Source organism: Lolium perenne, chromosome 7 (assembly GCF_019359855.2).
Source record: "Lolium perenne isolate Kyuss_39 chromosome 7, Kyuss_2.0, whole genome shotgun sequence".
NCBI classification, from domain to species: domain Eukaryota; kingdom Viridiplantae; phylum Streptophyta; class Magnoliopsida; order Poales; family Poaceae; genus Lolium; species Lolium perenne.
Genome location: NC_067250.2, coordinates 31,396,906 through 31,468,994, shown reverse-complemented (window position 1 = coordinate 31,468,994; position 72,089 = coordinate 31,396,906). Strand labels below are relative to the sequence as shown.

Sequence of the window (72,089 nt, the reverse complement as noted above, 5' to 3'; positions counted from 1 at the left end):
CAGTTGGGAAATTGACAAATAAAGAGGGCATAACAATGCACATACATATCATGATGAGTAGTGTGAAATTCAATTGGGTATTACGACAAAGTACATAGACCGCTATCCAGCATGCATCTATGCCTAAAAATTCCACCTTCGGGTTAGCATCCGCACCCCTTCCAGTATTAAGTTGCAAACAATAGACAATTGCATTAAGTATGGTGCGTAATGTAATCAACACAAATATCCTTAGACAAAGCATTGATGTTTTATCCCTAGTGGCAACAGCACATCCACAACCTTAGAACTTTCTGTCATTGTCCCAGATTAAATGGAGGCATGAACCCACTATCGAGCATAAATACTCCCTCTTGGAGTTACAAGTATCAACTTGGCCAGAGCCTCTACTAGCAACGGAGAGCATGCAAGATCATAAACAACACATATATGATAGATTGATAATCAACATAACATAGTATTCCATATTCATCGGATCCCAACAAACACAACATGTAGCATTACAAATAGATGATCTTGATCATGATAGGCAGCTCACAAGATCGAACAATGATAGCACATGAGGAGAAGACAACCATCTAGCTACTGCTATGGACCCATAGTCCAGGGGTGAACTACTCACACATCAATCCGGAGGCAATCATGGTGATGAAGAGTCCTCCGGGAGATGATTCCCCTCTCCGGCAGGGTGCCGGAGGCGATCTCCTGAATCCCCGGAGATGGGATTGGCGGCGGCGGCGTCTCTGGAAGGTTTTCCGTATCGTGGCTCTCGGTACTGGGGTTTTCGCGACGAAGGCTTTAAGTAGGCGGAAGGGTAGGGTTGGAGGCGGCGCGAGGGCCCCACACACCAGGGCGGCGCGGGGCCCACCTTGGACGCGCGGCCCTGGTGTGGCGGCGCCTCGTCGCCCCACTTCGTAACTCCTTCGGTCTTCTGGAGGCTTCGTGGAAAAATAAGACCCTGGGCGTTGATTTCGTCCAATTCTGAGAATATTTCCTTTGTAGGATTTCTGAAACCAAAAACAGCAGAAAACAGTAACTGGCTCTTCGACATCTTGTTAATAGGTTAGTGCCGGAAAATGCATAAATATGACATAAAGTGTGTATAAAACATGTGAGTATCATCATAAAAGTAGCATGAAACATAAGAAATTATAGATACGTTTGAGACGTATCACATGCCTTTCTTCTCCACAGGCAATGTCTCCTGGCTCTGTAAACTATATCAACAACTCCCACAGGTATCATTAGAGAGAGCATGGAAAAAGTGGGTAGAGAAGATAGAACCAAATTAGCAAAAACCAAACGATCACCATAAGACAACAAGGAGGTAGTAGCAGACAATCCACTCTCGACTCTATCAATGAGGGGAGACACATCTCTGATAGTGGGCTTGGTGGTTCCCATAGGCAAACTCATGTAAGTGAAAGGCATAGCTCCCACCTGACAGTCGAACCCTCTAGCAAGAAGAACAACCTCCTGATACGTCTCCAACGTATCTATTATTTCTGATATTCCATGCTAGTTTTATGACAATACCTACATGTTTTGCTCACACTTTATAATGATTTTATGCGTTTTCCGGCGCTAACCTATTAACAAGATGCTGAAGTGCTAGTTCCTGTTTACTGCTGTTTTTGGTTCCAGAAAGGCTGTTCGGGCAATATTCTCGGAATTTGATGAAACAAAAGCCAAACATCTTATTTCACCGAGGCGGACCCGGAGAGCCAGAGAAGGGCCGGAGGGGGGCCAAGGGGCCCCACACCATAGGGGGCGCGGGTCACACCCTGGCCGCGCCGCCATGTGGTGAGGGCGCCCTGGGACCCCTCCGAGGCCGCCCTTTCGTCTATATAATCTCTCGTGACGTGAAAACCCTATACCAATTGACGAAATTCCAAAAAGACTCCAGGGACGCCGCCGCCATCGCGAAACACCGTTTCGGGGGACAGAAGTCTCTGTTCCGGCACGCCGCCGGGACGGGGAATTGCCCCCGGAGTCATCTCCATCGACACCACCGCCATCTTCATCGTCGTTGCTGTCTCCCATGATGAGGAGGGAGTAGTTCTCCCCCGAGGCTGAGGGCTCTACCGGTAGCTATGTGGTTCATCTCTCTCTCCCATGGTGTGATCTTTATGTGATCATGAGCTTTGTATCACTGTTAATCTATGTGCTACTCTAGTGATGTTATTAAAGTAGTCTATTCCTCCTCCATGATGTAAAGTTGACAGTGTGTGCATCATGTAGTACTTGGCATATGTTATGATTGTAATCTCTTGTAGATTATGAAGTTAACTGTTACTATGATAGTATTGATGTGATCTATTAATTCCCCCTTTCATAGCTATTGTTGACAGTGTGTATGCTATGTTAGTACTCGGTCTAAATTGCAACGGTCTATTATGCACTCTAGAGGTTACTTTAATATGAACTCCGGACGTTGTGGAGCTTGTTTACTCCGGCTTGAGGCATGCTTTTGTAGCCCTACACAATGAATGGTGTTTGTTATCCAACAAGAGAGTGTTTAAAAGTAGCATTTATTTATTCAGTTATGTGATCATTGTTGAGAGTGTACACTAGTGAAAGTATGATCCCTAGGCCTTGTTTCTAAGCATTGAAACACCGTTTCCAACAAGTTCTGCTACATGTTTGCTTGCTGCCATCTTTATTTCAGATTGCAATTACTACTTACAATCATCCATATTACTTGTATTTCACTATCTCTTCGCCGAACTAGTGCACCTATACATCTGACAAGTGTATTAGGTGTGTTGGGGACACAAGAGACTTCTTGTATCTTAATTGCAGGGTTGCTTGAGAGGGATATCTTTGACCTCTACCTCCCTGAGTTCGATAAACCTTGGGTGATTCACTTAAGGGAAACTTGCTGCTGTTCTACAAACCTCTGCTCTTGGAGGCCCAACACAAGCGTGCGTAGACACCAAGCTATTTTCTGACGCCGTTGCCGGGGAGGTAAGGTAAAAGGTATTCACATCCTCCGACTACTAAGCTATTTCCTAGCACTGTTGCTGGTGTGTGAGTGCTCGAAGTTATTTCCTTTAGATCCTGCAATTATATCTTTTTGTTTCTTGTTTTTATTTTTCACTAGTTAGGCTTAATGGAAAACAACAACAAAATTAGAGATCTTTATGAACTTTATATTGAATTGGGACATGATGTGTTTGAAGAGAGAATTAAAAAACCCATGGAACTTTGTTTGCAAAATAGTTGTAGCAATGTTATTAGCATGAACTCTTTGAACACTATTATTGCTAATGCTATGGAAGAATTTAAGCTTGGGGAAGCTGGTTTTGATGAGCATGATATTTTTAGTCCCCCAAGCATGGAGGAGAAAATTTACTTTGATGATACTTTGCCTCCCATTTATGATGATTATAATGATAGTGGTATTTTGGTGCCATCTACTATGGAGGATAAAGTTTATTATGATTATACTATGCCTCCTATATTTTATGATTATGGTGATGAGAATAATAATGATAGCTACTTTGTTGAATTTGCTCCCACTACAATTAATAAGAATGACTATGCTTATGTTGGGAGTAGTAATTATTTTATGCATGAGACTCATGATAAGAATGCTTTATGTGATAGTTATATTGTTGAGTTTGTTCATGATCCTACTGAAAGTTATTATGAGAGAGGGAAACATGGTTATATGCATCTTAATAATATTAAGTTGAGAATCTTGAAGTTGCGCTTGTGTTGCCTTTCTATGCTTGTTGCGTTATGCTTACATGACTTGTTTATTTACAAGATTCATTTTCATAGGAAGTGGGTTAGACTTAAATGTGTTTTGAATTTGCTTCTTGATGCTCCTTTTGCTTCATTTTCTATTTTCCATGTGAGCATCATTAAAATTGCTGAGCCCATCTTAATGGCTATAAAGAAAGCACTTCTTGGGAGATAACCCATGTTTTTATTTTGCTACTGTTTTGTTGTGTCTTGGAAGTTGTTATTACTGTAGTAATCTCTCCTTATCTTTATTTTATTGCATTGTTGTGCCAAGTAAAGTCTCTAATAGAAGGTTGATACTAGATTTGGATTTCTGCGCAGAAACAAATCTCTATCCGTCACGAATTTGAGTAGGTCTCTCTGTAGGAAACTCAGAAAAATCTGCTAATTTTCATGAGTGATCCTCAGATATGTACGCAACTTTCATTCAATTTAAGCTTCTTCATCTGAGCATGTTAAGTGCCTCTAAAAAATTCGTCTTTACGGACTATTCTGTTTTGACAGATTCTGCCTTTTATTTCGCATTACCTCTTTTACTGTGTTGAGTGGATTTCTTTGCTCCATTAAATTTCAGTAACCTTGGGTAATGTCCAGAAGTGTTGAGAATGATTGTGTCCTCTCTGAAGTTTTTGATTATGCACTAACCCTCTAATGAGATTACTTCGAGTTTGGTGTGGCAGAAGTTTTCAAGGATCAAGAGAGGAGGATGATATAATGTGATCAAGAAGAGTGAAAAGTCTAAGCTTGGGGATGCCCCCGTGGTTCATCCCTGCATATTTCAAGAAGACTCAAGCATCTAAGCTTGGGGATGCTCAAGACATCCCCTTCTTCATCAACAACTTATCAGGTCACCTCTAGTGAAACTATATTTTTATTCCGTTACATCTTATGTGCTTTACTTGGAGCGTCTGTGTGCTTTTATTTTCGTTTTGTTATTTTCGTTCTCTGAATAAATTGGATCCTAGCAATCCTTGTGTGGGAGAGAGACACGCTCCGCTTTTTCATATGAACACTTGTGTTCTTAGTTTTACTTTTAATGTTCATGGCAAAAGTTGAAAGCTGCTGCACTCATTGCTATTTGGTTGGAAATAGAAAATGCTTCGTGTGGTAATTGGTATATTGTTGATGGCGTGTAACTCACACGTTCGTTGGGAACCCCAAGAGGAAGGTATGATGCGCACAGCAGCAAGTTTTCCCTCAGAAAGAAACCAAGGTTTATCGAACCAGGAGGAGCCAAGAAGCACGTTGAAGGTTGATGGCGGCGGGATGTAGTGCGGCGCAACACCAGGGATTCCGGCGCCAACGTGGAACCTGCACAACACAACCAAAGTACTTTGCCCCAACGAAACAGTGAGGTTGTCAATCTCACCGGCTTGCTGTAACAAAGGATTAACCGTATTGTGTGGAAGATGATTGTTTGCAGAAAAACGGTAGAAACGATGTTACGATGGGAGATTGTATTTCAGTATAGAGAATTCGACCGGGGTCCACAGTTCACTAGAGGTGTCTCTCCCATAAGATAAACAGCATGTTGGGTGAACAAATTACAGTTGGGCAATTGACAAATAAAGAGGGCATGACCATGCACATACATATCATGATGAGTATAGTGACATTTAATTGGGCATTACGACAAAGTACATAGACCGCCATCCAACTGCATCTATGCCTAAAAAGTCCACCTTCAGGTTATCATCCGAACCCCCTCCAGTATTAAGTTGCAAAGCAACAGACAATTGCATTAAGTATGGTGCGTAATGTAATCAACAACTACATCCTTAGACATAGCATCAATGTTTTATCCCTAGTGGCAACAGCACAACACAACCTTAGAACTTTCTGTCACTGTCCCAGGTGTCAATGCAGGCATGAACCCACTATCGAGCATAAATACTCCCTCTTGGAGTTACAATCATCTACTTGGCCAGAGCATCTACTAGTAACGGAGAGCATGCAAGATCATAAACAACACATAGTTATAACTTTGATAATCAACATAACAAGTATTCTCTATTCATCGGATCCCAACAAATGCAACATATAGAATTACAGATAGATGATCTTGATCATGTTAGGCAGCTCACAAGATCCGACAATGATAGCACAATGGGGAGAAGACAACCATCTAGCTACTGCTATGGACCCATAGTCCAGGGGTAGACTACTCACACATCACTCCGGAGGCGACCATGGCGGCGTAGAGTCCTCCGGAAGATGATTCCCCTCTCCGGCAGGGTGCCGGAGGCGATCTCCTGGATCCCCCGAGATGGGATCGGCGGCGGTGGCGTCTCTGGAAGGTTTTCTGTATCGTGGCTCTCGGTACTGGGGGTTTCGCGACGGAGGCTTTAAGTAGGCGGAAGGGCAGGTCAGGAGGTGGCACGAGGGCCCCACACCACAGGGCCGCGCGGCCAAGGGGGGGGGCCACGCCGCCCTAGGGTTTGGGCACCTCGTGGCCCCACTTCGTCTCCTCTTCGGACTTCTGGAAGCTTCGTGGCAAAATAGGACCCTGGGCGTTGATTTCGTCCAATTCCGAGAATATTTCGTTACTAGGATTTCGAAACCAAAAATAGCAGAAAACTTGACAAGCTGGCACTTCGGCATCTTGTTAATAGGTTAGTTCCAGAAAATGCACGAATATGACATAAAGTGTGCATAAAACATGTAGATAACATCAATAATGTGGCATGGAACATAAGAAATTATCGATACGTCGGAGACGTATCAATTGTCTTGAATAATTTGACACTTGGCAATTGTTTTGCTCAAATAGATCATGTTTAAGCTCTTGCATCATGTACCTTGAACCTATTAATGAAGAACTACCATAGAACTTGTTGAAATTTGGTTTGCATGATTGGTCTCTCTAAAGTCTAGATATTTTCTGGTGAAGTGTTTGAACAACAAGGAAGACAGTGTAGAGTCTTATAATTCTTGCAATATGTTCTTATGTAAGTTTTGTTGTACCGGTTCATACTTGTGTTTGCTTCAAACAACCTTGCTAGCCAAAGCCTTGTACTGAGAGGGAATTCTTCTCGTGCATCCAAATCCTTGAGCCAAAACTTATGCCATTTGTGTCCACCATACCTACCTACTATGTGTTATTTCTCTGCCATTCCAAAGTAAATTGCTTGCGTGCTACCTTTAAAACTTCATTCCTTGTCTTTGCAATACATAGCTCATGGGGAAAATAGCCTTAAAAACTATTGTGGTAAAGAATATGTAGCTTATGTATCTTATTTCTTATAAGTTGCTTGTTGAGCGGTAACCATTTTTCTGGGGACGCCATCAACTATTACACCTTTGTTGAATATCATGTGAGTTGCTATGCATGTTCGTCTTGTCTGAAGTAAGGGTGATTTATCATGATTAAATGGTTTGAGTATGCATATTGTTAGAGAAGAACATTGGGCCGCTAACCAAAGCCATGTATCATGGTGGAAGTTTCAGTTTGGACATTAATCCTCAATCTCTTATGAGAATATTATCTGTTGTTGAATGCTTATGCATTAAAGAGGAGTCCGTTATTTGTTTTCTATGTTGTCCCGGTATGGATGTCCTCAAGTTGAGATCTATCAAAAACGAGAAATCAAATGCGATCTATCTCCTTGGACCTTTGTACAGGTGACATAGAGGTACCCCTTTGTGACACTTGGTTGAAGCATATGTAATGCAATGATAATCCATGGAAATCCAAGCTAATTAGGACAAGGAGCGAGCACTATTGGTATTCGATGCATGAGGCTTGCAACTTATAGGATGTTTTATGCATAACACATATGAATTATTACTACCGTTGACAAAATTGTTTCTATGATTTCAAAATAAAAGCTCTAGCACAAAAATAGTAATCCCTGCTTCCCTCTGCGAAGGGCCTTTCTTTTACTTTATGTTGAGTCAGTTTACCTACTTCTTTCTATCTTAGAAGCAAACACTTGTGTCAACTGTGTGCATTGATTCCTACATACTTGCTTATTTGCACTCATCATGTTACTTTGTGTTGACAATTATCCATGAGATATACATGTTGAAGTTGAAAGCAACTGCTGAAACTTATATCTTCCTTTGTATTGCTTCAAAACCTTCTATTAAGAATCTATTGCTTTATGAGTTAACTCTTATGCAAGACTTATTGATGCTTGTCTTGAAAGTACTATTTATGAAAAGTCTTTGCTATATGATTCAGTTGTTTAGTCATTATCTTTACCATTGCTTTGAATCACTTCATTCATCTCATATGCTTTACAATAGTATTGATCAAGATTATGTTGGTAGCATGTCACTTCAGAAATTATCCTTGTTATCGTTTACCTACTCAAGGGCGAGTAGGAACTAAGCTTGGGGATGCTTGATACGTCTCCAACGTATCTATAATTTCTGATGTTCCATGCTAGTTTTATGACAATACCTACATGTTTTGCTCACACTTTATAATGATTTTATGCATTTTTCAGAACTAACCTATTAACAAGATGCCGAAGTGACAGTTCCTGTTTTCTGCTGTTTTTGGTTCCAGAAAGGCTGTTCGGGCAATATTCTCGGAATTCGACGAAACAAAAGCCAAACATCGTATTTCACCGAGACGGACCCGGAGAGCCAGAGAAGGGCCGGAGGTGGCCAAGGGGCCCCACACCATAGGGGGCGCGGGTCCCACCCTGGCCGCGCCGCCATGTGGTGAGGTCGCCCTGGGACCCCTCCGAGGCCGCCCTTTCGCCTATATAATCTCTCGTGACGTGAAAACCCTATACCAATTGACGAAACTCCAAAAAGACTCCAGGGACGCTGCCGCCATCACGAAACTCCGTTTCCGGGGACAGAAGTCTCTGTTCTGGCACGCCGCCGGGACGGGGAATTGCCCCCGGAGTCATCTCCATCGACACCACCGCCATCTTCATCGCCGTTTCTGTCTCCCATGATGAGGAGGGAGTAGTTCTCCCCCGAGGCTGAGGGCTCTACCGGTAGCTATGTGGTTCATCTCTCTCTCCCATGGTGTGATCTTTATGTGATCATGAGCTTTGTATCACTGTTAATCTATGTGCTACTCTAGTGATGTTATTAAAGTAGTCTATTCCTCCTCCATGATGTAAAGTTGACAGTGTGTGCATCATGTAGTACTTGGCATAGGTTATGATTGTAATCTCTTGTAGATTATGAAGTTAACTATTACTATGATAGTATTGATGTGATCTATTCCCCCTTTCATAGCTATTGTTGACAGTGTGTATGCTATGTTAGTACTCGGTCTAAATTGCAACGGTCTATTATGCACTCTAGAGGTTACTTTAATATGAACTCCGGACGTTGTGGAGCTTGTTTACTCCGGCTTGAAGCGTGCTTTTGTAGCCCTACACAATGAATGGTGTTTGTTATCCAACAAGAGAGTGTTTAAAAGTAGCATTTATTTATTCAGTTATGTGATCATTGTTGAGAGTGTCCACTAGTGAAAGTATGATCCCTAGGCCTTGTTTCTACGCATTGAAACACCGTTTCCAACAAGTTCTGCTACATGTTTTCTTGATGCCATCTTTATTTCAGATTGCAATTACTACTTACAATCATCCATATTACTTGTATTTCACTATCTCCTCGCCGAACTAGTGCACCTATACATCTGACAAGTGTATTAGGTGTGTTGGGGACACAAGAGACTTCTTATATCTTAATTGCAGGGTTGCTTGAGAGGGATATCTTTGACCTCTACCTCCCTGAGTTCGATAAACCTTGGGTGATTCACCTAAGGGAAACTTGTTGTTGTTCTACAAACATTTGCTCTTGGAGGCCCAACACTGTCTACAGGAATAGAAGCGTGCGTAGACATCACCTCCTCATGTGGAACATTAATGGGAATCATGGAGTATTTGTTGTACTTAACCTTAAGCCTAGTGAAGGAAGCATACTGCCCTAAGATGTCCTTGAATTTGGCTAATTGCACACAATCAGCAGGGAGCACAATAATAGTACTGTCAGCATAGTCAATTATGGGGTAATCATCTCCAACACGAATCGGTGCAGTCTGCAAAACCTCTAGATAAGCAATATTGACAGGTTGTAAGAGATCAACACCTTGCACAAACAACATAAGGGAACATGGGTCACCTTGTCTCACCCCTCTCTTGCAGGGGAAAGATTTATCAGGAACTCCATTAAGGAGAATATAGGAAGAACCAGATGTTAGAACTTCATTCACCCATTCAGAAGTAATTCAGGGTCCCTTAGCCCTCAATATAGGAATAATTGCTTCATGACCCAGTGTATCAAAAGCCTTCTCAAATATTTTGGGCACCACAATCTTCCTCTTGGACTGCTGACATTGATGAAGGAAATCAAAAGACCAAGCAAGGCAATCCTGAATTGTTCTATTCTGAATGAAGCCATACTGATTTGCATGAACTGTCCTTTTGATCTCAACTTGCATTCTATTAGCAACAAGTTTTGTCAAGAATTTGATGCAAGTATTTGTCAAAGATATTGGGCGAAAATCATTGATTGATTCAGGATTGTGTTTTTTAGGCACAAGGGCAATGAAGGAGCCATTTATACTCTGCAAAGGAGCCAAACCAGAGTGAATATCATGACACAGTTTAGTGAACTCCTCTCTGACAATGTGCCAACATTTTTTTTCAAAAATAGACCATTCAAACCATCTGGACCAGCAAATAATATTGCTGGGTAGTAGCGCAAACATGCCCAAAAAGAATAGAAATGAAGGCATGGCAAAGTGACAAAACGGTGCCTAGATCTGGAGGTCGTTGGTCGCCTACGATGAAGACCCTCTGCCCGATTGCCTTTATTTTTCTTTTCTAGAGGTTCACAATGCAAAAGTTGAGACTTGTATGCAATTTTCTTACTTTTTGGAGTCCTCTTTGTATATTGTACACCACTTTAATATAGCTTCTAGGCCCTTCTGGCCTTTATCTGTTAAAAAATAAAACAATGATGATCTGCAACTACTATACCCTCCGTCTTTTGCCCAGTATGCTCCAAACACCCTCAAGTGCCCCGTACCAAGCAACCCCTTCAAGAAGGGAAACACCGTCAACATGAGGCTTCTGCGCAAACCAGACCGATCCTAGGGTTTCCCCCGACACGCAGAATACAGTGGACAAGGGATTTCCCACAACGCCACGCGTGAAGGAATGGTGCCACTTGAAGGTGGCACCGCGTCAAGGTTAGACTAGTTGACATGGATTTCTCCTAACCCCGTCCACAAAAAACCTGGTGCAAAGGAGCTCCACCACCCAGCTTCACCTCCCACCATCATGTGCCACCACAGTCTTGTAGTCACTATCATCGGTCTCTTTGTGACACTGGCATATGACCTGCAAGACGGAGGCACACGACATCGTCGAGACAAGTAACAACCACGCGGGAGGGACCCAACTTCACTGCTAAGAGGCAGTCATCCACCGAACAGAGCAACATGGCACACTAGGCCCGGCTGGGCCCGATCGGGCCTAGATGGGTTCGTAAAGCCTTGGCAGCCCTACAACAGGGTCTGCCATCCGAGTCCTAGACTAGTCGGCGCCACCACCTTAGGCAGCGCCGCAGCTGCAGCGCCCCGGCCCACTGGAGCCCATCTCCGCCCAGCCCGTGTTCAAAATAGAAAATCCAACAACTCGTATTATGAACGAATAAAAAAACCGCGCCTTCAGCTCGCGTTAGTGTTTGTAGTCGTCGCTAGGTGATCGAAAGACCTACTTGTAAATTTTATTACTTTTAGGTCTGCTTGTACTGCTATAGATCGATGGAATTTTCGCAAAAAAAAACTCCGTGTTCACACTCCAAAAAGAAAAAAACAACTCGTCCATGTGTTCCCCAGAAGTATAAAACTCGGACATGTGTGATACTTCAAAATCGTCGCACGACCCCGTGAGACAAGCAATGAGTATGGACGAGATATGGCAACAGAAAAGCAGAAAGCCAGCCAGCCAGTGCTCGCTACAGCAGCAGCAGCAGCAGCAGACGAGCAAGCGCTACAGTATCGGAAGACAAGCACTGCAGCAGGCATTGTGGTCGACTGTAGCATATCCCTCGCCGCACGGCGTGGTTCTTTTCCGTTGTACTCGCCGACAGTGGTGCCCGCACGAGCACGGGGGCGTGCGTGTCAACGGACAGCAGACGCTATGCTAGGTTGGTTCCGGTGCGAATTCAAGTGTTGAGGAGACGGGAACCTACCACTCCTGGAGTCCTGGTACGTACGTACGTACGTCCGGCCGGTCGGTCGGTCGGTCTCTCTCCTGCTGATCCGCTTCGCTTCTGTGCCATGATCGATCCAACTGTGACCATCTCGTTGTGATCCCGTCCATGTCGCCCGTGGAGCAGTGGTTCACTGGTTCCCGTAGAACCCAATCTCTGGCGCGCAGTTTCTGTGCCGGTCATTGCCTTGGCACTTGGATGATTCTGGCAGCACGTGTTTCATTGTCAGGCAGCAGCCTAATCACCGCTCGACTCCGTCCTAACCTATGGAAATCACAGCACTTATAACAAAGGTGGTAGCAATATGTTTTCAGGCTGAAGAAATCGTTCAGAACTTCGTTTTTTTTCCTCATAATATTTACAGTTCCTCACTTAGGTGAAAAAGAAGATAAATGCAATAAATAAAGAAAAGCAATGAAAGCACACACCTTTGTTTAGTATATATAAAATAAGCACCACTAAACACCGGTATCAATTTAAGGAAATGAACAATCCATTAGAAAAGACTAATCAATTATTCTCAACACCTTCCAACATGTCTAGGCAGATAGGTATTTTTTAAAATCTCACATAGGACTTAGACACCGATCGATGGATTTTTTTAGGAGATCGCAAATATATTTGTTTAATACTACATCGACAAGAGTTTGAACCTAGGACCTTGTAGCTGTGATACCACTTAGAATTGAATGTTCTAACCAACTCAATCAGAAGATCAATCTATTAGAAGAGACTATCCAGTTATATTCAACACGGTGTGCATCCACCGCCACGACCAAAAATCCAACCCACATGACCGCCACGAACCTGACACACCATGAGAGTTAAGGAACTTCAAGGCGACGCCTCCAAGAAGGTCACGACACGAGCGCCACCCGCTCCTGATACATTGCAAACGTATCTATAATTTTTGATGCTCCATGCTTGTTTTACATCAATTTTTATATGCTTTGTTTACACTTCGCAACGTTTTTATGCATTTTCCGAAACTAACCTATTAAGAAGATGTCACAGTGTCAGTTCCTGTTTTCTGCTGTTTTTTGTATTTCAGAAAATTTATACAAAAATATTCTCTGAATTGGACGAAACAAAAGTCAAACCTCCTTTTTCCCGACCCGAAGACGGAGTCCAAAGCAAAGACGGAGGAGGGCCAGGAGGCGGCCACACAATGCCTAGGCGCGGCCCCCCTGGCCGCGCCTAGGGGTGGTGTGGGCCCTTCGGGCGCCCACCGACCTTGCCGTTTCGCCTATAAATTCACATCCTCGGGAAAAATCTAAACACCCGAGACTCCCTCCACGAAAAGTTTTGTCGCAGCCTTCATCGCCGACCCTAACTCGAGAGGGTTCTGAAGCTCTTCTCGGCACCCTGCCGGAGAGGAAGATCATCACAGGAGGCCTCTACATCGCCATGCCCGCCTTCGAAGTGATGCGTGAGTAGTTCATCTCTGGACTACGGGTCCATAACAGTAGTTAGATGGTTGTTTTCTCCAATTTATGCTTCATGTTTAGATCTTGTGAGCTCACTATCAAGATCATCTTTATGTACATGTTGTGTTTGTCGGGATCTGACGAATATTGAATACTATGGTTGAGATTGATTATATACTTGTCATATGTTATTTATGATCTTGCATGCTCTCCGTTGATAGTAGATGCTCTGTCCAAGTATGTGTTTGTGACTCCACGACAGAGTATTTATGCTCGATAGTGAGTTCATGCCTCTAGTAATCTAGAAGAGTGACAATAACTTCTAAGATTGTAGATGTGATGTTACTACTAGGGAGAAAACAACAATGATTTGTCTCAGGATAATTCTATTATTTACTTTACACACATTGCTTAATACGATAATCTATTGCTTGCAACTTAATACTGAAAGGAGTGCGTACGCTAACCGGAAGGTGGATTATTAGTCATAGACGTAGTTGGATTACAGTCTATGTATTATGTTGTAATGCCCAAATGAGTCTCAAAGTAATCATCTTGTCATGTATGATCTTTATTCTGTCAATTGCCCAGCTGTAATTTTTTCACCCAGCATGTTATTTATCTTTATGGAGAGACACCTCTAGTGAACTATGTACCCCGGTTATTTCTTTTACACTGATAAAATCATCTAATGCAAACACATATTATGTTTACTTACTGCAAGCATTGTTCTCTTTAATTCCACTGCAAACAAACATCTCTTTCCATACTATACGGTTAATCCTTTGTTTTCAGCAAAACCGGTGAGATTGACAACCTCAATGTAAGTTGGGGCAAAGTATTTTAGTTGTGTTGTGTGCAGGTTCCACGTTGTTGCTGACGCTGGTAGTGCGCCCTGCCAAAATTCAGCTAGCAACACCTTCAGAAGTGATTTCTTTCTCCTACTGGTCGATTAAATTTTGGTTTCTTACCGAGGGAAAACTGCTACTGTGCTCATCATACCTTCCTCTTGGGGTTCCCCAACGGTGTGCTCTACACAACAACAAGTTTTTTTCTAGCATAGTTGCTGGGAAGAAAGTGGATTTCTGCAAGGGGAGTCTCTTATTTCCAAAATCTTTACTTTGTTATTGTTTTGCTTAGTTTATTTTACTTTGTCTTGTTGCTTCTTTTTATCAAAAACACACAAAAAATAGTTCCTACTTTAAGTTCCTTCTATGCCTAGTCATGTTACTATGTCACCTGAGGAAATGATCTTCACTTTCAAGCAAGGGAGTGAGGAGAGTTTTAAAGAAGCTTGGTTTAGAATTAATAATTCTTATGATAAAATTAAACCTAAAAGTAAAGAAACAACACACCTTTGTCTAGTATATAAAATAAGCACCACTAGACACTGGTATCAATTTAAGGAAATGACCAATCCCTTAGAAGAGACTAATCAATTATTCTCAACACCTCCCAACATGTCTAGGCCGATAGGTTTTTTTCTTAATCTCACATAGGACTTAGACGCGGATCGACGAATTTTTTAGGAGATCAAAAATATATTTGTTTAATACTACATCGACAAGAGTTTGAACCTTGGACCTTGTAGCTCTGATACCACGTAGAATTGAATGCTCTAACCAATTCAACCGGAAGATCAATCTATTGGAAGAGGCTATCCAATTATATTCAACACAGTGTGCATCCACCGCCACGACCACAAATCCAACCCACATGATCGCTGCGAACCTGACACACAATGAAAGTTAAGGCACTTCAAGGTGATGCCTCCAAGAAGGTTACAACACGAGCGTCGCCACCGCCCGCTCCAGAAGAGCTTAGTTTTCACACAAACTAACTTAATAAACTCATATCGGTAGAGAATCGCAGCTCTTAAACAACACATTCAAGAAGGAGAATGACACCCTAAGTATGAGATGAGGCTTTCATGTGAAGTGTGATCTCGACCGCCAAGCTCTAGGGCCTAGGCTAAGGAGCAACAAGCCAATAGGCCTGGCTATGCTGTAAGGGACACTCTAACATTTAACATGGTTATCTACAAAACGACTTACTAGATTTGACTATGGCCAACCTTATCCATATAGTTAAATAAGGGCATATGAATTTTGGATGCAACCACACGTATAGGGACGAGTTTGAGGAAAAGTCCGGTTTGAATATGGGTGCATGTGAACCCTAGTTGGAAATGCATTTTCCAAATGTTAAAAAATTCTGAAATAAAAATATCCGGGTACGTACGCATGTTTCATGTATGCGTAGAAAGTTTTCGCGGAGAAACCACATTTTTATTTCAGAATCTAAAAAAGACAAAATACGTCCCATATATACTGCTATATAGCCCTGCAAAATTTCACTTTTTTGCCGAGACAAAATAAAAAGTTTTTTCGTCACGAAACTCATGTTCAGGGCACATACTTGAGATCATCTGGGAAATCATTTTGTGTTTCGATTTTTAAAACATGTTTTGACATCACAAACGGAACTTTTCAAAAAGTGGGTTCACATGCCCCCATGTTATATATATGCACACTCCGAGTTTGAGAGATACTCAACCCGAATGGGTGGCTACCATATTAATAGAATCCATGATGCAAACTTGTATAACGGCCGCTACTCTGTTGAATAATTATTGTATCCATGTCATGTGATCCATGAATTACATACCTCGAATAGTGTAAACAATTAGTAATACTCCCTCCATACCGGTTTACTGGGATTATTGTGAATTTGGAAATATACCAAGAAATTAGGCTTATTCGGTGATTAATGTGCAATTACTCCCTGCAAACCCGCACCCCTTGCATGCAAAACAAACGGAACCACCCAATACATGCACTTATTTTCCAGGGAGTAATTAAGAGAGCCAATGCATGCGCTTAATTTTAGCCAGAACGTTGGCCTGACCCCCGCTATTTCCTCTCCTCACCTTAACTACCGCACAGATCGATACAAAAGACACTGTTAACAATGTTTCGAAACGATTAAGATCGTCCAATCAGTGATTACTTAGGTCGCAACGCTGACTCTATTAAGCCCAATAAACCGGTATGGAGGGAGTACCCCGTTTATGAAAGGATGTCGCAAGTTTATCTAAATTTAGATGTATCTAAACATATTTTAGTATATAGATACATCTTAATTTAAATAAATCTTCGACAACTTTTAATGGACAGATGGAGTAATAAAGATGGTTATGTGAATCAATTGATGTAGAGGCCCCGATATGTTCCGCTTTGTAAAGTAAAAATAAAATTAGACACTGGCGCAAGGCCTAAACCATGCCCAAACCAAAATAGTTTAAGAGTCACTGGTTACACTTTCAGGACTGGAAGATGACTTTTAATATTCAAGGACTTAAATTAGACCTTGTGGAAACAGTTTGAGAACTTCTACATCTAGTGTACACTTCACAGGAAAAAAAACAAAGCTGAACCGACTACGAAACGTGTCTCAAACAAAGCTGAACCCTAAACATGCAACTCTTTTCTGAAGGGGGGTAGTATTTGATAGGCACATCTCCAAATCTTGGTGTGAAAAGTATTTGCAAGAAAGAAAAAATAGGAAATGAAAAGAGCCGGCGTGCAGCGTGCTAGGGCTAGGTAGAGTGCTAGGTAGCCGAACGCGGCATGCACCCGCAGTAAAGAGGCTGAGTTAATTCCACCATCCCTCTCCTCACCAAACAAAGAAGCCATCTCTGCCCGTGTGCGTTTCTTGGAACTACGACCTCTGCTGCCCTGCTTGCTCTCCCAGTCTGCAGAGTAAATAAAACAGGGGTAGCGCCGGAGTACGAGCAGGAAGACGTGAGATGAAAGCGAGAGAAGCGCTCTGAGCTGAGCTGCAGTGAAGTTGTCGCCGAGGAGAAAGAGGGAGAGGAGGAGGAGAGCAGTAACAGTGGTTCATCGCTTCTACTCCGCCATGAAGTTCATGAAGCTCGGCTCCAAGCCGGACACCTTCCAGGCGGACGGCGGCAGCGACTCCAGGTCAGTGACACCGGCTTCGCCATTTGCAATCCCCACACGCTTATGTGCTTCCTTTCTACCAGAGTGGCGATCAAACAAAAAGGTTCTGTTTATTTTCTGCATCTCTTGTTTATGTGGAACAACGCAATGCCAGTAGTGAAGTGCTTGAGCCTGTCCTGGTGTTCTTCGACTCCTATCTCTAGCATCTAGGCCGAGCTAGATGTGTTCTTGGTTGCTCTCTGGCTCCTTGCTCGCCTATGCAGTATTTTTTTTTTTTTCCTTTGTGGAAACAAGTTTTGTACGAGAAAATGGCTTTATCAGAGCACAGATTTTATCTTGCGTCTGTGCTCTTGATTTTGTTCTTCACAAATCACAAAGCTGAACATATTTTTTCCGGGTTATAGGAGTAGTTTTTTTCAGTTTTTACCCCGAGGAGGGAGCCGATCTTGAGCTGTGGGCCTGCTGCTAGCCAGCTCCTGCTCGAGTTCTCGTGAGCTTACGTGTGTTTGCTGCCCTCGGCGGCATTTGACCAGTGAGGCGGAAAAAAGCTGGCGCTTCTCACTTTTGGCTGTACAAACAAAACATGGTCGTAGCAGTTGCGATATGGATCATAGGATTCTTTTCTGCTCCTCTTATTCTTTATACTCGTAAAGATGCAATGCTGATCAAAATATTATTGCTAGCTTTCTCTTCTCCCCCCCTTTGCCTCGCACATGGCCACGCCCACCGGATCTTGGGCTTCACATCTGCTTCCGTTTATTTTTTTGGTGTTGGTTGGAGTGTACCTGTATGTCTCGGCCTGACCAAGAATACTTGGGGTTTTAGACAACAGGGAATGTCTTTCAGTACTAGTATTCTTTTTTTTTTTTTTTTGCGGGTCAGTACTAGTATTCTTAAAGAAATCTCGGTAAAGAATGGTTGATTTATTATTGTCAGAAGAGATAAATCTGAAGTATACCAAAGATTTACTTTCCAACGTTTTGTTCATGTTCATGTTCAAGCTCTGCTACATTCTCATGTTCCATGTCTTGTGTACAACCACTATGCAACTCTGAACAGATCACACCCTTGCAGATATGTGCTGTCCGACCTGCCGTCAGACATCGTCGTCCATGTCGAGGAGGCGAGGTTCTATCTACACAAGGTAATTTAGTTCATCTGCATTTTTACTCTGATGGTGTTTATTGTTGCTGTATCTGAAAAAATCTTAAGGTGTTTCCTGAATAAAGAAAACCCCTGAAGCTGTGGTGTTGAACTCGAGTTGTTAATTATAGTATTAAGACAATGCATCCGCCAATGTACAGCTATGATGAGCACGCTCATTACTGAGCACACTGCAAGATGCTGCTGTCTTTAACATCTTTTTTGTCAAGAACGCCACTTGTAATTTGGATTCATGCTGCCCCTCAGAATCTTTCCAAGAGTGTCGTTAGATCATCTTTCCATTTACATATGTTTTGGTCTATTTTCTGTTGGTGGATGCATTTGCACGTACTGCATCGCAATTAAATATGCCAATTTGCTGCATCTGTTGAGCTGAAAACAGAATGCTACAGCAGATCAACAAATTCCCACTGTTCAGTCATGCCCGCTGAACTTTCAACCAAAAACCATCGGTTAATAGTACCTCTGTAATTTAGACCACTAGACAATTTCCTGTCAAACCATTGGTTGCAAAAACTCTCTGTAATTTTGACCACTGCTCGATCTATTTTCAGTTCCCTCTGCTTTCCAAGAGCAGCCTGCTGCAGCGGCTGATAATCGAGGCGAGCCAGAACGGCGCCGACGAGGTCTACCTGCACAGCATGCCCGGCGGGGCGAAAGCCTTCGAGATCTGTGCCAAGTTCTGCTACGGGATGGTCGTCACACTGAACCCGTATAACGTCGTCGCCGCGAGGTGCGCCGCTGAGTACCTCGGCATGACCGAGGACGTCGACAAGAGCAACCTCGTTTTCAAGATCGAGGTGTTCCTCAACTCCGGCATCTTCCGGAGCTGGAAGGACTCCATCATTGCTCTGCAGAGCACTGTCGCGTTGCTGCCGTGGTCAGAGGAGCTGAAGCTGGTCGCGAGGTGCGTCGACTCCATCGCCGCCAAGGCGACGGCCAGCCCGGGGACCGTGGTGTGGTCATACACCTATAACCGGAAGGCGGCGTCCTCCGACGAGATTGTCGAGGCTCTCCGGTGCTCGTCGTCGTCGCAGGCGGTGCCGAGGGACTGGTGGGTGGAGGACCTGTGCGAGCTGGACGTGGAGCTCTACAAGCGTGTCATGGTAGCGGTGAAGTCCAGGGCGAGGGTGCCTCCCGACGTCCTCGGGGAAGCTCTCAGGGCCTACGCCGCCAGGTGGCTCCCGGAGAGTTGCCGTGATACGCCGGCGAGCCACGACGATGCGTGCTCCATGGAAGTGCTCGAGACCATCGTCTGGCTGATGCCGTCGGATGACGGTGGAGCATCGTCGTGTTGCTGCTCGTGCCAATTCTTGCTGAATCTTCTGAAACTGGCTGTCCTGGTTGGAGCCGGGGAGATGCTGAGGGAGGAGCTCATGGACAGGGTCATCCCGCTGCTGCACGAGGCATCGGTGAACGATCTGCTGATCCCGGCCAGGCCGCCAACGGAAACCGCCTACGACGTCCAGCTGGTTGAGGGGCTCGTCGGCAGGTACATGCGGCGAACTGTCAGAAACGCCGGAGATGGAATCTCCCTCGATGGTATTGACAGGGAGGATGTGTTCGAAACGTACATGGAGGCAGATGAGTCGTTGCTGTCACTGTGCAAGCTCGTCGACGGGTACTTGGCCGAGGTCGCCACCGACCCAAACATGCCGGTGTCGAGCTTCATCGGGCTGGCGACTTCCATGCCTGAATCGGCCAGGCCGGCGCACGATGGCCTCTACACCGCCATTGATGTCTTCCTCAAGGTACATCTCATATTAGTTTGCCAAGAATCCTATGGTCGTATTGATTGACCAATCTTGTTAACGCATAAGCGATGGTTGGTTCAGTTGCATCCCGATTTATCCAAGTCGGACAAGAGGAAGATAAGCAGCCTGATGGACGTGAAGAAGCTCTCCAAGGAGGCGTGCATCCACGCGGCGCAAAACGACCGCCTCCCGTTGCGCGTCGTCGTGCAGGTTCTCTTCTTCGAGCAGCAGCGCGCGGGGAGCACGAGCACCCCGCTGCTCCTGGCGACGTCGGCCGCCGGCGACGGCAGCACGCGCCTGGAACTGGAAGACGAGTGCTGGAAGAACCGCGCGCTGGCGCTGCCGTTGCCGGAGCCTCCGACTCCGACTCCGACGGCGGCACTAAGGAACCAGCTAGGGAGCATGAGCCTGAAGCTGGTCGACGAAGACCGGCGCCGGGTCGACGGCGGTGGTGACCGGCGGCTGGCGAGGAGCGCCAGCATCGCGAACCAGAGCAGCAGGCTGTCGCTGTCGTCAAGGTCTCGGAGGATCTTTGATAGGCTGTGGGTCGCCGGGAAGCCGCTCGGCGAGGTGGTCAGCAAGAGCTCCGACACGTCCGGGAGCTCGCAGAGCCCGCGATCGTCGGGCAAGCCACTGGACTCCAACAAGTCGTCGTCGAGGAGCCGGCGCTACTCGGTGTCGTAGGCACCGGCTGGCTGTACAGCGGAGTCACCGGGCTTGGTTGCCGGCTCAATGAACGACGACGGCCACGAATCTGGTGCTTGAATGCTAACTTCAATTCAGGGTCTCTTTTTCATGGGGATGTATTGACCCGACGTGCTCGAGCTAGAAACTAATCCTTATTTTGGCATCTCAAGTGCTACGATCTTGACACGATTGGCTGTTTTCTTTTTCTACTAAGTACTATGATGATTAGCTGGGTGATTCGCGGGCAACACTTTTGGTGGTACGTGCTTGTGAGCACTGAGATGGACAAATCATATCAACAATTTCGGACGTTTGTAATGGTTTTGTGTAAGTTTTTTCTTAAACGAAATTTGTAAGGGCAAAACATGCCCGCGGTAGTTTCTCAAGGTGAAGAGCTGTCAGGAACCCTTGCTATCCTCGACATGGGCTGGCACTTGGGCCTCTGGTGTTGACCACGGCCCAAGTCATAGCCTGCTGGGCAACTACAAAATATCCACACAGAAGCATCGCAGACGGGTATCACTACCTAAAGACCAACCTTCCTAGAGCATCTCCAACAGGCGCGGTAAATCTCCGTTTCGCCGCTCGGTAAACAGATAGCGCGCGCATGGCCGTTTTTCCCCCGCCGGACGCGCCAATATGCAGCGCGTGCGCGGGCTGTAAAAATGGTCTTCCACCGGGCGCGGCGAAATACGGCGCGCGCGGACGCGGAAAACAGTTTTCTACACTACTATGCATCTCACAAGATCAAATACTCACACATAAATCATGAAACAAATGATGTACCATAATTTAAATGGAAACAAAGTGCAACACACATCATATAGTTCAAGAACGACACACAAAATGACGTAGTTCAACAATGACACACGCCATATGGTTCAAATGGACAAAGTGGAACACACAATTTGCATATCACAAATGCATATCACACTTCCGCATTTTCCAAGTCAACACCTTCTTCTTCTTCCTCATCTTCTTGGGTTGAAGGAGGAATAGTTGCATTCATGGAAGACACGAAGCCTCCCGGTGGTGCTCCCATACTCCCATACACACCACACATCGAGTCTCCCATAGTCCCTCCAAACACTCCTCCATAGGTTGGTCCTCCCATGCCGGCCATGCCTCCATAGCCTCCCATGCCGGCCATGCCTCCCATGGCGGGCATGGTCATGCTTCCCATGCCGGCCATGCCTCCCATTCCGGTCATGCCTCCCATGCCTCCTCCAAACGTTGGCATGCCTCCTCCAAACATGACGGCCGTGGGTGTGTTCATGTTGGCCATCAACAATCTCTTCTTGGCCAACACTTCGTCACGAGCAAGGTTGATGTACTCATTTTTCCTCTCATCCATTTGGGAAGTATCCATGAAGAAAAGCTTCCTCTCCTCCTCCGCTAGGCGTAGATGCCCCTCGGTGGCTTGCCTCTTCTCCTCCAAAGCCAACTTCCGCTCCTCGTTGGCGGCAATCCTCTCCTCCAAAGCGGCTCTCCGAGCTTCAATAGCATCCATAGCCTATTTCTCCAAGTTTCTTGCCATCTTCCTATCTTCATTTGCTTGCAACCGTGCATTTGCAATCCTTTCCATAGCCATTGCAATGTCGTCATCTCCGGCCTTCTTTCCCTTCATATATTTGGCGGTCTTCCTACCATGCACATTCCTCCGCCCATTGTTGACCGAGTGAGGAGTGGAGCTTCTCTTCTTGCCTTCATCACTTGAATCATCATCATCGATGATTGTTGCATCACCGGTAGCATTGGACGCCATAGTTGCCGCATCCAACTTGCCGCGGGTCTTCCACTTTTCTTCATTCCCTAGAACTTCATAGCAATGATGCAAGGTGAATGGCTTGCCAAGAATCTTGTTGCCTTTCTTGTTCTTCTTTCCCACATCCCTAAACAATCCTTGAGCCATAGAGTTCTACACATATGCAGAAAAGAAAATAGATGAGCTATATGAACTAGAACGTGTGTGTGTTGAAATACTCCGTCATCCTCATCCAATATGTTTCTCTTGTTTGATCGGTACTGGTTGTTGGATCCATTCCAACTGTCAACCACGTCTTGCAAAGCAACTTGTCCTCCGCTATGGTGTAGTTGGCCGACCGACCGGGATGGCGAGGTTCAATCAACCCTTCTCCTTCCTCATCTACATCCTCATATTCCTCCTCTCCATCGGCGGCTTCATCATGCTGGTGGGTCCAAGACCATTTAGGATGATCGCACTCCTTCCACTTCACCAATGTGTGGTAAGACACAAGGTAATGATATGATGAGTGGTGCTGAACATTGCATTGTTGATGGTGAGCCTTCTCTTGATGATTCTACATCCCTATCCCATTTCAATGTTTCATCTTTGGACTTGAACACTTATAGCACTAGAAATATCTTACATGCTAGTGTTGATAGTCCTTGCATGTCTTCATCCCATGTTGATATGCTTGCCTTGTCTTGTTGCCATAATGAACATACTTTGCTTTCCTCTAGTATTTGTGTGACTAACAATGTAGAGGGAACCAAGGATACTATGGGCCAAGACAAGATTTTGGATGGAGCTTCAATTAGTTCATCCTCTTCATCATCGCATGGTTCTTACACATGCCTTATGGCTAAGGCTTCTAAGGTATCTCCTTCATTGGAACCCTATCTATCTAGTGATGATGAGGACGATGATATGGAAGAACTTAATGTTTCTTACTTAAACATGATGGGTGAGTTGGTTTTTCATTCTCTTCATAAGAATAAATTTGCTTGCTCCAAATTTATGAAAATCTTGGCTTTTGCCATTGAGTGCACAAAAATTATTGAGAAAAGGGAAGAGCATGAGCGCGAGTATGCAAATGAGATTGCAACTCTTACTGAAGCTCTTAAAGAACAACAAACCACCAATGAATCTCTTGAAGAGACCTTTACTCTAGAGCTATCTAAAGTAAAGGAATCTCGTGATAGAGCTTTAGACGTGGCACATGATTTTCAAATTAAAAATGGTGAGCTAGTAATTGCTCATGCTAAACTCCTTGAGGATTTTGAGCTTGTCAAAAATGGCTCTAGGGATATTGAGAGTGAGCTCATCAAACTCACCGAGTCACATGAGCAATTTAAGGCTCTCAACCTAATAGAGCTTGCTAAGTTGCCTTCTCCTTGTGCTATAATTGATAATTCTTGTGCAACTAACTCTACCTCTTGTGAAGCATCCATCTTGAAGGAGAATGTTGAGCTAAGGGCTCAACTTGCTTTGCTAACAAGCAATTATGAGAAATTGGAAGAAAATCATGGAAAGCTCTCTAGCTCCCATGATGACCTTCTAGTCTCTCATGATTTGCTAAAGTTAGCTCATGAGGCTATCATGTCAAATGTAAAATCTTGTGAGCCTCATGTGAGTACTAGCACTACCTCTCAAAATGCTATTTTGCCATGTGCTAGTGCTTTTAGTTCACCCACTCATGCTATTGATTTATCTTGTGGTGAACTACCTTCTATGCCTTGTTGCTCTACAATTCCATGTGCTAGTGCTAGTAATTCACCCACCCATGCTATTGCTATATCTTGTGGTGAATTGCATACCTTGCCTTGTTGCTCTAACAATGAAGCTTCCACTTCCTCTAGTACTTGTGTTGTTACTAACCATGTAGGGGAAATCGAAGAGCTCGAGGCCCAAGTCACTTCTTTGAAGAATGACTTGGTAAAGGGTCATGAAGGGAAGCAATCCCCCAATGACAAGAGTGGACTTGGATTCAACTCCAACAACAAGAACAAGTCCACAATGCACAAGCGGAAGAAGGGCCAAGGGCATGTGAAGGACCCCGCCAAGATTGTGTGCTTCAAGTGCAAGATTGAAGGGCATCATGTTAGATCATGCCCCTTGAAGAAGAAGCCACTTGGCGTGAAGGAACAAGGGAAGCGGCCTCAAGATGGAGCACATGGTCTACCTCAAGGCCAAGCTCAAGGTCTACCTCGACTCGAAGAAAGGCCGCTACCCAAGAAGGATCAAGCCAAGGCTCCCGTTGTGGAGAAATCAGTGAGAAGAAGGAGAAGAGAAGAACATGCTACATATTCCGTGAGAAGGGCTACATCTCCTCCTTTTGCACTAGTGGTAACTCATCCAACCCTATCTTGATCGATGGTGCTTATTCTCTTTGCAAGGATAAGGTTGGAAATGTGTTTGGCCAAATATTTGGGCACTCAATGTGGTTTCTCAAAAAGAACCATTTGGGTTGCCAAGCCTATTGTGACTAACTTCTTAGGACCCAACTTGGTTGGGGACCAACAAGCCGAAATTTGATCAATAGGTACAAGTGGAGGGCATGGAGACTTGACTAGTTCATGAAGACTTAGGGGATCTCCATCATTCTTATTTCCTCAAGTCAAGTTGTATTTCTTCCATCCTTTACCCATGCACCTCCTTGCGGTAACGAGTCCTCAACTCCTTTACTTTGAAAGTTACTTGCTCTCCTTTTACATGTGTTGGTTTTGTACCTTGCATGTGGTTGTGTATGTTGTGCTTCCTACTTGCTTATCTTGCTTTCATGCTTATATATGTTGGGTAGCACATCATGTACAATTGTTCTTTGTTGAGCCTATTGCTTCTTATTGATATCTTAGTTGTTGGCTCATGTGAGAAATTAATGGACTATCCCACTTTGGGGGAGTGATATGCTTTGTGCATTTCACAATCCTAAAATGTGCGACATGATGAATTAAAATTCTATAATGTCCATTAATTATCTCACTTGGTTCTTATTTGCCTCTTGCACGAAGAATGTCTTTATCACATTATGGGGGAGTATTATGCTTTGTGCATTCTACAAGCCTAGAAAATGTGAACATTTGAGGTTGTGTCACATAGGATTGATATTATAGATTATCTTGTTCCTATGTGACATGTGTGCTCAAACAAATCCCACTTTACCATATGCTTTCCTTGTTGTGAAGATGATCTTGGACATGCTCACAAACTACGATATGGAAATATTTCCTAAATACCTTTTGTCCTTGGACAATTGGTAATAAATTGTGTGGTATTGTTTCGGATCATCCTCACACTTGGCTCATGTGCTCAATTGCTTCATGTCTTGCCAAGAATTTGTCCTTGTGGGTTAGACTCCCATATGTCTTCCTTGCTTCTTTTGTATCTCCTTATTTTTCTTGAACCTTGTTAGTGTTTTGATAAACATGGTTGAGTGATGATCCCGCATTTGTGCATGTTGTATTCAAATGCAAAATCCTAAATAGTGCACTAATTTTGGGGGAGCTCTCCTATGTTTGCTAGAACACTCCCTTGTTTCAATAATTTGACTTTGGAAGACAAACCTTTTCTTTTCGGTACTTTTGTGCCATCATGAAAGGTGTTGACGGTTTGGTTTATTTGGAACCTTGCTTTCTTTGGGAGTTGGTTATCTCATTACTTTATATTTGGTTTTAATTTCCTAAAATGAGATAAGTCCTTGAGCATGCTTATTTTGGACATCATCTTGCTTGTTGTGTTTAGTTCATTTGTTGAACTTTGGGGTCAAACTTGTGTTGATTTGATTCTTGGATATGGGTTGGACAACCTTTTGACACGTCACACCTTTGTGTGTCATCGTGGTCTATTTTGCATTTTGTCCAAGTCATATCTCCATTTTGTTCTTGAAAGTATTGCATGCATATTTACTTCATGTATATCTTATGTCATGCTTTGTTTCGTTGATCCAATGCATAGGAAAAACTCTACCATAATCCTAAATCGGCTAAGATGTGCATGGAATTCAAATTCATATCCATATGCACATATTTACGTGGAGTTTGTCCTATGTGTTGTAGTTTCACTAACTACTCGGACCCAATTAGTTTGGGGACCATTGTGTGGTTGAGCTTTGTCTTAGGTACATTGGTGATGCTTTGGATGCTCGTCTCACTCATGAAGAAGAAGTGAAGGACAAGTGACTATTGGAGGCGAGCTATGATGTTATGACTAATTCATATCTACTACATCACACCATTGCATCCGGATAACAAGTATCAATCCCCTCATGCATGTTATCTTGTATCCAACCATAGGGTTATCCTTGGTGATACTTGTTTGCCTCTCTCAAAGCATCTCAACTATCTCCTTCTCTTGGTGATTCTTGTGATGTCTTTGAGGTGTTTTTGGTTGAAGTTGTTCAATGTACAATGAGATAAATATAAGCCATTGGCCGTGCTATAAAGCAAATATCTCATTGGTATATTGTATTACTTCACCTTGGATATCTCGCTCTTATTCTCTTGTATCTATCTTGTGTGTGCATGTTTCTTGATGGATAAGTATCTTTGTGATGTTCTCCACTTAGAGAAACTTATATACATGAGAGATGATACATTTTCTTCTGATATCCATCTTTGTTGGAGTCCATTCCTTTATTCTTGTTTATCTCTTTGGTGGCTCCACAAAGAATTTTATGAGTGCTCATTTTATCCTATTTTCATCTTCACGCACTCATACTTGATTTTGGCACAAGCTTCGTTTTTACTTGTCTCTTATTAATCTTGTGTTTCTTTTCGGTTCATTGGATTGCTTGCTTCATTTATCGAAGCTTTCTCACCTTCTTATCCTCTTGCAATATTTGATCCTCAATATAGTTTGATTTACTCCGGTATTCGTCATTGAATACGTGCATTTGATTTCACTCACATTATGGGAAATGCACACCTTATGAAGGAATTCTAACTATATTGGCCTTCTGAACCTTTCGTCCATTTTGGCAATCGATGCCAATGGGGGAGAAGTTCGAAGGGTGTGAGGGAATTGCTTTTGTTTGGTTCTTAAGCTTTTTCCTCTCATGCTTGCATTTGTTGCTTTGCATGGTTGAATATTTAGAGGATACTCCACTAGGCTTTAATTGCCGATATATGCAATAAAATTCAAGTTCATTCACACATGCATATATTATGGGGGAGTTTGTTCTAAATATTCAACTTGGGTTGTTCGTTAAATTCCATATTTAAACCCTCTCAAAATGATTGTCATCAATTACCAAAATGGGGGAGATTGAAAGAACATGGAGCCCCCATGTGTGGTTTTCGTAATTGATGACAATCCCTATGGACTAACGGTTGTGTTGAGAATCTATCTTAGGTCGTGTCCATAGCCATGTGATGGTCTCAAGGTTGCAAGATGGAGAAGATGGAGTACAATGATGAAGATGGTGTCGAAGAGAGACGAAGATGGTGTTGAAGATGAAGAGAGATGAAGACTGATGACCCACAAGTATAGGGGATCGCAACAGTCTTCACGGGAAGTAAAACCCAATTTATTGATTCGACACAAGGGGAGACAAAGAATACTTGAAAGCCTTAACAGCGGAGTTGTCAATTCAGCTGCACCTGGAAACAGACTTGCTCGCAAGAGTTTATCAGTAGTAACAGTTTTATAGCAGTAGCAGTAGTGAAATATCAGCAACAGTGTAACAAAGACAGTAGTACTGATTATAGTAAACAACAGGATTAAAATACTGTAGGCACAGGGATGGATGACGGGCGTTGCATGGATGAGAGAAACTCGTGTAACAATAAAAGCAGGGCATTTGCAGATAGTAATAAAACGGTATCCAAGTACTAAACAATCCATAGGCATGTGTTCCATATTTAGTCGTACGTGCTCGCAATGAGAAACTTGCACAACATCTTTTGTCCTACCAGCCGGTGGCAGCCGGGCCTCTAGGGAATCTACTGGAAATTAAGGTACTCCTTTTAATAGAGTACCGGAGCAAAGCATTAACACTCCGTGAACACATGTGATCCTCACATCACTGCCTTCCCCTCCGGTTGTCCCAATTTCTGTCACTTTGGGGCCTCGGGTTCCAGACAGCGACATGTGTATACAACTTGCAGGTAAGATCATAAAACAATGAATATCATCATGAAACAATAACATGTTCAGATCTGAGATCATGGCACTCGGGCCCTAGTGACAAGCATTAAGCATAACAAGTTGCAACAATATCATCAAAGTACCAATTACGGACACTAGGCACTATGCCCTAACAATCTTATGCTATTACATGACCAATCTCATCCAATCCCTACCATCCCCTTCAGCCTACAGCGGGGGAATTACCCACACATGGATGGGGGAAACATGGTTGGTCGATGGAGAGGCGTCGGTGGTGATGATGGCGATGATCTCGTCCAATTCTCCGTCCCGGCGGAGTGCCAGAACGGAGTTTGTGGTCCCGAGACGGAGTTTCGCGATGGTGGCGGCGTTCTGGATGGTTTTTGGCGACTTCCACTTCCCGTCTCGCGTTTTTAGATCGAAACCCTTAAATAGTCCAGAGGAGGGCATCAGAGACTGGCCGAGGCGGCCTCACAGTAGGGCGGCGCGCCCCCCTCCAGGACGCGCCGGCCTAGTGTGTGGGGCCCTGGGCCTCCCCCAGGCCTGCCCTTCTGGCTCCGTGAATCTTCTGGAAAAATAAGCCCTTTGACATAAATTCCGGGGATTTTCCTGAGAGTTGAATTTCTGCACAAAAACGAGACACCAGGGCAATTCTGTTGAAAACAGCGTTAGTCCGTGTTAGTTGTATCCAAAATGCACAAATTAGAGGCAAAACAATAGCAAAAGTGTTCGGGGAAGTAGATACGTTTTGGACGTATCAACTCCCCCCAAGCTTAGCTTATTGCTTGTCCTCAAGCAATTCAGTTAACAACTGAGTGCGATAAAAGAACTTTCACGAACACATTTGTTCATATGATGTAAATATTCTCATGATATGGACAAGTACTTAGGCAATTCATAATAAGATACATGCAAATAAAATCATCTAATAGCTATGTCAATCATGGAAAAGGTACCAACAAATTAATAATAAGCATCATGAATCATGTCTATCAGCAGGATTGCAATGTTCATAAAAGGATATGATAAAGTGGTATCTCGCTTGCCCGTATTTGTACAGCAAAACATAAATGCTCGGGTACCTTTGAAGTTCATGGAAAGACTAGAAGTAGAGATTGTCAAAGATAAATGCATCAAAGTTATACCACAGTTAATCACATTTTGGGACAAGCATATTATACTAAGAATGACAGTTGTGCTCTCAAGAAAGTGCTCAAAGAAAGGATGGTGACTCAATGTAAAAGTAAAAGATTGACCCTTCGCAGAGGGAAGCAGGGATTAACATGCGCTAGAGCTTTTCATTTTTTAAACAGGAGTAAAATTATTTTGAGAGGTGTTTGTTGTTGTCAACGAATGGTAATGGGTACTCCAACTACCTCGTCAACCAGACTTTCAAGAGCGGCTCCCATGAAGGACGTTATTTCTACCAGCAAGGTAGATCATCCCTCTTCTCTTTTGTTTACACACATACTTTAGTTTTATTATGAGTGACACTCCCCCCAACCTTTGCTTACACAAGCCATGGCTAACCGAATCCTCGGGTGCCTTCCATCAATCTCATACCATGGAGGAGTGTCTATTTGAAAAATTAAGTTGCTTACAGATGAATCAGGGCAAAACATGTGAAGAGAATTAAGTTTGATTAATTGGGGCTGGGAACCCCGTTGACAGCTCTTATTATGAAAGTCTGTCAAAAGTAAATGACAAGGTTGAAAGATAAACACCACATACTTCCTCATGAGCTATAAAACATTGACACAAATTGAGAAGCATTTTGAAGGTTTAAAGGTAGCGCATGAGAACTTACTTGGAATGGTTTGAAATGCCATGCATAGGTATTTATGGTGGACACTTTGGAATAACTTGGTTTTCAGGGGTTTGGAAGCACGAGCAGCGTTCCCGCTCAGTACATGTGAAGGCTAGCAATAGACTGGTGAGCGACAATCAAGAGCAGTAACCGTCATAATCATGCTTGCGGAAAAATAAATTAACGGAGGCATAAAAGTGATACAAGAACTCTGAGGAAAAGTAAATCATCGAGGCTTAATTGACTTTTGTTCAGTCATATGCATGCGTGAGCATGTACCAAGTCGATTAGAATGAATTATTCAGAGGAGGATACCACAATGTCATACCTATTTATGAATAAAACAATGCAAGCAAATATCTATGACATGCTACTCATATTAATAAACTGGAGCTAAACATGAGAGATCATGAACTACTAGACTTTCTTAAATGACATATACCTCACATGAACCAACTAAGCATGCTCACGTGGATGAGTATATGTACAAAAATGAAAACAAATAGAGTTCATACCAGCCTCTCACCACAGTCGAATTGTCGTAGATCGTCATTATTGCCTTTCACTTGTGTAGCTTGAATAATATGAAATGAAAACCATGCTCCAGCCACCGAAGACCATTGAAATCCATAATTAACTTTACAAAACCAAAGAAGAACAGCAAATATTTTTGGTGTTTTCGAAATGGAAACAAGAACAAGAGGAAACAAGCAAACAAAGAAAAATCTTTTTGGATTTTCTTATAGCAAACCAACGATAGCAAATAAAGCAAAATAAAAGCAAGAAACCAAAATAAACAAATGGTGAAGAGAAACAACAGAAATATTTTTGGTATTTTTGCGTTTTAGGAAAGAAACAAAGTAAAAACAGGAAAATTAAAACTAGAAGAGTCACATAAACACAAAGCAGCAGGAATTCGTCAAACTTGACAACAGTACAGTAATCGATTTTTAAGAAATTCTTCCGCTACCCAGATCGAAAAGTGTTCAACTAATGAATATTAGATAACAACGTGGGGAACATGCACAAAAATTGGTTTTGCAAAATAACGTTCTGGCTGTTTTTGAGAATTTTTTTGGTATCAGTCCAGAATCTGTTTTCAGGCAGCACTTCCCCAAATATCATCTCCCTCTTATTAGAAAACCACTTTAAGAAACTAAACAAGTATGTACAAGTATCCAGCAACTATAATATGCAAAGAATGAGTGATGCCGGTATACCTCCCCCCAAGCTTAGGCTTTTGGCCTAAGTGGAGATCAATCCCATGGCGCCCATGAAGTAGCACCTCCGTAGTACGACGAAGATGGATCCCGTTCCGGGTATGTGCTGGAAGAAGCACCAGGATACGTGATGGTGTAGTCGTAGGAGGGCTCGGCGTCCTCGGAGTCATGCTGCTGGTGGAAGCCATGTATCTTCAGTTGCTCATCCACCTCCTCCTTAGAGCGCGACCACGGTTTCCTGTGAATACTGAACAAATCTGGCTGCGGCATAGGGATTTCCCTCTCATCCCCGTCAGTAAACAACATTCTGTAGACCATATTATCTAAACTAGAGTCAGTTGTAACAAATTGATGACTCTTCATGGCAGCAATATCAAGCCTTATAGGAGTTAATTTCACATCAGTAGGGTCAAGAGGAAGATCTAGATATGCTAAAATGCGTGATGCAACAATTCCTCCAAAAATAGGCCCCTTGTTAGACAAACGGCGAGCAACAAGAGCACCAAGATGATAAGGTGTCTCTCCAGTAAGTGCAGCAACTAAGAAAGCAAGATGATAACTAGAAATATTGCTAGTGTTCTCCCTACCAAGAATGCTAGTAGCAAGATAATAAGCGAAATATCTAATGGCAGGGAGTTGAATGTTTCTTATCTTGCCGCGCTGAATGGTGCGGCTATCATCATTGGTGATATCTCGATAGAGCTCCAGCAAAGCATTGGGATTGTCCTCGATCTTCCTCGCTGTACCTACAGGGCAATATCCAATGCAGTACAAAAATCCTTTAACTTCATAGTAATAGGATTACCATAGATCCTGAATGCAACTGATGGTTGATAGTGCTTGTTGTTGAAATGAAAGCTTTCAACAAAGATTTTAGTTAGCATGTGGTATTGATCCCTCTCATCTTCCATGTAGGTGGTTGATACGTCCAAAACGTATCTACTTTCCCGAACACTTTTGCTATTGTTTTGCCTCTAATTTGTGTATTTTAGATGCAACTAACACGGACTAACGCTGTTTTCAGCAGAACTATTCTGGTGTCTCATTTTTGTGCAGAAATCCAACTTTCAGGAAAATCCTCGGAATTTATGCAGAAGGTCCTATTTTCCCAGAATATTGGCGGAGCCAGAAGGGCAAGCCAGGTGGGGGCCCGAGGGCCCCACACCATAGGGCGGCGCGGCCTAGGAGGGGCCCGCGCGGCCCTACCGTGTGGCGGCCTCGGTCAGCCCCCGACGCCCTCCTTCGGACTATTTATTGCCTTCGACCTAAAAACGCACGGAGAGAAGTCGAAGTCGCCAGAAACTCTCCAGAACGCCGCCACATCGCGAAACTCCGTCTCGGGAGCCAGAAGTCTCCGTTCTGGCACTCCGCCGGGACGGGTAATTGGAGGAGATCATCGCCATCATCACCACCGACGCCTCTCCATCAACCAGCCATGTTTCCCCCATCCATGTGTGAGTAATTCCCCCGCTGTAGGCCAAAGGGGATGGTAGGGATTGGATGAGATTGGTCATGTAATAGCATAAGATTGTTAGGGCATAGTGCCTAGTGTCCGTAATTGGTACTTTGATGATATTGTTGCAACTTGCTATGCTTAATGCTTGTCACTAGGGCCCGAGTGCCATGATCTCAGATCTGAACATGTTATTATTTCATCATGATATTCATTGTTTATGGTCTTACCTGCAAGTTGTATACACATGTCGCTGTCCGGAACCAATGGCCCCGAAGTGACAAGAATCGGGACAACCGGAGGGGATGGTAGTGATGTGAGGATCACATGTGTTCACGGAGTGTTAATGCTTTGCTCCGGTACTCAAAAAAAGGAGTACCTTAATATCCAGTAGATTCCCTTGAGGCCCGGCTGCCACCGGCTGGTAGGACAAAAGATGTTGTGCAAGTTTCTCATTGCGAGCACATACGACTATAATTGGAACACATGCCTATTGATTGCTTTGTACTTGGACACCGTTTTATTATTATCTGCAAATGCCCTGCTATGATTGTTACATGAGTTTCTCTCATCCATGCAACGCCCGTTATCCGTCCCCGTGCCTACAGTATTTTAGTCCTGCTGTTTACTATAATCACTACTGCTGTCTCTGTTACTCTGCTGCTGTTATTTCACTACTGCTACTGCTATAAAACTGTTACTACTGATAAACTCTTGCGAGCAAGTCTGTTTCCAGGTGCAGCTGAATTGACAACTCCGCTGTTAAGGCTTTCAAGTAATCTTTGTCTCCCCTTGTGTCGAATCAATAAATTTGGTTATACTACCCGCGAAGACTGCTGCGATCCCCTATACTTGTGGGTCATCAAGACTGTTTTCTGGCGCCGTTGCCGGGGAGCATAGCTTTATTTGGAAGTTCACTTGGATTGATATTGTTCGCTGCAAATTCTCCATCATGGGTAAACCTCGCGATTCTAAAGTCGCCATATTACCATCCACTACAAGAAAAGGTACAACTCTGAGTACCTCTGCTACTCTTGATTCACCATCTGTGATAAGTCAACTTGTTTCACCGCCACAAGCTTCACTTGTTGGTACTTCTGCTGAATCTGAAAATTCTCATAATATTGATAATGTTTCTGCTGTGCTTGATGATAGTGGTTCATTGGGATCCTTTCTAGATGCTACAATTGCTAGGTCTAGTCAAATTGAAAATACTGAAACTCCTAATGAAAATGCCACTACACCTGTTAATTCACCTGAACTTGATTATTCTAGTGATGATCCTGATGAAGATTATGTGGAGCTTAATGATGATTTTATTAATAGGTGCAATGCTACTGCTGATGCAAGAAAAATTAAAAAGTTTCTCACACAATATACTGTTAGACATAAGCTATCTCCTGATCCTAAATTTGCCACATCTCCTATATGCATTAAGGATAAAGATTATGATTTTTCTCTTGATCTATCTCATATAGCTATTGTAGAGAAAGCACCCTTTTGTGGTACTAAAAAAGAAAGTCCTGTAGAACACATGATTGAACTTTCTTCTATGAGTAGCTTGTTTTCTGATGATGTCAAGATGCGTACTTACTTTGTCGCTAAAATTTTTCCTTTCTCATTAAAGGATGATGCTAAAACTTGGTATAATAATTTGCCTCCTGGTTCTAGATGAGGAGAAATTGCCTGAGGCATGGGCAAGATTTTGTTCTCTTATCAGAGCTCGACCTGGACATGATTTAGAGAAGAATGATCTACTTGATATATTTTATAGTGGACTAACCATTGAATCTAGAGCATATTTGGATAGTTGTGCTGGTTGTGTTTTCAGGAAAAGAACTCCTGCATTTAAGCTGAAGAATTATTGGCTAGAATAAGCCAGAATCATGATGATTGGAATACACCTGAACCAACTCCAACGCTAATATTGAAGAAGAGGGGTTTAATTGAATTGAATGATGAAGATATGAGGGAAGCTAAGAAGTCTCTCAAGGAGAAAGGTATTAAATCCGAAGATGTGAAAAATCTACCTCCCATAGAAGATATATGTGAGATAATTCCCCCTTCACCCATGATAGAGGTAAACTCCCTTCAACGCTTTACTAGGGAAGATATTCCGTATTCAAAACCTCCTGCTCAATGCTTAGATGAGTTTGATAATTATATTGTTAAGCAAGAAAATTTTAATATGAGAGTAGAGAATCATCTAATGGAAAATTCTCAAGCTATTAGAAATTTGCATGATATTGTGGAGAGAACCTCCAATGATGTTAAGATGCTTGTTAAACATTTTCAAATGATTCAAACTCAAATTGATCAACTCACTAAAGTGCAAAATGACTTGCTAAATAATAATTCTAAAGAGAAACATGCTTATGAAGTAACAACTAGAGGTGGTGTCTCTACCCAGGATCCTCTATATCCTGAAGGGCATCCCAAAAGAATTGAACAAGATTCTCAACGCATTGAACCTAGTGCTCCTTCTAAGAAGAAAAAGAAGAAGAAACATAAAAATGTTGTAGAATCCTCTGAACCTGTTAATGATCCTAATAGTATTTCTATTTCTGATGCTGAAACTGAAAGTGGTAATGAACATGATAATGATAAGAATGATGCTTCTGATAAAGAAGAAGTTGAAGATGAACCTGAAAAGCATGCTAAAAATAAAAAGTATACTAAAGAAGATTTTATTGCTAAGAAACATGGTAATGAAAGGGAACCTTGGGTACAAAAGCAAATGCCTTTTCCTGCTAAGAAACTAAAATCAAAGGAAGAAGAACACTATAATAAATTCTGTGATTGGATGAAACCTTTATTCTTGCAAATCCCTTTGAGTGATGCTATTAAATTGCCTCCTTATTCAAAGTATATGAAAGATATTGTTACTAACAAAAGGAAAATCCCCAATGAGGAAATTTCCACTATGCTTGCTAATTACTCTTTCAATGGCAAAGTTCCAAAGAAGTTGGGCGACCCAGGTATACCTACTATTCCTTGTTCTATTAAGAATAATTATGTTAAAACTGCTCTATGTGACTTGGGAGCCGGTGTTAGTGTTATGCCTTTTTCTCTTTATAAGAGACTTTATTTAGATAAGTTGATACCTACTGATATATCTTTGCAAATGGCTGATAAATCTACTGCTATTCCTGTTGGTATATGTGAGGATGTTCCTGTTCAAGTTACTAATAACTGCTTGATATTAACTGATTTTGTTGTGTTGGAAATGCCTGAAGATGATAATATGTCTATTATTCTCGGGAGACCTTTTCTTAACACCGCAGGAGCTGTTATTGATTGCAATAAAGGAAAGGTTACTTTCAATGTTGATGATAAGGAGCATACCGTCTATTTCCCCAAGAGGATTGATAAAGTATGTGGAGTCAATACTATTTCTAATGTGAGAACTATCAAAATTGGAACTATTGATTGTCCTATATATGAGCCTAAAGAAGGATATCAAAATCTTATGATTGGATCCATATCAATACAATTCAAGGTAACATGATTGATTTGAGGTTTATTTCTTCATATGCTATGTAAAATTTATTTGGTGGCAAGACTTGATCAACCTTGTTAACAAATACCTTTTATATGCATAGAGGAGGTAAACAACATCTCTTTCTCCCTCCTCTTGTCTTACTTGCTGTAGCACTTTTGATTTGCAAAGTTCCTTAGTTAATTAGAGATTTCAAAAAATTTCCTGGCCAGTAATAATAAACTTAATACCCAGAAATGTGCATTTTTCAAAGTTTTCAAAAATTCACAAAAATTATACCGTTGGTCCTATTTTTCAAAAATGCACCTGGGAGCACCTGGAGATGACCTATGGGGCACCCCAGGGTGGCACCCCACAGGCTGGCGCGGCCTGGAGGGGGGCGCGCCACCCTAGCGTGTGGGCCCCCCTTTACCCCACTTCATCATCTCTTCCTCCCAGACTCTTCTCTCTCCCGAAAAAATCGACACCAGCTTTCTCTCACTCGCATTTTTGCTCAAGAGATCAGGATTTTTTCGATCTCTTTGCTCAGCCCAGATTTCTGTCTGAAATTTGGCACATTTGCTCTCCGGTATGTGACTCCTCCGATCATCCAAGTAGAATTTTGTTTGGTTGAGTATATCTTGAATATTTTGCTGCTGTAGGTAACATGTTTAGTGAGCTTGCATGCTTGTTCTAGGTTGTATAAACTAGTTTTGATGCATGATTAGTACTATAGCAAGTTCCTATAGTAGTTCCCCTTGATTATATGTCACCAAATCAAATTTTATATTGTTTGTTGAAAAATTTCAGAAAATGGAGTGGAATAAATATCAACTAAACCAACAAGAATTGGAGGTGCAACAAGTCATGAGAGTGAACCGCGAAGAGGGAGTATACCCCTCTTACTACCCGTGCATAGATTTCATGAGAAGCGCAGGAATACTGGAAGATGTTCAGAATCTAATTTCTCGTGCAGGGTTGAATGATTTTGTTGATGGAGAACCATGCCAATATGCAAAATTGACTATGTCTGTTGTGCAGGATTTTAAGTTCAATTGGTCGTGATCTAACCCCATGGTTCAGTATAAGATTTATAATAAAACTGTCAACTTGCCATTCAATGATTTTTGTACAGCAATTAGAGTACCGCAATGGGGGTCATGCGAGAAGATAAGGGGATCGCCGCGAGAGCTCTTAAGCCTCTTCGAGATGATTTATCATGGGAGGAGTTTCTCAGACGATGGTGGTAAAATCACTAGCATTCAACTCCCAGCTATCCGCTACTTTGCTTATTTCATTACTAAATGCGTTCTTGCTAGAAGGAATGGTGGTAAATTATCTATCCAGGATTTAGCTTTTCCAGCTGCTGCACTGCAAGGTAGTAAGACTTATAATTTGGGGGCATTGATAGCTTATAGACTTGCTACTAACCGTGAGAAAGGAGGAATTTGCGGGGGTCTCATCGCCTCTCGTTTACTAGCTTTGCATGGTGTAGAACCTCATCATCTTGATATTCAACTTTCCATAGAAAAACTTGACGTAGTCTCTATGATCAGACATGAATTCGTTTCTGATTCATCTAATTTGGGTAACCTGTCTTACAAGATAACATTTTACAAGAAGTCTTGGAGAACAACTAAGAAAACTGAAAAACTAGTAAGATTGCCTGCGCCTGTTCTATTTAACCTTGATTCCAGGGAGGATTGGTCAGTCACAGAAGGTGCACTGAATGCACACATAGAGGGAGGAGGCCATCATGCAAGAGGCAACACAGAGGAGGTCGAGGACCACCTCGACTCATCATCCGATGCAGCAAGTTCCTCGCATCAACATTTTGGGCATGTGGAGCCTCCACGCTTTTCTTCTGCACAGGAACCTTACTATGACTACGCCATGCATTATCCACCGGCGAGGAACAGCGACCCTCGCTGGGGTTGAACTCCACTTTGGCCAAAAGCCTAAGCTTGGGGGGAGGTATACCGGCATCACTCATTCTTTGCATATTATGATTGCTGGATACTTGTATATACTTGTTTAGTTTGTTTGAGTGGTTTTCTAATGAGAGGGAGATGATATTTGGGGAAGTGCTGCCTGAAAACAGATTCTGGACTGTTACCGAAAAAATTCCGAAAAATAGACAGAACAGTATTTTGTGAAGCCAATTTTTGTGCATGTTCCCCAGGTTGTTATCTAACTTTCATTAGTTGAACACTTTTCGATTTGAGCAGTTGAAGAATTTCTTAAAAATCGAGTACTGTACTGCTGTCAAGTTTGACGAATTTCTGCTGCTTTGTGTTTATGTGAGTCTTCTAGTTTGCTATTTCTTGTTTTTGCTTTGCTTCTTTCCCAAAACACAAAAAGACCAAAAATATTTCTGTTGTTTCTCTTCATCATTTGTTTGTTTTGGTTTCTTGCATTTGTTTCGCTTTATTTGCTATCGTTGGTTTGCTACAAGAAAACCCAAAAAGATTTTGCTTTGTTTGCTTGTTTCCTTTTGTTCTTGTTTCCAATTCGAAAACACCAAAAATATTTGCTGTTCTTCTTTGGTTTGTAAAGTTCATCATGAGTTCAATGGTCTTCGGTGGCTGGAGCGTGGTTTTCATTTCATATTATCCAGGCTACACAAGTGAAAGGCAATAATGACGATCTACGACAATTGGATTGTGGTGAGAGGCTGGTATGAGCTCTATTTGTTTTCATTTTTGTACATATACTCATCCATGTGATCATGCTTAGTTGATTCATGTGAGGTATATGTCATTTAAGAAAGTCTAGTAGTTCATGATCTCTCATGTTTAGCTCCAATTTAGTAATATGAGTAGCATGTCATGGATGTTTGCTTGCATTGTTTTATTCATAAGTAGGTATGGCATTGTGGTATCCTCCTCTGAATGATTCATTTATATCGACTTGGCACATGCTCACGCATGCATATGACTGAACAAAAGTCAATTAAGCCTCGATGATTTATATTGCTTCAGAGTTCTTGTATCACTTTTATGCCTCCGTTAATTTATTTTGCCGCAAGCATGATTATGACGATTCTTTGCTCTCTTGATTTGTCGCTCCCAGTCTATTGCTAGCCTTCACTTGTACTGAGCGGGAACGCTGCTCGTGCTTCCAAACACCTGAAAACCAAGTTGTTCCAAAGTGTCCACCATAAATACCTATGCATGGCATTTCAAACCATTCCAAGTAAATTCTCATGCGCTACCTTTAAAACCTTCAAAATGCTTCTCAATTTGTGTTAATGTTTCATAGCTCATGAGGAAGTATGTGGTGTTTAACTTTCAACCTTGTCATTTACTCTTGACGGACTTTCATTATGGACTAGTGGCACATCCGCTTATCCGATAATTTTGCAAAAAGAGCTGGCAATGGGATTCCCAGTCCCAAATTAATTAACCTAAATAGACACTCCTCCATGGTATGTGATTGTTGGACGGCACCCGATGGATTCGGTTAGCCATGGCTTGTGTAAGCAAAGGTTGGGGGAGTGTCATCATAATAAAACTAAAATAAAAAGGCACTCCTTCATGGTATGAGATTGTTGGCAGGCACCCGAGGATTCCGCTAGCCATGGTTTGTGAAAGAAAGGTTGGAGGGAGTGCCACATAAACATAAAAATAATTCATGGGAGCCGCTCTTGGAAGTCCGGTTGGCGAGGTAGTTGGTGTACCCATTACCATTCGTTGACAACAACAAACACCTCTCAAAATAATTTTACTCCTGTTTTAAAAATGAAAAGCTCTAGCACATGTTAATCCCTGCTTCCCTCTGCGAAGGGTCAATCTTTTACTTTTGTGTTGTGTCTCCATTCTTTCTTTGAGCACTATCTTGAGAGCACAACTGTCATTCTTAGTATAATATGCTTGTCTCAAAATATGATTGATTGTGGTATAACTTTGATGCTTTTATCTTTGACAATCACTACTTCTAGTCTTTCTATGAACTTCAGAGGTGCCCGAGCATTTATGTTTTGCTGATCAAATACGGGCAAGGGAGATACCACTTTATCATACTCTCTTATGAACATTGCAATCCTGCTTATATACATGATTCATGATGCTTATTATTAATTGTTGGTACCTCTCCATGATTGACATAGCTGTTAGATGATCTTATTTGCATGTATCTTATTATGAACTGCCTAAGTGCTAGCCATAGCATGAGAATATATACATCATATGAGCAAATGTGTTCGTGAAAGTTCTTTTATCGCTCAGTTGTTAACTGAATTGCTTGAGGGCAAGCAATAAGCTAAGCTTGGGGGGAGTTGATACGTCCAAAACGTATCTACTTTCCCGAACACTTTTGCTATTGTTTTGCCTCTAATTTGTGTATTTTGGATGCAACTAACACGGACTAACGCTGTTTTCAGCAGAACTGTTCTGGTGTCTCGTTTTTGTGCAGAAATCCAACTTTCAGGAAAATCCTCGGAATTTATGCAGAAGGTCCTATTTTCCCAGAATATTGGCGGAGCCAGAAGGGCAAGCCAGGTGTGGGGCCCTTTCAGGAAAATCCTCGAAATTTATGCAGAAGGTCCTATTTTCCCAGAATATTGGCGGAGCCAGAAGGGCAAGCCAGGTGGGGGCCCGAGGGCCCCACACCATAGGGCGGCGCGGCCCAGGAGGGGCCCGCGCGGCCCTACCGTGTGGCGGCCTCGGTCAGCCCCCGATGCCCTCCTTCGGACTATTTATTGCCTTCGACCTAAAAACGCACGGAGAGAAGTCGAAGTCGCCAGAAACTCTCCAGAACGCCGCCACATCGCGAAACTCCGTCTCGGGAGCCAGAAGTCTCCGTTCTGGCACTCCGCCGGGATGGGGAATTGGAGGAGATCATCGCCATCATCACCACCGACGCCTCTCCATCAACCAGCCATGTTTCCCCCATCCATGTGTGAGTAATTCCCCCGCTGTAGGCCGAAGGGGATGGTAGGGATTGGATGAGATTGGTCATGTAATAGCATAAGATTGTTAGGGCATAGTGTCTAGTGTCTGTAATTGGTACTTTGATGATATTGTTGCAACTTGCTATGCTTAATGCTTGTCACTAGGGCCCGAGTGCCATGATCTCAGATCTGAACATGTTATTATTTCATCATGATATTCATTGTTTATGGTCTTACCTGCAAGTTGTATACACATGTATCTGTCCGGAACCAATGGCCCCGAAGTGACAAGAATCGGGACAACCGGAGGGGATGGTAGTGATGCGAGGATCACATGTGTTCACGGAGTGTTAATGCTTTGCTCCGGTACTCTATTAAAAGGAGTACCTTAATATCCAGTAGATTCCCTTGAGGCCCGGCTGCCACCGGCTGGTAGGACAAAAGATGTTGTGCAAGTTTCTCATTGCGAGCACGTACGACTATAATTGGAACACATGCCTATTGATTGCTTTGTACTTGGACACCGTTTTATTATTATCTGCAAATGCCCTGCTATGATTGTTACATGAGTTTCTCTCATCCATGCAACGCCCGTTATCCGTCCCCGTGCCTACAGTATTTTAATCCTGCTGTTTACTATAATCACTACTGCTGTCTCTGTTACTCTGCTGCTGTTATTTCACTACTGCTACTGCTATAAAACTGTTACTACTGATAAACTCTTGCGAGCAAGTCTGTTTCCAGGTGCAGCTGAATTGACAACTCCGCTGTTAAGGCTTTCAAGTAATCTTTGTCTCCCCTTGTGTCGAATCAATAAATTGGGTTATACTACCCGCGAAGACTGCTGCGATCCCCTATACTTGTGGGTCATCAGTGGTTAAGCCCACATTACCGGCGAGGACCAAGAAATCATCCAGCAAACCTGCATTACTCAAAAAGTTATAACATGGAAAAGATGAAGCGTTAGGGACTCCATTGTCCTTTTCGGCTTCGAAGCTCGGTGCGATGACGTCCTCATTATAGGATCACCTGAATCGAGTGGCGGTCCTAGAGGGCCTCCCCGTGCTTCTCGTCTCTCTTTCAAATACTTCTCCAAAGTTATAGTTATCCATCTCCTTTTCTGAAATTTTTCAACAAACATTATAAAATTTGATTTGGTGACATATAATTGAGGGAAACTACTATAGGAACTTGCTAGAGTACTAAGCATGCATCAAAACTAATTCTTACAACTTAGAACAAGCATGCAAGCTCACTAAACATGTTACCTACAGCAGCAAAATATTCAAGATATACTCAACCAAACAAAATTCTACTTGGATAATCGGAGGAGTCACATACCGGAGAGCAAATGTGCCAAATTTCAGACAGAAATCTGGGCTGAGCAAAGAGATCGAGAAATCTTGAGCTCTTGATCAGAAACGCGAGTGAGAGAAAGCTAGTGCGAGTTTTTTCGGAAGAGAGAATGAGATGGGAGAAAGAGATGAAGTAGTGGGGCAAGGAGGGGCCCACACAACAGGGTGGCGCGCCCCCCTCCTTGGTCGCGCCGGCTGGTGGTGTGCCACCCTGGGGTGCCCCACTGGTCATCCCCAGGTGCTCCCAGGTGCCTCTTTGAAGAATAAGACCAACGGCATAATTTTTGTGAATTTTTGAAAACTTTGAAAAATGCACATTTCTGGGTATTAGATTTATTATTACTGGGCAGAAAAAGATTTTGAAATCTCTATACAACTAAAGAACTTTGCAAAACAAAAAGTGCTACAGCAAGTAGAACAAGTGGAGGAAGAAAGAAATGTTGTTTAACTCCTCTATGCATATAAAATGTATTTGTTAACAAGGTTGATCAAGTCTTGCCACCAAATAAATTTTACATAGCATAAGAAGAAATAAACCTCAAATCAATCATGTTACCTTGAATTGTATTGATATGGATCCAATCATAATATTTTGATATCCTTCTTTAGGCTCATATATAGGACAATCAATAGCTCCAACTTTGATAGTGTTGTCGTCAGAAACCCACCGGCGGGCAGCGACGGGCAACACCGTAGAGCCGGGAACAACCTAGAGCTGCGGCTGGCTGAGGTCCCTCCGAGCGACGGCCCGCAAAGCCTTCTGGTCACACGTCCGATGCTGATGCAAGGGCGTGCCACCTGACCTATACCTGGTCAGGAAGGTGATGGAGATGCCTCGCTTAGTTTCCTGCATGGCATACACGTAAACATTAAATACGAGCCTCGATCGGCTCTCAGGTTATCCTGTGAATCGGCTCAGGGAGCCGATCCACCCATGATTCGTACGAGGTGCACGAATATATGGTGGTCCTGCTTGATCAAGATAAAGCTAATGAGATCTACGACGATTTAGGGTTTTCACCGCATAATCGGATCATCCTACTCACGGTTGGGCCTCGCGGCCACTCACGGTGATCGTAAGCCGATCCTAAACAAGGCCTAAAAACCAACACAAGGTTGATCCCCGGAACATCCTGTTTAGGGCCAGCGAACGACACCCTACGTGCCGCTGGATCCTCCACCCCTTTGTAAGGCCTAACTATTGCAGATATTAAACTAATCCTTGTAGAACAAGGAGCAATCGTAACGGATCAGATCTACTAAATAACGATCAAGCGGGGTGCCGCCCCCACACCTAAGATAGGTGTGAGGGCGGCTAGACATGCAAGGGTTGCACTACGATAGCATGTTACGCGAAGAACTATGCTAACCCTAACACATCTATGATAACTACGCTGCTCGCCATCAACAAGGCTTCAGTACGAGCAACGCATGAACAACGTGGAGCTTGTGCTGCCTAGATCGCAAGATGCGATCTAGGCAGCATGTTGCTTACCGGTAGAAACCCTCGAGACGAAGGAGTTGGCGATGCGCCGAGATTGATTTGTTGGTTGAACGTTGGTTGTTGTTTATTCCATAAACCCTAGATACATATTTATAGTCCAGGGGACTTTCTAACGTGGGAATAATCCCCACCGTGCACGATACAAACTCTAACTTTTAATCTAAGATATAATCTACCATAATTAAAGATACACGGGCAATCTAGCCCAAACTCTTCGTGCGAGGCCGCTTCAAAGATCTCCCACGTGTAATCTTCTAAGCCCATCTCTCTTACGGCCCACCTCCTGATTTGACCAAAATCTGGTGATAACACATGCCCCCCTGGTTTTGGCAATGATAATTTCAAAACCACTCTGTTTTTCCTTCGAAGGGTCACGTCATGGCAGAGCAGACCTGTCGCAGTATTCCTCATCATGATGCCTTGTCTTTCCAGCTTCTCTGCAAAATTTGATAACCTTGGCATCATTTCCTCGAAAACTGCAATGGCATTAAATTTCCACCAGGCTTCTCATTATTTAACTGTGCCGATTGATTAGCTCTCTTCATCCCCTTCCTCTGTTCCGTCCATCGGCACCAAAAAACCCTCTTCTCTCTCAGCCATGTCTTCTTCTTCCTCCTCTTTCGTCTCTCTCCAATCCTTCTCTTCAAGCGAGCCGGAGTGGAACTCCGATCACGCGCCAGAGAGCGACCTGCCTCTGACCGATGGGGAAGAGGACCTCAAGTTCCTCATCGATGGGGAGCTGATGAGCGAAAGTGAAGACGACCTCCATCCTTGGGCGAAACCCACCTCCCCCGACGGGAAGGGGGAAGAAGTAGAGGAAGAAGAAGAAAAAGAGGAGGGCGGCCCCTCTTCCCCCGCTAAGCTTCTGCCGGCCAAGCGATTCCGCGCTTGGGCGGACAGCGAAGACGATGATGATGACGAGGAGGAAGAGGAGGAGGATGAATCCTCCTCCTCCATCGGGTATCCACCGACCAAGCGCTTCCGCTCCTGGGCGGACAGCGAGGATGATGATGATGACGAGGAGGGCGAGTCTCCAGCCAAGGGCTGGGGCAGCAGCGACGAGGAGCTTCCTGGGAGCAGCGCCGACGACATCGACGGCGGTGACGATGAGGACAGCGACGACTAGTAGAATAGGACTAGTAGTAGCAGTGCACTAGGCACCAGATCCCTCTTTTGAGAGCCATTGGCTCTTTCTTGTAAAGCCGCTCCTTTGAATTAATGAAAATTGTTCTTTCAATTCATCTTTTAATTAATCCAATTTCATTCCTTCCGCCTGTCATGCCAAGACCGATAGCAACGTATCGGATTTCTTTTCTTTTGGACGTCCGTGAAGCCGGACTCCATGCCGATTAGCCCGTCGGTCAAGCACTTCTCAATTTCAGGCTGCGATTTGATATCTGACCATAATTTTTCGCAATCCTTTAGCCGATGACTACTCATCGGCTATTTTGAGAATCCAATCCCTTTCCTTCTCTTGCAGTAACAGGACGGTCCAAAACCTGTAAAAGCCGACGGCCTCCTTTCCCGATTCCTCTCCATAGCTTCAGTAGTCTTCTTTTGCAACACCTTACTACTTCAGAGAAGATCACAATGCAAGGCCAGTCGATGTGACTCCAATCGGCTCCCAAAACAGGACATCTACCAAGTTAACTGCCCCCCGAGCCTTAATCAAGGCGAGAATACAGGCAAGGATGCACAGGTCACTGATCAGCTTTCTTCTACTGAACGTCGATGTTAATGTGAACTTTGAGCATATAGCCAGTAGGTCTTGGTCTTGTGTAACCGTACTAGGGTTGATGGCTACGCATCGGCTTCCAACGTTGGTTATTCACACGTAGGGTCGACCATCACCTTAGGCCTCCATCACAGTAGGTCTTAATTCTAAAGTCGATGCCCTTGCATCGGCTGTAAAAAAAATTTTTACTGGCCGATTTTCCCTAATCGGCCCTTAATGTTTATCTGCACATGTTTATCTGCACATGTACATGTTCATCTGACTATATGCCCCCCGAGCTGAATCTGCCAGATGACTGCAGATATCGGCTTTTATGGTTAGCCAGGGCACTGCGCTTGTACGTCGGCTCCGCGAGGATTCGTGCTGACTTTCATCCGCCGACGTGGCTGCTGCCCAATAGATTGATGTTAAACACAAGCAGCAATACGTGGTGAAGATAATTTTGGCCGATTGCTGGAATCGGCCTCCATATCCATTGAAGCGCTGACTGAAGGTTTTATAATGCTCCTTCACAATTTTTGGGGCCGATCACAAAGATCAGCCTCGCCCCGTTTGCTCATCGGTTTAATCTTGCTACTCGGTCAGGCTGGTGGATAAAACCAGCCCAACCTCTGACTTGATGCGCCTGCTGTCGTCCACCTTGAGTGCATCGTAGAATCGTGGAGCACTAAGCTCCGTCGGAAGGACGAGCACCATGTTTGTGCCAGCCGATGTTTCATCATCGGCTTTCCTTTGCTTGGGGCGCCACTCCATTTTCCGTGGACGACCCTCTTCGTCCAGGGTTCGCTGAACTTTCGCAGCCAGATCAGGTCGTGCCTTCCTTAACGTATGCAAGTATAACCTTTCGGCTTCCTCCAGGCCGCGCAATCGCTGAACCCTGCGCTTTTGTGAACGGCTGAGTCCATCAGGGCACCACCTTGGCCGGTGGTACCTGTCTTCTTCTTCTTCTTGTCCCTCGTCTTCGGACTCCTCGAGATCTGCCCACCGAGGGGACTCAGCACGTTTGCTTCGTGGCGGGAGAGGCCCTAGGCGCTTGAACACAGACACGTTGGCTGCCTCCTTCTTTTTCTGGTTGCATTCTGGGCAATTGCCGATTGTGGGCAATCGGCTCATTCCTGAATCCCAGCAGTGTCTGAAGAAGGGGCAGTCCCAGTGCCTGTCGTTGTCATCTTGCTCCCTTGATTTTTCCGTGGCACGGCGCTCGTGCTCCTCCTCATCGCGATCGTGCCGACGATGTCTTCTGGCTTCTCTAGCCAGACGATCTCTCTCATCATCATCGCTGGATCGTCGGCGTTGGTCATACTGACTCACATACTTGTTGAGGAGGTGATCAGAGAGGGGTCTTTGATATCTCATGTTCTTCACTTCTCCCTCTGTGACGTAGCGCTTGCCATCATGACGGAGCCGATCGCATGGAGCGGCCTCCTCTGTGTCTTTGCTACGAGAGCAGCTGCCCTCGTCTCCATCTTTGCCAGAGTGGTGCCCAGGTCCTACCATGTTGATGCTGAACAAGGATCCTGGCTGGCAACCTTCAGGGTAAGTGCATTCTACCATGTTAACGGCGGGGAAGGGCTGGGTGTCGACCTTCATAGCGTACTGGTTGAAAATTAGACGCCCTTTTTCTATCGCCGCTTGGATGTGCTGACGCCATACCCTGCAGTCGTTGGTGGCATGGGAGAGCGAGTTATGCCATTTGCAGTATGGCTTTCCGTTCAGCTCTTGCACCGTGGGGAATTTGAGACCTTCAGGAATCGTCAACTGCTTCTCCTTGAGCAGGAGGTCGAAGATTTGCTCAGTCTTGGTCACGTCAAAATCAAATCCCCTGGGCGGGCCTGGTGGCTTTACCCATTTGCAGGATACGGGGGTTCCTCCCCGAGTCCATTCAGCCACTGCTACCTCTTGGTCTCCCGCAGGAACTTCGTCTTCCTCTGCATCGACCAGGACCACTGCACGCTTGAACTTGTCTTGGTACAGGTCCGGGTGGCGCTGTTCATATGCCGATAGTTTCTGAACCATGTGCGCCAGTGAGGGATAATCTGCTTGGGAGGCCATGTCCTTGAGCTGTGTTGCAAGGCCTGCTACTGCCAACTCGACTGCTTCTTTTTCAGTTATACGAACCGAATAACATCGGTTCCTAAGATTCCTGAAGCGCTGGATGTATTCTGTCACAGTTTCTCCGCGCTTCTGACGTAGTTGTGCTAGATCGGCAATGCCAGACTCGGAAGCCTCTGAATGGTACTGCATATGGAACTGCTCTTCCAACTGCTTCCAAGTCCGGATGGAGTCTGGTGGCAAAGAGGTGTACCATCCGAAAGCCGATCCCGTGAGGGACTGTGAGAAGAGCCTCACGCGTAGTTGATCCGACACTGAAGCCGGTCCTAGTTGCGCCAAATATCGGCCCACGTGCTCGATGGAGCTGGAACCATCTAATCCACTGAATTTGGAGAAGTCAGGGAGCCGATATTTAGGTGGTAGCGGGATCATCTCGTAGTCGTCGGGGTACGGCTTGGAATAGCCGATGGCCCTTCTTTTCGGCACCATGCCGAACTGGTCTCTCAGTATGGTACTGATCTGATCCGCTGTGCTGGCTGCAGGAGTTGAATTCTGAAGATTCGCCGGGGTGGCGTACTTAGCCAGCCATGTTTGCTTTTCCAGCTCTGAGCCAACTGCAGGAGCTGAGTTCTGGAGGTTCGTCGGGGTGGCGTACTTAGTTAGCCACGTCTTCTTCTCAAGCTCTGTCGCTGACGTCCCTCCTGTTTTCCCAGAAGTCCCTGATGTTGTGGCCTAGTTTGTGAGTGCCCAGCTGCCACAATCTGGCACATACGTGCACGTGTACCCATGAGGGATCTCCTTAGGCGCCTCGGGCAAGAACTGGTAGTCACTGGGGTCACCACCGATCTTGTAGACGACGAATGCCGGTGTAGCCGGCACTTCTGGTGCTGCCAACGCATATGGCAGCGGTGGACGGGACTGGAGTGGCAACTCTCCTTGATGCGTCCCGAGAGCTGGTCCTGACGGCGAGTACTGGTGCCTCATGATCTCCTGGATCACGCGAAGAGCGACACGCTCCAACGTGTTGACCAGGTTCTCAGAGTGGCGGTGTAGCGAGTGAGCCACCAAGTGGTTGATCTCCTGCCGCAGGGACCTGGTGCGTTCTTCCGACGGGGCAGAGAGGTCTATCCCATCTAGTGCACCATTAGGCGAGAACCCCTTCCACCTGATGCCATGTGAACGGGTTCTGTGGAAAGAGCCGATGAGGTCGGCTTCGAGGATGACTTTGATCTCGTCATACTTCTTCTTGAGCTCGTCCGTCAGATCCTCCTACGTGACTGGCGTGCCGTCCGCCATCTCAGATGTAGATGGCGATGTGGTTGATGTAGAAGCTTGTCCCACCGGGCGTGCCAGAATGTGTTGTCGTCAGAAACCCACCGGCGGGCAGCGACGGGCAACACCGTAGAGCCGGGAACAACCTAGAGCTGCGGCTGGCTGAGGTCCCTCCGAGCGACGGCCCGCAAAGCCTTCTGGTCACACGTCTGATGCTGATGCAAGGGTGTGCCACCTGACCTATACCTGGTCAGGAAGGTGATGGAGATGCCTCGCTTAGTTTCCTGCATGGCATACACGTAAACATTAAATACGAGCCTCGATCGGCTCTCAGGTTATCCTGTGAATCGGCTCAGGGAGCCGATCCACCCATGATTAGTACGAGGTGCACGAATATATGGTGGTCCTGCTTGATCAAGATAAAGCTAATGAGATCTACGACGATTTAGGGTTTTCACCGCATTATCGGATCATCCTACTCACGGTTGGGCCTCGTGGCCACGCACAGTGATCGTAAGCCGATCCTAAACAAGGCCTAAAAACCAACACAAGGTTGATCCCCGGAACATCCTGTTTAGGGCCAGCGAACGACACCCTACGTGCCGCTGGATCCTCCACCCCTTTGTAAGGCCTAACTATTGCAGATATTAAACTAATCCTTGTAGAACAAGGAGCAATCGTAACGGATCAGATCTACTAAATAACGATCAAGCGGGGTGCCGCCCCCACACCTAAGATAGGTGTGAGGGCGGCTAGACATGCAAGGGTTGCACTACGATAGCATGTTACGCGAAGAACTATGCTAACCCTAACACATCTATGATAACTACGCTGCTCGCCATCAACAAGGCTTCAGTACGAGCAACGCATGAACAACGTGGAGCTTGTGCTGCCTAGATCGCAAGATGCGATCTAGGCAGCATGTTGCTTACCGGTAGAAACCCTCGAGACGAAGGAGTTGGCGATGCGCCGAGATTGATTTGTTGGTTGAACGTTGGTTGTTGTTTATTCCATAAACCCTAGATACATATTTATAGTCCAGGGGACTTTCTAACGTGGGAATAATCCCCACCGTGCACGATACAAACTCTAATTTTTAATCTAAGATATAATCTACCATAATTAAAGATACACGGGCAATCTAGCCCAAACTCTTCGTGCGAGGCCGCTTCAAAGATCTCCCACGTGTAATCTTCTAAGCCCATCTCTCTTACGGCCCACCTCCTGATTTGACCAAAATCTGGTGATAACAGATAGTTCTCACATTAGAAATTGTATTAACTCCACATACTTTATCAATCCTCTTGGGGAAATAAACGGTATGCTCCTTGTCATCAACATTGAAAGTAACTTTTCCTATATTGCAATCAATAACAGCCCCTGCGGTGTTAAGAAAAGGTCTCCCAAGAATAATAGACATATTATCATCTTCAGGAATTTCCAACACAACAAAATCAGTTAATATCAAGCAGTTATTAGTAACTTGAACAGGAACATCCTCACATATACCAAAAGGAATAGCAGTAGATTTATCAGCCATTTGCAAAGATATATCAGTCGGTATCAACTTATCTAAATAAAGTCTCTTATAAAGAGAAAAAGGCATAACACTAACACCTACTCCCAAATCACATAGAGCAGTTCTAACATAATTATTCTTGATAGAACAAGGAATAGTCGGTATACCTGGGTCGCCCAGCTTCTTTGGAACTTTGCCATTGAAAGAGTAATTAGCAAGCATAGTGGAAATCTCTTCATTAGGAATTTTCCTTTTATTAGAGACAATATCTTTCATATACTTTGAATAAGGAGGCAATTTAATAGCATCAGTCAAAGGGATTTGTAAGAATAAAGGTTTCATCCAATCGCAAAATTTATTATAGTGTTCTTCTTCCTTTGATTTTAGTTTCTTAGCAGGAAAAGGCATTTGCTTTTGAACCCAAGGTTCCCTTTCATTACCATGTTTCTTAGCAGTAAAATCTTCTTTAGTATACTTTTCATTTTTAGCATGCTTTTCAGGTTCATCTTCAACCTCTTCTTTATCAGAAGCATCATTCTTATCATTATCCTTATCATGTTCATTACCACTTTCAGTTTCAGCATCAGAAATAGAAATACTATTAGGATCATTAACAGGCTCAGAGGATTCTACAACATTTTTATGTTTCTTCTTCTTTTTGTTAGAAGGAACACTAGGTTCAATTCGTTGAGAATCTTGTTCAACTCTTTTGGGATGCCCCTCGGGATATAGAGGATCCTGAGTGGAAACACCGCCTCTAGTTGTTACTTCATAAGCATGTTTCTCTTTGGAACTATTTTTTAACAAGTCATTTTGCACTTTAGTGAGTTGATCAATTTGAGTTTGAACCATATGAAAATGTTTAACAAGCATCTTAACATCATTGGAGGTTCTCTCCACAATATCATGCAAATTACTAATAGCTTGAGAATTTTCCATTAAATGATTCTCTACTCTCATATTAAAATTTTCTTGCTTAACAATATAATTATCAAACTCATCTAAGAATTGAGCAGGGGGTTTTGAATACGGAATATCTTCCCTAGTAAAGCATTGAAGAGAGTTTACCTCAATCATGGATGAAGGGGGAATTATCTTGCATAAATCTTCAATGGGAGGTAAGTTCTTCACATCTTCAGATTTAATACATTTCTCCTTAAGAGATTTCTTAGCTTCCCTCATATCTTCATCATTTAATTCAATCAAACCCCTCTTCTTCAATATTGGCGTCGGAGTTGGTTCAGGTGTAGCCCAATCATCATGATTCCGGCCTATTTTAGCCAATAATTCTTCAGCTTCGTCTGGAGTTCTTTTCCTGAAAACACAACCAGCACAACTATCCAAGTATGCCCTAGACTCAATGGTTAGTCCACTATAAAATATATCAAGTAAATCATGCTTTTTCAAATCATGTCCAGGTCGAGCTCTGATAAGAGAGTAAAATCTTGCCCAAGCTTCAGGCAATTTCTCTCCATCTTCCTGGTCAAAACTATAAATTTTCTTCAAAGCAATATGTTGAGCACTAGCAGGAAAGTATTTCCGAAAGAAAACATCAAGCAAACTACTTGGACTATCAATAGAACCAGGAGGCAAACTATTATACCAAGTTTTAGCATCATCCTTTAATGAGAAAGGAAAAAATTTAGCAACAAAATAAGTACGCATCTTGACATCATCAGAAAACAAGCTACTCAAAGTAGAAAGCTCATTCATGTGTTCTACAACACTTTCTTTTTCAGTACCACAAAAGGGTGTTTTCTCAACAATAGCTATATGAGATAGATCAAGAGAAAAATCATAATCCTTATCCTTAATGCTTATGGGAGATGTGGCAAATTTAGGATCAGGAGACAGCTTATATCTAATAGTATGTTGTGCAAGAAGCTTTTTAATTTTACTTGCATTAGTAGTAGCATTGCATTTATCAATAAAATCATCATCAAGTTCCACATAATCTTCATCAGGATCATCACTAGAGTATTCAACAGACTCAGGTGAATTAACAGGTGTAGCAGTATTTTCATTAGGAGTTTCAGTATTTTCAATTTGTCTAGACCTAGCAATTGTAGCATCTAGAAAAGATCCCAATGAACCACTATCATCAAGCACAGCAGAAGCATCATCAAAATTATAAGAATTTTCAGATTCAGCAGAAGTACCAGCAAGTGAAGCTTGTGGTGGTGAAACAAGTTGACTTATCACAGATGGTGAATCAAGAGCAGCAGAGGTACTCAGAGTTGTACCTTTTCTTGTAGTGGATGGTAATATGGCGACTTTAGGATCGCGAGATTTACCCATGATGGAGAATTTGCAGCGAACAATATCAATCCAAGTGAACTTCAAAATAAAAGCTATGCTCCCCGGCAACGGCGCCAAAAAATAGTCTTGATGACCCACAAGTATAGGGGATCGCAACAGTCTTCGCGGGAAGTAAAACCCAATTTATTGATTCGACACAAGGGGAGACAAAGAATACTTGAAAGCCTTAACAGCGGAGTTGTCAATTCAGCTGCACCTGGAAACAGACTTGCTCGCAAGAGTTTATCAGTAGTAACAGTTTTATAGCAGTAGCAGTAGTGAAATATCAGCAGCAGTGTAACAAAGACAGCAGTAGTGATTATAGTAAACAACAGGATTAAAATACTGTAGGCACAGGGATGGATGACGGGCGTTGCATGGATGAGAGAAACTCATGTAACAATCAAAGCAGGGCATTTGCAGATAGTAATAAAACGGTATCCAAGTACTAAACAATCCATAGGCATGTGTTCCATATTTAGTCGTACGTGCTCGCAATGAGAAACTTGCACAACATGTTTTGTCCTACCAGCCGGTGGCAGCCGGGCCTCTAGGGAATCTACTGGAAATTAAGGTACTCCTTTTAATAGAGTACCGGAGCAAAGAATTAACACTCCGTGAACACATGTGATCCTCACATCACTGCCTTCCCCTCCGGTTGTCCCAATTTCTGTCACTTTGGGGCCTCGGGTTCTGGACAGCGACATGTGTATACAACTTGCAGGTAAGATCATAAAACAATGAATATCGTCATGAAACAATAACATGTTCAGATCTGAGATCATGGCACTCGGGCCCTAGTGACAAGCATTAAGCATAACAAGTTGCAACAATATCATCAAAGTACCAATTACGGACACTAGGCACTATGCCCTAACAATCTTATGCTATTACATGACCAATCTCATCCAATCCCTACCATCCCCTAACAATCTTAAAACATGAGTAAAATTATTTTGAGAGGTGTTTGTTGTTGTCAACGAATGGTAATGGGTACTCCAACTACCTCGTCAACCAGACTTTCAAGAGCGGCTCCCATGAAGGACGTTATTTCTACCAGCAAGGTAGATCATTCCTCTTCTCTTTTGTTTACACACGTACTTTAGTTTTATTATGATTGACACTCCCCCAACCTTTGCTTACACAAGCCATGGCTAACCGAATCCTCGGGTGCCTTCCATCAATCCCATACCATGGAGGAGTGTCTATTTGCAAAATTAAGTTGATTACTGATGAATCAGGGCAAAACATGTGAAGAGATTTAAGTTTGATTAATTGGGGCTGGGAACCCCGTTGCCAGCTCTTATTATGAAAGTCTGTCAAAAGTAAATGACAAGGTTGAAAGATAAACACCACATACTTCCTCATGAGCTATAAAACATTGACACAAATTGAGAAGCATTTTGAAGGTTTAAAGGTAGCGCATGAGAATTTACTTGGAATGGTTTGAAATTCCATGCATAGGTATTTATGGTGGACACTTTGGAATAACTTGGTTTTCAGGGGTTTGGAAGCACGAGCAGCGTTCCCGCTCAGTATAAGTGAAGGCTAGTGCTTGTGACGGTAAAGCACTCGTCCGTTGGGAACCCCAAGAGGAAGGTGTGATGCGTACAGCAGCGAGTTTTCCCTCAGTAAGAAACCAAGGTTATCGAACCAGTAGAAGTCAAGAAGCACGTTGAAGGTTGATGGTGGCGAGTGTAGTGTGGCGCAACACCAGGTATTCCGGCGCCAACGTGGAACCTGCACAACACAACCAAAATACTTTGCCCCAACTTAACAGTGAGGTTGTCAATCTCACCGGCTTGTTGTAACAAAGGATTAGATGTATAGTGTGGATGATGATGTTTGCAAAGAACAGTAAGAACAAGTATTGCAGTAGAATGTATTCGATGTAAAGAATGGACCGGGGTCCACGGTTCACTAGTGGTGTCTCTCCGATAAGAAATAGCATGTTGGGTGAACAAATTACAGTTGGGCAATTGACAAATAAAGATGGCATGACAATGCACATACATATTATGATGAGTAGTGTGAAATTCAATTGGGCATTACGACAAAGTACATAGAACGCTATCCAGCATGCATCTATGCCTAAAAAGTCCACCTTCAGGTTAGCGTCCGCACCCCTTCCAGTATTAAGTTGCAAACAACAGACAATTGCATTAAGTATGGTGCATAATGTAATCAACACAAATATCCTTAGACAAAGCATTGATGTTTTATCCCTAGTGGCAACATCACATCCACAACCTTAGAACTTTCTTTCACTGTCCCAGATTTAATGGAGGCATGAACCCACTATCGAGCATAAATACTCCCTCTTGGAGTTACAAGTATCAACTTGGCCAGAGCCTCTACTAGCAACGGAGAGCATGCAAGATCATAAACAACACATAGATGATAGATTGATAATCAACATAAAATAGTATTCCATATTCATCGGATCCCAACAAACGCAACATGTAGCATTACAAATAGATGATCTTGATCATGTTAGGCAGCTCACAAGATCCGACAATGATAGCACAATGAGGAGAAGACAACCATCTAGCTACTACTATGGACCCATAGTCCAGGGGTGAACTACTCACACATCAATCCGGAGGCGATCATGGCGATGAAGAGTCCTCCGGGAGATGATTCCCCTCTCCGGCAGGGTGCCGGAGACGATCTCATGAATCCCCCGAGATGGGATTGGTGGCTGCGGCGTCTTTGGAAGGTTTTCCGTATCGTGGCTCTCGGTACTGGGGTTTTCTCGACGAAGGCTTCTTATAGGCGGAAGGGCAGAGTCGGGGGGCTGACGTGGGCCCCACACGCTAGGGCCATGCGGCCAAGAGCTGGGCCGCGCCGCCCTGTTGTGTCGGCGCCTCGTCGCCCCACTTCGTTTCCCTTTCGGTCTTCTGGAAGGTTCGTGGAAAAATAAGACCCTGGGCGTTGATTTCGTCCAATTCCGAGAATATTTCCTTTGTAGGATTTCTGAAACCAAAAACAGCAGAAAACAGCAACTGGCTCTTCGGCATCTTGTTAATACGTTAGTGCCGGAAAATGCATAAATATGACATAAAGTGTATAAAACATGTGAGTATCATCAATAAAGTAGCATGGAACATAAGAAATTATAGATACGTTTGAGACGTATCAGCTAGCAATAGACTGGGGAGCGACAATCAAGAGAGCGGTAACCGTCTTAATCATGCTTGCGGCAAAATAAATTAACGGAGGAAAAGTGATACAAGAACTCTGAGGCAAAGTAAATCATCGAGGCTTAATTGACTTTTGTTCAGTCATATGCATGCGTGAGCATGTGCCAAGTCGATTCGAATGAATTATTCAGAGGAGGATACCACAATGTCATACCTATTTATGAATAAAACAATCCAAGCAAATATCTATGACATGCTACTCATATTAATAAACTGGATCTAAACATGAGAGATCATGAACTACTAGACTTTCTTAAATGACATATACCTCACATGAACCAACTAAGCATGCTCACATCATCGGAGAGAGCTCAAACCTTGCATGCATAGCATCGTGTTTCTCGGTTGTTCTTGGTTCTTATCCTTTACATGTTCGAGAGCTTGTGTTCATTCTCATGAAAAGTTCTAGCTCATCGGAAACGGATTCTGAATGCATCGCATGTTGCATGTGCGAGGGTGATGATTTTCCCGATATACCATATTGAGAGGTTACACCTCTATGACCATGAGAAAATCATCACTAACTCTTTTCCATATTTCCACCTTCTGTAGTGATATCTCTCGTTGTCCTCTTTCCGACAAAATTGGTTTCATGTCATTCCGAGTTTCCTAGCTCAAGATATCGCATTTTCTGTATCGTCATATTTGAAAAAGAAAAAGGAAATTGCTTTTGGGCCGGGCGGTAATACCGCTGGCGGTACCGGCCCAAGTTCCGCTTCCACCTTCCAGGCTTACTGGACTCGAAGCGATACCAGGACGGTACCAGCCCGGTAGTACCGTAACCCATTTACGGTACCAGGCCGGGCCGGTACTACCGGTCGGCCCGTTTTCTCTCTCTGCCGCACAGTTTTTCAGATCCAGATCCGCTTTATTGGCACAAGTGGTAGTACCGCTCCGCGGGGCGGTACTACCGGTTTGGGGAATCTTTTTGTCTGTTATCTGCTCAGTTTGTGCGCGAGCGGTAGTACCGCTTTGACAAGCGGTAATACCACTCGGGCGCGAATCTGACTGTTTTTCTGCCCCAACAACTATATTTCTAGGCCCCTATTTATACCTCTCTTCCACCTCTGACCCAACTACTTCTTCCCCTCCATTCTCTCTCCTCCATTGTTGACCTTGAGTTGTTTCTTCCTCCTCTTGATCCCCCCACTATTTCTTGCATATTTTTGGGGGAAAGGAGAGAGGAGATCTAGATCTAGAGCTTCACCAATTGAATCCCTCTCCAAGTGAGGAGATCTTGCTAGATCTTGATCTTGGAGTTATTTGGTGTTTCTCCACATATTTGTTCTTCCTCCCTTATTCCCCCAATAGCTTTTGTAGCTTTGTTGGAATTTGGGAGAGAAGAACGTGGGCATCTTAGTGGTGTTCTTAGCCATTGCATTAGGTGCATCGGTTTTGGTTCTCTCCGGGGTTTCGATCTCGCAGAGGGCGTGTTTGACCTTAGTGGTGTTGTTGCCTTAGTGGACTTGTTGCCTTTGTGGTGTTCTAGCTTTTTGGTCTTGTAGCCTTTGTGGCCTTGTCGTCTTCGTGGCGTGGTAGCCTTTGTGGCGTTGTTGCCTTTGTGGAATGTGGTAGCCTTTGTGGTTTTGGAGCTGGTTGTGGCGCGTTGGTGTCTTGGTGGCTTTGTTGCCGGTGTGGCGTGTTCTAGCCTCTTGTGGCCTTGTACTTGAGAGCCTTCGTGTTGTGGAGTTGCCTCAAGCTTGATACTTGGGAGTTTGCCCAAGCTTGTACGGGTTCGGTGACCACCCTCAAGGGTCCCTTAGTGGATCGAGGCTTTCCTCCTTGGAGGAAAGGCCCGAGGAGAATACGGTGGCCCTAGTGGCTCATTGGAGTGCCTCGTGCCTCCACACCGCTCCAACGGAGACGTAGCACCCTTGGGTGTGAACTTCGGGATACATCGATCGTCGTCTCCTCGTGCACCGGTTACTTCTCAACCCAAACTCCTTTACCTATGCGCTTTACATTGTGATATCTATCATGCTTGATGGTATACCTATCTTGTTATCACCTTGTTGCTCATCATGCTAGCATAGGTTGTTGGTGCTCTTAGGCAAACCCCTAGTTGATAGGCTTTGAGCTAAACTAGTAAACACTTGTAGTTTTATTCCGCCTAGTTTAGCTCTCAAGTAGAAGTTTTTATACACCGCCTATTCACCCCCCTCTAGGCGACGTCCTAGTACATTCAGATTATGTACCAGCATCAGATCTCTTTCCCCTCCCATCTCAAACATCATGCATCAAATGTCATGTTCTATATATGTATCTCATTTATTCTCAGTGCTCTCCTCATTCTTCCAATCTTCCTCCATTGTTTCAGCATCAATCAATTTATCAAGGCTACTTCTTTAGATGAAAGAGAAAAATAAAGTGTGATATAATATAGTCAAACATTTGCTAACAGAGAAAATTAAGTCAAAGCTCCCACCATATTGTCTAACAGGAAGCAATCTATAAGCAGTGAAGCAAATAACTACACACACACCTTAAAGCCATTACTTCTTTAGGAATAACCAAGAGTAATTAACTGCAAGGCTGGATAGGAATATCATTGATGTAATCATTAACATTGAGCCAATTGTAACCCTCACAACAACCATGAGTAATCAGGTGCAGAACCTTACCTGGACGACAATGAGCATCGGAACCAAGAATTTCATACAAAATGGATTGTTGCACTGGTAGTCATTTTCATATATATTTGAAACACATGAAAGTATTACAGAAGTATACCATATGAACATTTCATCAAGAATCGAGCAGACAATGTGGCAACTTTGAATATGTACAGGAGTTTGTTATCAATTGCTAATTAGAAAACAAACATTGAGATCCAAATGGTGCCCTCTCAATTTCCATCCATACGCAGGGTGCCTAGTGAATGAAGTACGAAATAAAACATAAAAAAGCTATTGTCAGATAAAACATCGAGCTCTCATGCCGTGGAGTGGAGCGAGGCATCAGCAGGCGTTCTGTCTGACTGGTGAATCACCTGTTGCCGCCATTTGAGTGGTGTTGGTACAGGGCGGCCATCAAGAAGGGGGATTTTGTATGCTGCTATAAGAGAACACTAGTAGGAAAAGCCTCATCAGTGACGCACCAAAAATGGATTCTGTGGTGCATGGGAGGTGCGTCACAGAAACTTCACTACAAAAATAAGGTTTCTGTGGCGCACCGGCCCATGCGCCACAAAATTAAGGTTTCCGTGGCGCACGGGTGCTTAGGTGCACCACAGAAAAGTGTGCGCTACAGAATTGATTTTCAGTGCGCCACAGAAATTGCTTGTATTATACACGATATTGTGCTGCCTGCTATACACATGCAGTTTATAGACAACAATATACAGGTTATATACAGCAACATACAGAAATATGCAGATATAATATAAATAGCATAGCACAGATATAATGTAGACATCATCATCACATTACTTACAGCCCGATTGAGATACATATATAATGGCAAGTGTCAAATGTTTTACATACAACTCTTAATTCATACAAATTTCACAATTTCGAGATACAAAGTGGTCTTCATCCAGTTCCTCCTTTGCTCCCTCTCTCTACCCACCAGGCTCGCTTGCATCGGGGTCTTCATCTGGTTCCTACTATGATTAAAATGGAAGAAAGTGAGACCAACAAGTTCGATGCACAAGACAAAATGGAATAAATGCCTCATACATTGTTGGTCAACACAAATACTATGGTCAGAAACCATAGTTGCAGTATACGCTGCAGTATACTGATAAGGGAGCGACCCACTGGATCCTCCTTAGTTGATGCCCGATCTTTCACAACGAGAACCTGGGGTAGAGAATACTCCCAACAACGCGATGAGCGCAGCCTGGAGAAGAGGGAACGAGTCCAGCAAGCAACAGATCGATGAACGATACGCCTCAAACCAAGAGCTAGACAATCCTTGATGAACACAAGAACCTTCGCAGCGGATATAATAGATAACGGCAGCGCCGTACCCCCGGAGGGATGATACACGTGATCACATGCTATAGGGAAACCCTAAACTTTTAGACTAAACTTGTTCTTCCCTAAACCCTAGCCGTGCCTCCACCTTATATGAGAGGGAGGTGGCCGGCCAGCTTTGCTAGGCTGGGGCGCCCCACTTCGTGGGCTGACCTGGTTTGGCTTGGACAGGCCCAAAGCCAAACACAACACTAATTCAACCCTAATTGGCCCACCACATGACCTGGCTACATTATTATCTCCTAATAACAAGACTATAATAAAATACTGGTACAACCTTAGACCCAATTATCATATCAATGGCTGTCCTAGAGTACCAGGTCTGGATATCCATATCATCTCTCCCCTTCTTCAAGAGGCGTTGTCCCCAACGCGTGAGGGTCTTCTGGAAAAAGGTGACGTGATATGAACATGAAACGTCCTCAAGTCTTGCTTGCCTTCTGATACGTCTCCAACGTATCGATAATTTCTTATGTTCCATGCCACTTTATTGATGATACCTACATGTTTTATGCATACTTTATGTCATATTTATGCATTTTCCGGCACTAACCTATTAATGAGATGCCGAAGAGCCAGTTGTTGTTTTCTGCTGTTTTTGGTTTCAGAAATCCTAGTAAGGAAATATTCTCGGAATTGGACGAAATCAATGCCCAGGGGCCTATTTTAACACGAAGCTTCCAGAAGACCGAAGGAGTCACGAAGTGGGTCCACGGGGCGCCGCCACAGTAGGGCGGCGCGGCCTACAGGGGGCCCGCGTGGCCCTGCTGTGTGGGGCCCCCATGACGCCTCTTGACCTGCCCTTCCGCCTACTTAAAGCCTTCGTCGCGAAACCCCCAGTACCGAGAGCCACGATACGGAAAACCTTCCAGAGACGCCGCCGCCAATCCCATCTCGGGGGATTCAGGAGATCGCCTCCGGCACCCTGCCGGAGAGGGGAATCATCTCCCGGAGGACTCTTCACCGCCATGGTCGCCTCCGAAGTGATGAGTGAGTAGTTCACCCCTGGACTATGGGTCCATAGCAGTAGCTAGATGGTCGTCTTCTCCTAATTGTGCTTCATTGTTGGATCTTGTGAGCTGCCTAACATGATCAAGATCATCTATCTGTAATGCTATATGTTGTGTTTGTTGGGATCCGATGAATAGAGAATACTATGCTATGTTGATTATCAATCTATTACCTATGTGTTGTTTATGATCTTGCATGCTCTCCGTTATTAGTAGAGGCTCTGGCCAAGTTTTTGCTCTTAACTCCAAGAGGGAGTATTTATGCTCGATAGTGGGTTCATGCCTCCATTAAATGCAGGACGGTGTGAGAAAGTTCTAAGGTTGTGGATGTGTTGTTGCCACTAGGGATAAAACATCGATGCTATGTCTAAGGATGTAGTTGTTGATTACATTACGCACCATACTTAATGCAATTGTCTGTTGTTTGCAACTTAATACTGGAAGGGGTTCGGATGATAACCTGAAGGTGGACTTTTTAGGCATAGATGCATGCTGGATAGCGGTCTATGTACTTTGTCGTAATGCCCAATTAAATCTCACTATACTCATCATATCATGTATGTGCATGGTCATGCCCTCTTTATTTATCAATTGCCCAACTGTAATTTGGCCCAACTGTAATTTGTTCACCCAACATGCTTATTCTTATCGGAGAGACGCCTCTAGTGAACTGTGGACCCCGGTCCATTCTTTTAATCGAATACAATCTACTGCAATACTTGTTCTACTGTTTTCTGCAAACAATCATCATCCACACTATACATCTAATCCTTTGTTACAGCAAGCCGGTGAGATTGACAACCTCACTGTCACGTTGGGGCAAAGTAATTTGGTTGTGTTGTGAAGGTTCCACGTTGGCGCCAGAATCCCTGGTGTTGCGCCGCACTACACTTCGCCGCCATCAACCTTCAACGTGCTTCTTGACTCCTACTGGTTCGATAAACCTTGGTTTCTAACTGAGGGAAACTTACTGCTGTACGCATCACACCTTCCACTTGGGGTTCCCAACGGTCACGTGTTGTACGCGTGTCAAGCTAAATTTCTGGCGCCGTTGCCGGGGACCTAAAGAAAAGTTACACCACAAAGATTTCTAACTCCCACGTCAACTACACGCCAGCAGCTAAATTTCTGGCGCCGTTGCCGGGGAGATCAAGACACGCTGCAAGGGGAGTCTCCACTTCCAATCTCTTTATTTTGTTTTTGTCTTGCTTTGTTTTATTTACTACTTTGTTTGCTGCACTAAAACAAAATACAAAAAAATTAGTTGCTAGTTTTACTTTACTTGCTATCTTGTTTGCATTCTCCATATTAAAAAAACACAAAAAATTTAGTTACTTGCATTTACTTTATCTAGTTTGCCTAATTTACTATTTCTAAAATGGGTACTCCTGAAAATACTAAGTTGTGTGACTTCACAACCACAAATAATAATGATTTCTTATGCACACCTATTGCTCCACCTGCTACTACAGCAGAATTCTTTGAAATTAAACCTGCTTTACTGAATCTTGTTATGAGAGAGCAATTTTCTGGTGTTAGTTCTGATGATGCTGCTGCCCATCTCAATAATTTTGTTGAATTATGTGAAATGCAAAAGTATAAGGATGTAGATGGTGACATTATAAAATTAAAATTGTTTCCTTTCTCATTAAGAGGAAGAGCTAAAGATTGGTTGCTATCTCTGCCTAAGAATAGTATTGATTCATGGACTAAATGCAAGGATGCTTTTATTGGTAGATATTATCCTCCTACTAAAATTATATCTCTGAGAAGTAGCATAATGAATTTTAAACAATTGGATAATGAGCATGTTGCACAAGCATGGGAAAGAATGAAATCTTTGGTTAAAAACTGCCCAACCCATGGACTGACTACTTGGATGATCATCCAAACCTTTTATGCAGGACTGAATTTTTCTTCGCAGAACCTATTGGATTCAGCTGTTGGAGGTACCTTTATGTCCATCACTCTAGGCGACGCAACAAAGCTTCTTGATAACATGATGATTAATTACTCTGAATGGCACACGGAAAGAACTCCACAAGGTAAGAAGGTAAATTCTGTCGAAGAAACCTCTTCCTTGAATGATAAGATTGATGCTATTATGTCTATGCTTGTGAATGGTAGGAAAAATATTGATCCTAATAATGTTCCGTTAGCTTCATTGGTTGCTCAAGAAGAACATGTTGATGTGAACTTCATTAAAAATAATAATTTCAACAACAATGCTTATCGGAACAATTCTAGTAACAACTATAGGCCATATCCTTATAATAATGGCAACGGCTATGGTAATTCTTATGGGAATTCTTACAACAATAATAGGAATACACCCCCTGGACTTGAAGCTATTCTTAAAGAATTTATTAGTACACAAACTGCTTTTAACAAATCTGTTGAAGAAAAGCTTGGAAAAATTGATATACTTGCTTCTAAAGTCGATAGTCTTGCTGCTGATGTTGATCTCTTGAAATCGAAAGTTATGCCTAATGAAAATAATAATAATAAGATTGTTACTACAGCAAATGCCATCCAAGTTAGAATTAATGAGAATATAAGATTGATGGCCGAATTGCGTGCTAGGTGGGAGAAAGAAGAAAATGCTAAAGAAGATAATATAGCTAAAGTTTGGACTATTACCACCACTAGTAATGCTAATGCTCCACATGTTGCTGCACCTCCTACTATTAATGGTAAAATAATTGGTGCTAGCAATGTTTCCACTTCTAATGCAAAGCGTGAAAAACTGCCTGAAACTACTAAAACTGCTGAAACTGCCTGTGATAAAACTGCTGAAATTTTTTCCAACATTGGGGATAATGATCCCATTGCTTTAGATTATAATGGTTTGGATTTTGATTATTGTCACATCTCTGAAGTTATAAAGTTCTTACAAAAACTTGCTAAGAGTCCTAATGCTAGTGCTATAAATTTGGCTTTCACGAAACATATTACAAATGCTCTCATAAAAGCTAGAGAAGAGAAATTAGAACGTGAAGCTTCTATTCCTAGGAAGCTAGAGGATGGTTGGGAGCCCATCATTAAGATGAAGGTCATTGACTTTGATTGTAATGCTTTATGTGATCTTGGTGCAAGTATTTCCGTTATGCCTAGAAAGATCTATAATATGCTTGACTTGCCACCATTGCAAAATTGTTATTTGGATGTTAATCTTGCTGATAATTCTACAAAGAAACCGTTGGGGAGAGTTGATAATGTTCGCATTACCGTTAACAATAACCTTGTCCCCGTTGATTTTGTTGTCTTGGATATTGAATGCAATGCATCTTGTCCCATTATATTGGGAAGACCTTTTCTTCGAACTGTTGGTGCTATTATTGATATGAAGGAAGGTAATATTAAATATCAATTTCCTCTCAAGAAAGGTATGGAACACTTCCCTAGAAATAGAATGAAGTTACCTTTTGATTCTATCATTAGAACAAATTATGATGTTGATGCTTCGTCTGTTGATAATACTTGATACACACTTTCTGCGCCTAGCTAAAAGACGTTAAAGAAAAGCCATTGTGGGAGACAACCCATGATTTTATTACTGCACTTTTATTTTATATTTGAGTCTTGGAAGTTGTTACTACTGTAGCAACCTCTTCTTATCTTAGTTTTGTTGCATTGTTGTGCCAAGTAAAGTCTTTGATAGTAAGGTTCATACTAGATTTGGATTACTGCGCAGAAACATATTTCTTTGCTGTCACGAATCTGGGCCTAATTCTCTGTAGGTAACTCAGAAAATTAAGCCAATTTACTTGAGTGATCCTAAGATATATACGCAACTTTCATTCAATTTGAGCATTTTCATTTGAGCAAGTCTGGTGCCTCAATAAAATTCGTCTTTACGGACTGTTCTATTTTGACAGATTCTGCCTTTTATTTCGCATTGCCTGTTTTGCTATGCTTGATGGATTTTTCGATTCCATTAACTTTCAGTAGCTTTGTGCAATGTCCAGAAGTGTTAAGAATGATTATGTCACCTCTGAACATATGAATTTTGATTGTGCACTAACCCTCTAATGAGTTGTTTTGAGTTTGGTGTGGAGGAAGTTTTCAAGGATCAAGAGAGGAGGATGATACAATATGATCAAGGAGAGTGAAAGCTCTAAGCTTGGGGATGCCCCGGTGGTTCACCCCTGCATATTTCAAGAAGACTCAAGCGTCTAAGCTTGGGGATGCCCAAGGCATCTCCTTCTTCATCGACAACATTATCAGGTTCCTCTAGTGAAACTATATTTTTATTCCATCACATCTTATGTACTTTGCTTGGAGCGTCTTTTTGTTTTTGTTTTTGTTTTGTTTGAATAAAATGGATCCTAGCATTCATTGTGTGGGAGAGAGACACGCTCTGCTGTTGCATATGGACAAATATGTCCTTAGGCTTTACTCATAATATTCATGGCGAAGGTTGAATCTTCTTCGTTAAATTGTTATATGGTTGGAAACGGGAAATGCTACATGTAGTATTTGGTAAAATGTCTTGGATAATTTGATACTTGGCAATTGTTGTGATCATGTTTAAGCTCTTGCATCATATACTTTGCACCTATTAATGAATAAATACATAGAGCTTGCTAAAATTTGGTTTGCATAATTGGTCTTTCTAAGGTCTAGATAATTTCTAGTAAGAGTTTGAACAACAAGGAAGACGGTGTAGAGTCTTATAATGTTTACAATATGTCTTTTATGTGAGTTTTGCTGCACCGCTTTATACTTGTGTTTGTTTCAAATAGCCTTGCTAGCCTAAGCCTTGTATTGAGAGGGAATACTTCTCGTGCATCCAAATCCTTGAGCCAAACACTATGCCATTTGTGTCCACCATACCTACCTACTACATGGTATTTCTTCGCCATTCCAAAGTAAATTGCTTGAGTGCTACCTTTAAACTTCTATCCTCTACCTTTGCAATATATAGCTCATGGGACAAATAGCCTAAAAACTATTGTGGTATTGAATATGTACAAATATCTCTTATTAAGTTGCTTGTTGAGCGATAACCATGTTCCTGGGGACGCCATCAACTACTCTTTGTTGAATATCATGTGAGTTGCTATGCATGTCCGTCTTGTCTGAAGTAAGGGCAATTTACCATGAGTTGAATGGTTTGAGCATGCATACTGTTAGAGAAGAACATTGGGCCGCTAACTAAAGCCATGATCCATGGTGGAAGTTTCAGTTTTGGACAAATATCCTCAATCTCATATGAGAAAATTAATTGTTGTTAAATGCTTAAGCATTAAAGAGGAGTCCATTATCTGTTGTCTATGTTGTCCCGGTATGGATGTCTAAGTTGAGAATAATCAAAAGCGAGAAATCCAATGCGAGCTTTCTCCTTAGACCTTTGTACAGGCGGCATAGAGGTACCCCTTTGTGACACTTGGTTAAAACATATGTATTGCGGTGATAATCCAGGTAATCCGAGCTAATTAGGACAAGGTGCGGGCACTATTAGTATACTATTCATGAGGCTTGCAACTTGTAGGATATAATTTACATGATGCATATGCTTTATTACTACCGTTGACAAAATTGTTTCTTTTTTTCAAAACCAAAGCTCTAGCACAAATATAGCAATCGATGCTTCCCTCTGCGAAGGGCCTTTCTTTTATTTTTATGTTGAGTCAGTTCACCTATTTCTCTCCATCTCAAGAAGCAAACACTTGTGTGAACTGTGCATTGATTCCTACATACTTGCATATTGCACTTGTTATATTACTTTACATTGACAATATCCATGAGATATACATGTTACAAGTTGAAAGCAACCGCTGAAACTTAATCTTCCTTTGTGTTGCTTCAATACCTTTACTTTGAAATTATTGCTTTATGAGTTAACTCTTATGCAAGACTTATTGATGCTTGTCTTGAAAGTACTATTCATGAAAAGTCTTTGTTATATGATTCATTTGTTTACTCATGTCATTTACATTGCTTGGATCGCTGCATTCATTACATGTGCTTACAATAGTATGATCAAGGTTATGATGGCATGTCACTCCAGAAATTATCTTTGTTATCGTTTACCTACTCGGGACGAGCAGGAACTAAGCTTGGGGATGCTGATACGTCTCCAACGTATCGATAATTTCTTATGTTCCATGCCACTTTATTGATGATACCTACATGTTTTATGCATACTGACAAGGTATTAACTTGTCAATGCCTATGGGTTGTAGACTAGGGTTTAGTTGGAAGTAGAGGGCAAGTAGATCTCGAAGGTTTCAGCCGAAAAGTACTCGACGATTACGGAAACTAGGGTTCGAGAGACAATGATTCGATGCTTTCTTTGTCCCTCGACTCCCCCTTATATAGGAGGTGGAGCCGAGGGATTCGTGTTGTACAAGTTACAAAGTCCGGGAAGGTTTATAACTCATCCCGCAAGATTACAAACACCACTTCTATTACAATTCTAACTTTCCTTAATATCAACTTGGGCTTCCGAATCTTCATATTCTTCGGGTCGTGGGCCTTCAGTAAACCCAGGGTACTATCTTCGGCAGGCCCATTGGGGATGCCTATGTCAGTAGCCCCCGAGATTTTGCTTGAATCACAGAGTCAGGGAAAATCTCCACTGTTTATTTTTACTCGACAACTTAAAACTTCTCTATATTTCTTTATATTGATTTCTATATTGTACAGGGATAATGGTAGTTGGGGCTAGTTCATATGATGGATCAGGTACTAGTTAACTGCTCTAGTGGCAATCCGCAAAAACCTACTTCAAGATCACGTCCCTGGACATGATCTCGGGATACTGGTGTAAACTTCGACAGGTGCCGCTTAAGGTCTTACCATTCTGTCGAGTCCCAGTCATATTTATCGGGTACCTAACGCGTCCGTTAGGATTTTTCTTCGTATCTGTTGATACGGATAAAAGTAGCAAACCGACGTCAGAGACGGCGCCACGCCACGCAGAACGGATCTGGGGTCTTACCTTCGCAATTTTGCGGCATTCAGAAATTGATCGCAACTTTGGCGTTCTGAGAATATATTGTCGAGTGCTTATTCGGCTGTTGGAATGGCACATTTTATTGAGTCAACGGATGACTTATATTGCTCTCCCGATGGGAGTATATGTAGAGTTATGCATATAACTCGAAATATGCTCACTTTTTTCTTCTTCTTTTTCTCCATCTTTCTTTCTTCTCTTTTCTCTTTTTTTTTTATAATGTCATCGGGTACGCGAGCAGCGTTCCCGATGGGAGTAGCCCCCGAGGCTACAGCCAAGGACTTGTGCTTGGGTGTAGGCTCCACGCCTTATGCTGCTGTATTTCGTTTCTTTCCCGAAGTTTTCAAATCTCTCGGGTGCGCGAACAGCGCTCCTGATGGGAGTAGCCCCCGAGGCTATGAACAAATATTTGTATTTGATCATAGGCTCACGCCATTTCTATTTTGTCTTTCTTAATCTTTTCATTTTTTCGAAGTAGCCCCCGAGCATTTGATCAAAAACTTGTATTTGATCAAAGGCTCTCCAATTTTTTTGCCATGTCGCCTTTTTATGAAGCTGCTGAGTCGAATTTTTCTCCTGCTAAAGTGACGTTATTGCTGACGATAGCCACAATTGCAAATCCGAAAATCGCGAGAAGTCTTCTCCCGCTGCCTTGCGGGCCCAAATTATCCATTATCTTAACACGTCGTGTGAGTGGGGGACACACGTCCTCCGCTTTTCCTGGCGCACGTACTGTAACTTCCCCAAAGTTAAAATACTTTTTTACCCCTGTTCCACGTGGTTATCATCTGCCGCATACTTTTTCCATCCAACGGTCCGCCGCTTCGCCGCACCTCTATATAAGATCCCCTTCTTCTTCCTCGAGCATTTCCGCTCGAGCCGTTCTCCTGCTCTCCTCTGCAAAACTTCCTCCTGCGCCCCACAACTCCTTGAGCTCATCTTCTCCAAGTTGCACTCCTGCGCCATTGTTAATGCCACTGCGTAGGTTAACCAGACACAGCATGCCGAAATCGTCGATGGCTGCCGTAGATCTGGGAAGCGCGGAGTGGGAGAGGTCCAAGATCTCCACCCAGGACATCAACCTCCTGAAAAAACTGGGGATCAGCAAGAAGCCCAAGGCGCTGTGCTTCCCTAGTGAAGAAAGCTACCCAACCCCTCCAATGGGGTATCGGGTAGGGTTTATCGACCATCTCATCCGCGGCCTTTCTACCCCCATTCATCCTTTCCTTCGAGGATTGCTTTTCGTTTATGGTCTGCAACTTCACCACCTCACGCCCAATTCTATCCTCCACATTTCCATTTTCATCACCCTCTGCGAGGCCTTCCTTGGCGTCCAGCCTAACTGGGCACTATGGAAACGCATTTTCTTTTGTCGCCGCAATGGCTCTCCCAACATCGCCTATAATATAGGCGGCGTTGTTATCTCCGTTCGCCCCACAGTCGATTACTTCGACGTCAAACTCCCTGACTCAGTTCAAGGGTGGCGCAAAAAGTGGTTGTACATTCAGGAGGAAAACCATGGATGCGCTGAAGACAACATTTCTCCTTTCGACGGTGCCGAAAAAATCTATCGCCGCCGCTCCTGGGATGCAGAGGCTACCGAGGAAGAAAAAATATCGACAGAGGCACTGATGACTCGCATCCACGAGTTGCAAAACACTCGCGGCAAAGAGCTGTCAGGTATCCAAATCACGGCATATTTCCTTAGAATCAGAGTGCAGCCCCTTCAGGCTCGCAAATACCCTCTCTGGAAGTATGCTAGCGACAAGGATGCGGATCAGTTGTCTGCGGATTTAGAGGTCAAGGACTTAGAAAAGCTTGTCCGCAAAATCTCCTCCCTCAGCAAAAAAGATCCTGTCCCTTCTTCTTGTCGCGTAAAACCATTCAGCGCCACCAATGCACTCCCCGAGGTAACCTTTTGTCGACTTTACTCATTTTGATTTTGCCATCCTTTGCATATCTCTTTTGTTGACATCTCCCCTTGTTTTCATATAGAACCATCCAGATCTTGTCTCGCTTCCTCCCCTTCCTGAAGGTGGGGAAGTCGAAGAACGTGCTGTTGTCAACGAAGACAACCAAGATGCTCCTGTCCCTGCTAGTGAACCCGCAGGTTCTCGAAAATCTGCGGGTTCTTCTGAAAAGGAAGCTGAATCGGAGGGTACCACGTCGGCACAGTCTCCTCCTCCTGCTGTTTCTCCAAGGAACAAAAGGAAAAGGGCTGATGTCGAAGATTCCGGCACCTCAAAGGCCGAAGAAGCTGCTCCTTCACGTCAGAAGGCAGCTTATGATCCATACCTTGAGGCCCTCATCAGCTCGTAAGTCACTTTTTATTTCTCTTTATTTTTGTACTCGAAGATTTTTGTCTATCTTGCTTTTTATGCTGCCGCCATTTAATCTTAGTGATGACGAGGAAGAAGTACCAGCTTTTGATGCGACTGCTCGAACGAGTACGTCGCACACTCTGGTTGTTTCCGAGGTGCACGTTGAAGGAGAAGAATCTTCGCCTGCTCAACAAAACCTCGACGCTCCTACTCCTCCTTCAAGCCCCCTTGTCCCTTCACCAAAAAGGACAAGGGTTGAAACGATCCCGGAGTCTACCCTGCAATTGGGTAGCTCCTCGAGTCCTCTTTTGGACGATGTAAGTCCGTAATTTCTTTCTTGTCATTATCTATATTTTCTTTATTTGCTCCTTTGTGCCGTCGTGTTTTTTTCTCATACCTATGCCTCTTTTTTTTCTTTTTCCTTTTTTGACAGCCTATGATCAAAGAACTTATTCGCATCGGTGCCCAATTCATTGGGTATCGTGAGTACGCCAGCAAGACCGAAGGTAATAATTCCCTGCTTGCTTTTGTTCGTAGCTTCTTGCTCCTGTGTTATCGATATGTTGACTATTTTTGACTATTTTGACAGAAAAACTTGCAGAGGCCAACAAACTTGCCGACACGCTTGCTCAAAAACTAGAGCAAAGTGAAACGACTCGCAAGAAGGCTGAACTTGATGCTGGCCAAGCTAAAGCGGAGGCTGATAAGGCCAAGGCAGAAGCCGCTGGTGTCGAAGATCTGCAGAGAAGACTTCATGATGCCGAAACTTCTTTGAACTAGCATAAAGCCGCACAGGCTACTCGTGAAAAGGCAATCATCAAGCGCTTGAACTCGCAGAATCGGCGCTTTGTCGGTAAGTTTGTCGACCCATTCTATCTTTTTAGACTTGCTTTTCTTGACTTGCCTATCGATCAACATATATTTTCTGCGACAGGTAAAACAAACCAAGAATTTGAGCTTGAAGATCCTGACAACGATCCTCTTCTCGACGCACTCTCTGTCCTTGAGTTTCATGGAACCGAAGCTCGCGAAGGCATTGACCAGGCTGACGCAGGATTGTCACGGCTGTTCCCTTACTTCTTCCCAAAGAAAACGGAAACCAAGACTTTTCTTGCGCTTGCCAAGGACTTCAATCCACCAGAAGATCTTGGACTCAAAATGCGCCAAGAAAACATGAAGATTGCTGTCGAAAGCACTGTCGCCTTGGTCGCTGACAGCCAGCAAACTATCGACTGGACGAAAGTAGG

The 72,089-nt window shown here is 43.4% G+C and overlaps 1 protein-coding gene across 1 annotated transcript; it reads left to right on the top strand.

Annotated features, from left to right (window-relative positions):
• The first annotated feature begins 17,020 nt into the window (after window positions 1-17,020).
• LOC127319111 (phototropic-responsive NPH3 family protein NPY1) lies at window positions 17,021-21,123 on the top strand. Its single transcript, XM_051349318.1, has 4 exons — window positions 17,021-17,353; window positions 18,407-18,476; window positions 19,051-20,247; window positions 20,332-21,123. The coding sequence occupies exons 1-4, from the start codon at window positions 17,289-17,291 to the stop codon at window positions 20,932-20,934; spliced, it is 1,935 nt and encodes a 644-aa protein (XP_051205278.1). The 5' UTR covers window positions 17,021-17,288; the 3' UTR covers window positions 20,935-21,123.
• Window positions 21,124-72,089: the final 50,966 nt, after the last annotated feature.

Coding starts and splice junctions, on each gene's coding strand:
- LOC127319111 (XM_051349318.1), top strand. CDS start 17,289: ATGAAGTTCATGAAGCTCGGCTCCAAGCCGGACACCTTCCAGGCGGAC. Junction 17,354..18,406: donor GACGGCGGCAGCGACTCCAG/GTCAGTGACACC, acceptor ACACCCTTGCAG/ATATGTGCTGTCCGACCTGC. Junction 18,477..19,050: donor CGAGGTTCTATCTACACAAG/GTAATTTAGTTC, acceptor ATCTATTTTCAG/TTCCCTCTGCTTTCCAAGAG.